General features: G+C 35.5%; 2 protein-coding genes and 1 long non-coding RNA gene across 3 annotated transcripts; all 3 read right to left on the bottom strand.

The window, feature by feature from the left end:
* Window positions 1-7,752: 7,752 nt before the first annotated feature.
* Window positions 7,753-33,569, bottom strand: LOC121417073 (dnaJ homolog subfamily C member 5-like). The gene is made up of 6 exons (XM_041610640.1): window positions 33,431-33,569; window positions 16,639-16,720; window positions 15,729-15,785; window positions 11,116-11,268; window positions 9,907-10,041; window positions 7,753-8,724 (listed from the first exon to the last, which is right to left on the bottom strand). Exons 1-6 carry the CDS (start codon window positions 33,466-33,468, stop codon window positions 8,530-8,532), a joined length of 660 nt encoding a protein of 219 aa, XP_041466574.1. The 5' UTR covers window positions 33,469-33,569; the 3' UTR covers window positions 7,753-8,529.
* A 6,123-nt stretch (window positions 33,570-39,692) lies between these two features.
* Window positions 39,693-42,028, bottom strand: LOC121416527. The gene is made up of 3 exons (XR_005970191.1): window positions 41,751-42,028; window positions 40,267-40,391; window positions 39,693-39,778 (listed from the first exon to the last, which is right to left on the bottom strand). It is a non-coding gene; the product is annotated as an uncharacterized LOC121416527 (long non-coding RNA).
* A 6,773-nt stretch (window positions 42,029-48,801) lies between these two features.
* On the bottom strand, window positions 48,802-61,842 carry LOC121417074 (protein limb expression 1 homolog). The gene is made up of 4 exons (XM_041610641.1): window positions 61,273-61,842; window positions 51,524-51,687; window positions 50,086-50,226; window positions 48,802-49,244 (listed from the first exon to the last, which is right to left on the bottom strand). The coding sequence occupies exons 1-4, from the start codon at window positions 61,484-61,486 to the stop codon at window positions 48,843-48,845; spliced, it is 921 nt and encodes a 306-aa protein (XP_041466575.1). The 5' UTR covers window positions 61,487-61,842; the 3' UTR covers window positions 48,802-48,842.
* Between the last annotated feature and the right edge of the window lie 10,247 nt (window positions 61,843-72,089).

Genomic DNA, 72,089 nt, shown 5'->3' on the forward strand with positions numbered 1-72,089 from the left:
AAACAGAGGGTCGTGGGTTCGAATCCCAGCCATGGCGTAATTTCCTTCAGCAAAAAACTGATCCACAATGTGCTTCACTCAACCCAGGTGAGGTAAATGGGTACCGGTAGCAAGCAATTCCTTAAGTATAGCTTTGGTAAAGGGTCAATAATGTGATTGATAATCGAATATCATCTAATATGACAGTTTTACTGAAGCGTAGAGACCGTTAGATATTTTCCCACTGCACTTCTCTGAGAAAATTTCAAATATTCAAATCTTGGATATATAGCGCCCTCTCTCGGCGATGCCTGTTTTAAATTTAAAAAATGGGCATTCAAGCACTTATCTTATAAATTTAGTGATTAGATATCCAAAAGTTACAGACAAAGAACATATCTTGAAAGTTTCAGCCCATTCCATGATTTGGAATAGGATTTAATTGAAAGACAAAAACACACAGATATTTTAATTTGATCGGATGACCCGATCAAGTTAAATTTCCATGTAAAATCGCAAAATTTATCCTGTAAAACACATTTTCATTTCATATCCTCCACATCATAACTGTTATAGGGCATATCCATTCATATTAGCTAGCAATGAATTGGAATAGTGATAGGTGCATTTTGGTGGATTTACCAAAACTATACACAAGCTTTAAGAAGCTGTGTGCGCTATGAACGCCTAGCTTAGCCGGGTAATATAGGAGCGCCTTGAGCACCTAACAAGGTGGAAATGTGCGCAATATAAATACCCTATATTATTATCAATATTAATTTTGTAAATGTTTCTCTCTCATTAGAGCTCTCTGTATACCCTATAAAAACAAAATGGTAAAATAGTGTTTTGGCAAATGATTATGTGTCAGACAAAAAGTATTGATATAGATTAACCAATTAGAAGTTTGTACATTATTTAAATAATGTTTTTTTTTCTTAACTGATTTTTCACAAACAAATCATTATTTTAACCATAAAAAAATATACGAAGATACTGCAAACAATGAGAGGAATTATGTATGCAGAAGCCATATGCATCGCTCATCATATACAAATATATCATTATCCCATGTCATTTGTATGTCTTATATTTTCAGTATATGACTTTAAATAATCATCAATATTAAAACAATGCATCAGCCTTGTACATCACCAACCCCAAGTCCTGCAACTACTCAAATATGGCCATGCTCCTAACCCATAATGCAACAGTGTAGTCTTGTAATGTAGACCCTGTTGAAATACATCACACTAATTCACTAATCAATACATTCATACACAATAACAGAGCTAACAAGTAAATGGCAAAACAAATACTTTTCCTCTCCAAATATTTGTTTCTCTAAATAAATAAGGCAATAAGCAAACTTATTCTCTGTAGTTATCCCAAAAGGTATATTCCTAGACTACCAAATTCATTACACTCAGTGAATTATAGACCAGACACAGCATTGGTCAGCTCATTACTGGGACCCCCTCCCCCCCACACACACTTTTTAATGATATACTCTTTCACCAATTTTACAATATATAACAACCACACTATAAATAAAATACAACAGACTTGGGGTCAAACACTTTTCATCGAATATATAATATACTCACAATTTATTGCATAATAATTGTAATAATAACACTTATGACATTGGTTGCTTTGTGCTATCACGCTCATTCCATTTCACAAAATGACCAATTGATACCTCATGAATATTCATGATTTTGATATAAATGAGTCTAGTCTATAAATGAATAAACATGAATATACATGAATACATAATAATAGTACACTCAACGATTGAGTTAACAGAAGATAGTCAAAACTAAATACTTAAGGCAGCTAACTGTCTATATTTTGTCTACTTACGCTACAGACACACTCTGCAAAAACTCTGGTGTTGATTCAACACCAGCCTGGAATCTATATATGTCCACACCAGAGAAGTGTTAAACAACACCAGTTTCATTTTGGTCTAACACCAGATAGGTGTTTATACAACACCAATTAGTATGAAAACAGCATCGGTTTGATTCCAAACTAGTGTTGTTTCAATACTTCTCTGGTGTGGACATTTATAGATTCCCCGCTGGTGTTAAAACAACACCAGAGTTTTTGCAGTGCACCGATGAACCCGACTCCGGACTGATCAAATCTATTACGTAATATCAAATGACTTATTATTGGTCGGTTTGGAGTCGGCTTCGTGGGTGTGACTGCATTTTAAATTGATGTTTCATTGACAGATTGCTAAAGGACATGAACAGCTAGAAAGCAGTGTAAAATGAAAACTGTCTTTGAAAGGGATAAAACAATCAATAAACATGATAAAACACCTACATACTTCAGGAACATAACCCAGTTATGAAACGTTATGATTTTCATTAACATAAATGCTATAGAATAAAGCAATACTTCTGACATAGTAAGCAACTCATCAGAATGACAGTGGTATAATCCTTGTGCTTTCATTGGAAAGGTCGTGGGTTCATATCCCAGTATGGCTGTAAACTTTGTCACGCATAATTTATTTTGTTGGGATAAAATTGAGGTGTCGAAAGACTCTTACTCTGATTGAAGCTATTCAACAGGGCGCTCATCGCTTGTTGCATTATGAAAGAAAAAAGTTGACTCATATTTCTTATTTTAAGACATATCAATACAAATGACCACATTCCAAATGATTCCATTTATAGTACGACGCAACAAATTGAACATACACTGAACTGCAGTTGAACAGTAAATGTTAATCCATGCCTGGGTCAACAGCAGTCCCTTAACAGTCATGTTATAGTCAAGTGACTGCAGTTTTAAGCTAAACTATTTGGATTCCGACACTTCAATCGATCAATCAATTGATAAAGCAATGAACTAAAAAGTACTATATTAACAGAATGTTGATAAAAAATGTACTTAAGTGGTAAGGAAATAGATATGAATTGGGTATGGAAACATTTCATTTCTGAGAATATTTCTACACTACAGATGAATACAATCGAACTATTCTATTAAGGTCACCAAGGGAAACAGAAAGGACATAGCCACTGTAGATAGGTGCCCTTTATAGTCGGGTTTTCTAAAGGCCATCGCACACCTTACGACTGTTTGCGATCCGATTTAGGAACAAATCGCATTTTGCCGATTTCCTGAAAATGTGAATGGAACATACCATTTTATTTGAGGTTAAAATTAATTAAGAATACTAATATAACCATTATGAAAGATTGCAAGCCTTTATTTTCGAGTAAAGGCCAAATTAGTTTCGAATTGTAGCCAATCTTACGACTGCTATGACGTCATTACGACTAGATATTAAATTTTATTCTAGGGATATCACAGTCACAGATTTGAACATAGGTATTTGTACGATGATTTCGAACACTACACAGTAAGATATTCCAAGTCTCAATATTAGCATCAAATTCTACTGCATTTTATTCCAGAATTGAGTTGCAGACCAATCGTAAGGTGTGCGGTCACCTTAACACATATTCCTTTCAAATGGGAGACAATTTTGATGGCCACTAAAAACATGGTTTCCAGTACAGACAGGCAGCTACTAAGACAGGCTTGACTACAATTATATCAAATCAAATCAATTTTCATGAAAGTATCAATTTGCCACGATGAAAGACAGAACGAGAGTGGCCACACAAAACCAAATAGTACTTAGATAGGATTTAGATCGTAAGTATATCCACATAGATACATACTTAAGGCTATCAAAGAAGTAGTGTGTGAAGCAAGGATTGAACTTAATGCTGTTCAAATACTGAAGTTACCAGACTCTTGCACAAATTGCAGCCACAGATATACCTAATTTGCAAATTGGTTTTGTGCCATTTGTTGTTTGAGTGGGTAACCTATGCAATACAACCACGAGTACGAGTGCTAATGATTGCAATTGCAAGATTTGAAAATCTCAGCAACATAAAGTTTGCCTTTTATTCATGTGGGGCGTTGCAAAAAACTTGCGATCAATTGCAAGTCTATTTTTGGTCCCTAAATCAATCACATGTCTTGCAGATAATTGCAAATCATATGTCTTGCAGATAATTGCAAATTAGTGATTGATTGCTAATCTGCTCCTTGAAACAAGAAGTTTAATCTGATTTGCTACAGCTATCGTTGATCTATCAGTTGTAAAATTGCAACAGAATATTTGTAATTGATCACAAATATTTTCTTGCAACACCCCTATGGACTATGCTGCTCATCTTTGCCTTGCTGGCATGCAGTGGTGGACCTGGTCAAATTACACACACAATACTTAGGACAGACTCTCCACCGTGCAAAAACTTTAAGGCCAATGAAATGGCTCATATAAAACTGGGCCCCGTCTTACAAAGAGTTACCATTGATCTGATCAACCACAACTATGGAAAGCCAGCAACGTCAACATCTAAAATGCATGTTTGTCAAAATATTTTCTAGATATGATGTTAAGTCATACACTCATTGTTTTCTTGAAAATTCACAGTGCTTTTCTTTGCTTAACAAAGGACATTAGGCACATATCCAGGAGACAAAAAAATTATGACATTGTTGGATTTCCATATATAATTACGGTTGACCAGATCAATTGTAACTTTTTGTAAGACGGGCCCCTGGTCCATATCTTGAATGGTCATAGGCTGTATATATATTAAAAATCAATTCAATTTCAATTATTCGCAGCACAATACTTCTTCACATACTACCTCATAAAACGCCTGTTCACACATGAACACATTAAACCTCTGCAAACCTCAAACACCAAAAAGCATTTATGAAGCAATGAATTGAATTTCAAGTTCGAAGCTCAGAGGGAAGTTCAAAACAATTTCTTCGAGCCACAGAACAGAGAGGATTTTGCTGCCGTACTTTGACGAAAGGAAGCAAGTTACAAAAGTATCATCTGTCATAAACAAGCAATGTGTGTTCGTCATTTACATAGGAGTCAATGCAATTTAACAGCATATTTTTATCAATATCTTTCCATAGAACGACAATTTCTTTGCCATATTTTGCCTGAGCGTGCAACATAGAAAGGGTGTTTCAGAAACAACAATAACTCAAATTTGACTGATGTGTCACTTGCTTCCTTTTGCCAAAGTTGGACAGTGTGGCCAGGCTAGTTTCAAATCATCTTCTTCCCAATGTAAATGATGATGATGATTGTAAAATCTTAAACTGGAAAGGCATAAATAAAATGCATTTTATGAAACATGGCCCGATATCAAAGCTTCCACCTCGGTTTCAACTCAAAATTTCAATACATCTGCTTCCGATTGTAAATGCTCATAAAAGTGCTGATATCCATATCTTATACTGGAAAGTAATTAATGAAACTTTTTAGAACCACATATCGCACTTTTAGCATCAGTCACATAGCAGTTTCCATGTTATTTTGTGGTCCATTATTCATGTTTTAAAAACGAAGGTTTAATATGATACGTGTGAACGTGACAGAGGAACTAAGATAAATTCAAAGACATAGAATACAAAAGAGATAAATGAGAGCACAAATACAATTTGAGTAAAAACAAAATATACACAGAACATCTAATATCATAATGAAAACCATAGTGTCCACAATAATCTATTCATACAATTAAAATAGTACAAATAACCTATGCTGTACCAAGAATGTCTACCTCAATTTATGCATGTACGAAGATCTAAAATAACTATCAACAATATGCAGTGGACATGTACACAAAGGTTTTTAGAGGCAGTTAAAATCTTGATCATGAAGTACATAAGATATATCCTTATCATAATTCTTGAAGAAACAGCATTTGAAAAACGAATGCTGGGTATCTTCCTAGTAATATTAATTAATAAACTGTCCCACATGTGCTTTTCTGTGTGAGTAATCATCAGAGTCATTGGTTTCCAGCTAATATGATTTCCCAAAGTTAAGTTGATGTTAATACACCCAACCGAGATCTATGATAATACGGTGACAATTAACCTTGATTTTAAAGACTTTCTCAGTCCTGACATAATTATTTACTGCAATGCAACTGAATTCTTTTACCTAGAACTCCAACAAATATATCAAGCCACATATGATCGCTGGCCTGGGTTTATGTGTGAATATATACTGAGCTTGGTAACCTGTACGCAAAAATATAACAAGTCTGAAGGGGGCCTGTGGGAACACGTGAAGTGCTAAATGATATTTACAACTAGCTAACTCTCTCGAAAAATGCTGGACAAAAGATACAGTAAAAAAACAAACAACTTTTTAGTACACATGGACAACGTCATGAATATTGATTTGGAGAGGGAGGGGGGTCAGCATTATAAAAGGAATTTTTAAATAAAAGATGGACAACATGACTAGCATTCTAATCCAATAGAAATTAACATCTTATCTACAAGCTTTGCAGCCTAAAACCACAGGGGAAAAATTGCATGGGGCTGATGGAAATTTCACCTTGAAAATACTTGTAACAAAAGCATGAGCCCCTGGAAAATCCCCATTCATAATGCTACAGATCTAGGCAGATGACTGTTTAAAGAAGCCGGCCCCCCTCCCCCTAAATTCTCCTAATTTTTTTTTCACTTGCTAAATCACATGTAATAATATTGAAAGAATCGATACATTGATTCTATCAACCTCAACATTTTATAGCTGAGGTTGAATGGATCTAGAGCCACTCCTTGTAAAGCTCGGGAGGGTTACACCAACATCGAATTCTTCCAAATAAATGTGGACCGATTCTGCCCAAATACAGCCTCAGCCCGAATCACTCCCGAATTTTCTCGCATTTGCAGAGGGAGAACAGAATAAACTCCTGAAACTGCCAGAATACGTGTATTCATATGAATTTGCAGGTGATTCGGTTCAGGTATAACCCTAGCTTTAGGCAGGGGCTAATGACTCTATGATTTAAATGATATCTAAAGCAGAGGAAGGAGTGACATGGCTAGGGAATAACTGTAAATATTTGATATCTGTCACATACAGTGATCATTTCAAAGTAACAGCCCTATAATGAAATTCAGCAGGCTTCCATAGAAAAATTGCATTGTCTGGTGTGTAAAAAAAGACATGTATTTTTTACATAAGGAATGTATATTAATTGAAATGAAAGGTGCGCCATGACTCATGAAGCTAATATAGTCCAGGGTCCCGTCTTACAAAGAGTTACGATTGATCCAATCAATCGCAACTCTATGAAATATATCCATACCTTAACTTTTTCTACAGGAAATTTGCACAATCTCCTCAGGAGGCAAAGAGAATCACGCTAAATCTTCAAGACAGTGATGAATGTATGAATATACATCATATTTAGAAAATATTTCAAACAAATTTGCATTCAAGATGTTGATGTTGCTGGCCGTCCACAGTTGTGATTGATCAGATCAATCGTAACTCTTTGTAAGACGGGCCCCAGGATTTTCTGACAACTCTCAACAATCCTTGCACGTGACTGGATAAGAGCAGCATTGGCACTGAAAATCACTGATACGACAGTTCATGAAACACGCCCTAGAATTCACAAAAGACACGTCAAGACATATTTGCATCTACTGTCTTTTTTCTTCCAAACTATAAATTCTACGCCAGTAGACATAAGTGGCTTTGTGAATAGATCGAAATGATAAAAAATACAACTGTTTTTTTTTCTAATTCTAATGTAAAACAGACTGCTTCATCAAATGTCCAGTTGAAGTCCAATAAATTTTTAAAATTAAGAAACATCAATTCCTGTGAATAGTTTTCACCATTTCGCAAACATCTTGTTAAAACAAGAACATGGGTCAAATCACACTACTTAAAAAATCTCAACCTATTACATGCACATGATCAAAACATTAAGGGGCAGCTTTCCCTTACGAATGAACATGCTCATATGTGGGGAAGGGGGGTGGGGTATACAAAAGATTTGTTTCAAAGGGGCATAAAAAGATGCATGTTAATGAACTCATCATAAATAACTGCAACACAAGGTTGACAAGAGGAGATTAGGGGCCTGTTTCATAAAATTGTTTACAATAACACATTTTCAATAACAGTTAAAAGCTACCAAAATCTTTCAATCTGATTGGCTGATAGTAAACTTGTTAAAAAAATTGTGGATTTGATTTTGTAACAAATATCTATGAAACGCGGCCCAGAAAAAAGGATACACTATCAGCTTCTAATACAATTCTATAATACCAAACAAATAATCATGATCACCTGTCATCTATACTTATATTATAAATTAAATAAAACTGGTGACAATGGTGAATAAAGATTAGAAAGATACCAAATAGACATAATACCTAGTACAGTTTAATATGCCGAGACAGGTGAAGGGAAAACCAATACCTGATATCGAGTAGCGTCGTAAGTTAAAGCTGAAATGCAGCATAGTGGTTTCAAAACTCCTATTTGAGTCATATCTGGATATTGTTAGTATTTCTCTTAATTCCCTAAACCACTCACAAAGCTCTTTCTCTATAAAATCTGCCACTTTATTCTCACCAACTCTTACAGGATTGACCTTCCCCTTTGAATCACTGAATCGATTAAATACAAAAAAGGAAAATATGTTATAGCGCCCTCGGGTGTTATCCTTCCGTATACTTGGTTTTGTCGCCCGCATTTAGGACCGTCGTTTCGGTGGGCTCTTTCTCGGGAGACTTCTCAGGTGCTGGCATGGGTATGGCGACGTTCTGGTTTGAAGCGCCCTCGTCTGGCGATGCTTTTGGCTGACTGGTGATGGGCGTGTTGCCGTCTGCGTCTCTTTCTTCCTCGTCCTCATCCTGCAGAAGATAACAGAGACATGAAAACGTAACTTCCAAGTTGGAGTAATAGAAATATCACTGAAGCTGCTTATAATAATACACTGTCCTTTCTGCAACCTCACGTGATGATCATAAATTTTTCCGATACCGTTAACAATGACTGAGTTGTGCATATTGCTGTTTCTGAACAAATAAGCGAAACTTTAAGATGTCATAACTTTCTTATTTTAAATTTGATTTTGATGAAATTTTCAGCATTGTGCCAGTTTGATTTTTCTCTATTTATTCAAATCAACATTTTTCGGGGTTGGACTTGACCTGTAAGGATTGGGGTTTAGTTTTGGAGGTTAGCTTTTATGTTTGGCTTAATATGCAGATTTTCCATCGGAGCAATAGTTGCCGGAACAAATGTCATGGAATAATGCTTAAATTATACAGCTTATTACTCGAATTGGCTGCAAACTTGAGCATGGCAATATACAGCCAAATGGCAGTAGCAAACCCTGCAGACCTACATTACATAAAACCATACGGTAACAGACAGGAGCCATATGATACGATTAGCAGTACTTAATCTATTTGGCCGAACTTTGTGTGCACCATCTCTTCTTCATTTTATCCCTCCCCTCATTTTAATGGCTTTAGTTCTTGTTTTCCTCTTTTCTACAGTAGCTGTTCATTACAATTTTATGCTCGTTTGGATATTTTCAATTCCTGGTAATTATACCAAAATAGTTCCAAACTGTATCCCATTTTGGTATTATGCCCTGCTTGTTCTGTTTACTCATATATCCTGGGCATTTTTTCATTTTTTTAACGATTTGAAAGTCAAATGACTACCAATGACCAATGACAAGCGATCTCACGAGTGAAGTATGAGATGTATATGGATTATCAAATAACGAAGATCCAAATAATTATGTCATAAAATATACGCAATACACATTTAATTTTTCTCAGGAATTAGAATAATTCTCCACAGTTGTTACCTTTGAAATGACCAAAATAGTTCCATACCAGGGGCCATGAAACAGTTTCTAATTGGGGGTCTGACCATGCAAAATATCATAATCAGATCGTCATTTTTACGTTTTTACACACGGATTTGGAAAAAGGCAGCCCCCCCCCTGGCCCCTGCATATGTATCTCGTGATATTTCTTACTAACGCCCTCGATGCTGTGAATTATTGCTAAACTAACCTCTGGTATGACGATCTCAAAGTCTTCATCTTCATCTTCCCCTCGTTTACATCGTCCACAGCATCCAAAGCAGCACAGACAGCAACAGAAGCAGAAACAATAACACGTACAGAAGAAACAGATCACACTCGTTATCTGAGGAGAGAGAAGAAAAGAATCGTTATAAGCTACTGAATTCCCGGCATATGATTGGCTGATTCTGACAAGCTGAAAAAGTAATGGAAACAAGCAGCAGAATCATACAAAACAAACAGATCACACTCGTTACCTCAGGAGAAAAAAGAAATTGACTGTTATAAGTACTGAATTCCTGAAAAGTATTAAAATCCCCATTTATGTCATAGTTTTCCTGAGATCTAATTTTATAGTTCCATTAATTAACCCCTATTCTTCCCTGCCTTTTAGAATTCATATTTCAGTAGATTATTTCTTTACTTTTTCAATACTTACTCATGGCCCATAGTGTCTTGTACATGTATGTCTCAGCAAAAAATGCTTGACAGGCAACCCTCTCATAATAATGAAAGTGGACCATGCATTTATTTTGAAACACATAAATTCATAGTTAGTTTCCGCAGATAACTGCTTCAACCAAATGATTTCCTTTCACAAGGGTATATATTCATTATTGTACAACGCCTACTTAGCTTGTTGTACGCGATCAAATGGGAGGCTGAATGTCACACATTCGTACCGTTGCACACAAGACGTACCATCCAATATGTAACATTGCACGGCTTTAGGAGGTGACGTCACAATGCAATTTCATTGAATAAGATGACAATGCGCGTACAACCCGCTGGCTAAATGCGCAATGCTGTCCAAGATTATGTGCGCTTGTGGGCCCGACTTGTGGGATTTTGCTTTTCGCTTTCAATATTTTTGCTCCTTTTTCATAGATTACTGGAGGGAAAAACTCTTCTCTTTTCATATTTTCGCTAGATTCCGAGGCGTTGTACAACACAAATAGCGAATATTCTTATTCGTGCAATGGTGCGAGATTTCGCATTCGGTGAAAGAAACGCTCTATTCAACTCAGCTAACGCCTCGTTGAATAGAGCATCTTTCTTTCACCTCATGCGAAATCTCGCACCATCGCACTCATGCCTATTCGCTATTTGTATACCAATGCATGATATGAATATACAGTGTACATTGAACAGAAATTCAGAATCTACAATGTTGCAGAGGTTTTCAAATCATACTTACCCTAAAGCATTTAGAATTGACTAGGAAGTACAGATCAACGTTGTCCTCGCCGATTTGTTCTGCGATGTAGATTCCAAACGAGCCGTACTCGTCGTAAATCTGTCTTTTCTTCTCGTCGTTTAGTACTTTGTGTGCGCGATTGATCTCTTTAAACTATTACAAATGATAAAAAAGATATTGTTTAATGTTAAAGGGATTGTCTGGGCTGAAAATATTTAAATCTAAATAAATACAAAAGAACAAGTTGGGATATAGGGCATCATCAGTCCACCTAATGAATATTCATAAAAAACATGCATAGTACTGTTTCACCAAAATAATGCAAATCTTTAAAATTCAATAACTTTATTTTTTATCCAATTTTGATCAAATATTTCAGCACATGTCTTGCTCTGTGAATTTTACTCTATTCATTGAGATATAATTATCTCCAGCCGGGACCAACCCTTTAAGTAGTGGGAAGGAAGCACTTGAACAAGATAGAAAACAAAAACATTTATGGCGGTTTGGATATACTATGCCAGTTTCATTGAATATTAATAGATACAATGGCAAATCATTTATAATTGGAATCACAAGTTACATTCATTTCATAAATCAATATAATCAACAGCGTGGGCATCAGTGCAGAGGATTTTTTCTTTGTCAATGGGGGGGATCTATTGCCACATCCCCCCAAAAAAAAGATAATCGTCTGCGCTGACGCCCATGATCCACATCATCATTTGTTTTTAAGAATGTACACTTCTTTGACATTTGTAGTATTCTCAATACTGTTTACAAAACAGAATATAATGTTTGCCTATAAACTGAAAATCGGTAACATGTATTTTTCCTCTGAAAATGGTACTACACTGTACATATAAATCCTATAATTCTATTATTTCAGAAATATGTTAGAGAAAAAAATCTTTTAGGTTTTTATTTCAAAGAAGACATGTATACGTATCAAATTAAAAACTAGAAAAAAAGAGTATCGGGTATCTATGCCATGCATTATTTTCCCCCACATGTATAATGTGCTTTTTTTCAAAACTATATGTAAATTCATCTCTGTACAGGTTCATCATTATACAGGTATTAAAGGGGAAGTTCACCCTGAAGAAAACTTTGTTGTAAAAAGAGCAGAAAAATTAGTAAAAATATTGGTGAAGGTTTGAGGAAAATCTGTTAAAAAGTAAGAAAGTTATTAGAGTTCAAAATTTGGGATTTGTGACGTCATAAACTAGCAGCTGCCCCATGTGTAATGTAATATAAAATGTATGAATTTCAAATTTTGTATGGTTCCTGATGACAATAATTTTGTTTTCTTTTCATGATCTGGTGTGAAATGATTTGTCTATTGATAAACAAAAGTTACAGTGAAAACCATTTTCAATTTTCTGAGAAAATGACATTTCATTGATTTTTTCACCATTTGCTATGTAGGAATGCTGCTCGCATATGACGTCAAAAATCAAATAATTGAAATTCTAATAACTTCAATTTTTTGATGAATTTTTCCCAAACCTTCGGCAATATTTTTTATTATTTTTTCTGCTTTTTTTACAATAAACTTTTTGTCAGGGTGAACTTCCCCTTTAATGCATTTCCTCATGTCGTGCAGTGTGTAGCATACATGTACATACTCACAAACACACACACACAAGTACTGGATAACATCATGATTTACTGCAAATGGGGAATTCTACTTCATGATTTTCAACAAAGAAATTGACATTCAATTCACCCTCAGGCAAAAATGCATTTTCAAACGGGCACTCACTGATCAGATCTTCATGATCATGACTGTGCAGTATTTTCACATTTTCTTTAATATTTGTGTCTTCTTTTCACCCCCCCCCCCCCTTATCTCCTTTTACATCAGGGGAGAGTTTCATCAATATTTTCATCCGACAAGTTGTCAGATCTGACATCTTTCCTTGATACTGATTGGCTGAGAGGCACTGTTCCTGTGGTAACTGTTGGATAAACTGGTACATGTACTTGTCGGATAAAATGTCCCCCCCCCCCCACTTATCGCCCATTCATATCTTTTTTTTCACATTCTTCCAAGTCTCTCCATTCACATCTTAATTGTGTTTTATCTGTGTCCTTTTCTATTTCTAATTCTATGCATGGCTTTGTGTCTTACTCATTTCTTATTTGATCAATTTTCATTTAATACTACAATGTCTGTATTTACATACTATACACAATGAATCAGGGTTTTTATTCATTTAGCATACATGTATTCAGCATCCCGAGCCTAACATGAGACCAGCTTTTAAGTATTCAAATTGGCAACCCTAGAAATTTCAATGATTTCCTTTACATAATTTATCTGTACATGTAGTACAATATAAGAAGCAATTGATATATACCAGCAATTGTCTTCATAAATAAAATGAATGAAATTTTAATGGAAATGCATGTAAATAATTTTGGTATTCCCTTCACTTTGTCAATCTACAGTGTACATGTAATCTCTACCTGTAATTTTCCTGTATAAATTTGAAGATTACTAAAATAACAAGGAGAATATTTAATAAGACAAAGAGTCAGTGATTTTCACTGAGATTGGTTATAAGCTACTGAAGACTTGCATCTGATCGGCTCTGAGTAAATTAGTCACCAATAAGATGCTTTATGAAACAATCCCTTTTGAATAGGAGAGTATTTCACAATCAGTGATTTTAAGTGACAATTGTTGTAAGCTACTGAAATCCTTGTATCTGATTAGCTCAGAACAAAGTAGTCAGTGAAAACAAATGAGAAGATGCTTCATGAAATGTCCATGACATTTGCTCTGGCGACTATTGCTCCAATGGAAAAAATCTGCATGTTAAGCCAAACATAAACCCTTATCTCCATAACTAATAAACCCTTATCATTACATGTACTTCAACATTATTCTGTACCAAACACTCAATTACAATCCTAACTCTCAACACTATGCCCACTGAGATATACAGACCAGAGCAATGTCGTGTCGCCCATGAAAAATTAAACTCCCCTCAAATCGGACAACTTTTTTTTCATGTCATGTGAGAGGGCCCAAAGGTTTCATTGAAGCACAGTTTAGCAATTTCAGAGAAGTTCATATTGAATAGGTAAACAAATTAATAGGCCTCCAGAGCCAGATTAAACACATGTAGATAAATAATGTGGATTATATCACTGATCATGGCTATGAAAAACATATACACTTTTAAAGAAAACCTCACTGATAACAACATGCAAACAAAATAATCAAATCTCAATTTTTCAATGAGTCCAAGTTGAATGGTCAATTTGTAGTCATTATGAGAAGGTCCAAAGATTACTGATACTCCGTTACTTTTTAAGACAAATTTATCACTTTCCCGGTAATTGATAATTGAACTTGCACATGAGTTATAATATCTGGGTCATGTATGTAAATGGTGCGGACTTTCAACTTGCCACCGCAAATACTTCTGCAATGTACATGTAGAACTAACACTTAATCGCAAACTGTATGATTTCAATCTGTATGGTCATGAAAGGTCACAAGATTTTTTCTTTCTTTTTTTACTGAGTTTGAAGAAATGAAGCCCGAAACTGGGCCAAGTATTTTTTTTTCAGTAATGTAAAAGTACATGGTATGGGTTCTTCATCAATGTTTTATTTCAGATTTTCTTGCTTTACATAGAGCTATAACAGCCATCAAACTTTGAAGTTTGAACTGATCCAATTAGCTAACAGTGATTGCATATTGTGTATGTAATGTAACCCAAACATGTATTTCTGAACCAACAGTTTTTAGAGATTTCTGGCCTGAATAATGTGTGATCAAAACAGCGTACATGTATAAATGACTTCATGTTTGTGTCAACACAATGCACATCACGTTATAATATATTCTTAAGAGATGTTGACAAAAATAGGTGAGAGTCCAATGTATAAAACTATGTTTATACTAATTGCTGTCTGCTTTAGAATTGAAATGATGTATTCTAACTTATTGGCTCTTTACAAAAATTTGGTGGGAGAAAATGTCTTCTTTAATACTTTTAAGCTAGAAATTGCTCCCTAAAACAAGCATTTTGAGCTGCAAAGACAGATAAAGATTTCCAATAAATTAAAAAGAGCTTCACCACTATGGATGTTGTTTAATTTGTAGGTCATGTGTAAAGACACATCACTGAAATTGTGCATCATTATATGTCACCTCCCCCCCCCCCCCCCCCCCCGCCCTCTCCCCCAATATTAGAAAAGAAAGTTCTGCTAAGATTAAAAATAACCCTCTCCCCTCCCAAACCCAAAAACGTATCACAAAGGAATACATTACAAAACATTGGTCACACATACAGACAGGGGCGGAAATCTCTCCCAAAAGGTGGGGGGACAAGGGGCTCGAAAAATTTGACAAGCAAAAATAAGTGACCATCCAAAAAGTAAGGTAATCTCGTCCCAAAATACATGTTTTATTTCGAATTTGAATGATGTATTTCTTACCATAAAAAAGCACCAAAATAGTAGGGGGGGGCATTTGATATTGTGTCCCCTCTACTGCTTTGAGTAGGGGGGACACGTCCCCCTGGGATCTCCACCCATGCATACAGACACAATGACACAGATTTTTACATATAAAAACATGCAGATAATCCTACCCTTTCTCCTGCAAGTGGGTCATCTCTGTTCTTATCAGGATGGTACTTCAATGCCATCTAAATAAAAAAAAATGTATGAATGAAATAGAAACAAACGGTATTATGATCTAACAAAACAACCGAAAAATAGCTTGTTGACATTTTGTGCATTATTTGTGCAAAACTGCAAATCTGTCTGTATAGGATTGTAATACATATCATTTGTATCCCCTTCATCTTGTACTATAAAAAACAAGAAAAGGAAATTCAACCTTATAGAGAAATATTAGTAATTACTGAACATGTACCAGGTGGGTGTTTCATAAAGCTGTTCATTAGTTAAAAGCGACTTTAAGAACGACTGGTGATCCATTCTTGTGGAAAATGATGTATATTCATTGGCGATGGTTAAGCGCGTAAGAAAGCTTCACCAGTCGTTCTTAAAGTCGCTCTTAACTTTTATTAAACAGCTTTATGAAACGGCCCCCAGTTAGCAAGATGGATAAAGACTTACATGTGGAGAATGATTATCGTCATCATTTCTAGGAAATGAAATATTCATAACATAACAATTTTGTGCAATTCAAACTGATTTGTAGAGTACTTTTTATTCAGCCTAAAAACTGAAAAACAAATCCTGGGGGGTGTTTCACAAAGATTTATTAAAGTATGACTCAAGTCACACTTAAATGCTAATACGTACATGATATGCAACGCGCGATCTTATTGATAGATACGCAGTAGTGCGCATCCTCGTGGCACGATCAGACCAATGTGGTCAAGCCTTTCATACCGTACGCAACTCAGTATTTAAGTGCGACTGAAATCACACTTAAATCTTTGTGAAACGCCCCCAGGACATACTTTCACTGTTCTTGTTCAATTCATGCCTGAATACAAAAATAACATGCATTTATTCAGTAGAACATACCTTCCTATAGGCCTTCTTGATGTCATCTTCCTTTGCGTCTTTGGGTATATTTAATAACTGGTATAATGACTCTCCAGCCGTACTGAACATGGATTAGAAAATAAAAACATAGAGAGATATTAAAAAGAGATAGTGGTGCTCAAAAAGTTAGTGAAACCAATAAAAAAATCAACATAAAGTACAGGGCCCTGGGGACGATTTTGGGGGTAAGGTGCTGGAGTAGATTTGAAAAGAAAAAAAAAGGTTTTTCACTCCAAATTGTAGGTCGTTTTGGTCTCAAGAGATTTGACAAGCGCCTCCCCCCCCAAACAAAAAGGAGGTTTCAAAAAAAAATGTTGGTCTTTAGATACATACATTTCGCAAATTTATTATTATTATTATTTGTTTGGCGTCACCTGTGCCTGGGAGGCGAAAAAGCGAACTGAATCACTATGACCCGCAGGTCTCTCCTCCCGATATAACTGATTGGGGGGAATGCAGGTGGACCATTACACCGGGGTTTCCCCCTACACTTATACGAACAGCGCAGTGGGTTCTTAACGTGCAAAGGTGGTGACTCTCCTCTACACGGGGCCTCCATTTAACGTCCTATCCGAGGGACGGAGTGTTTTCCATTGTAACATAGCCTGCATCTATGAAACATGGGAGAGACGTTTACACACAACGCACTGGCTTCAGTCATCCGCCCAGGGTGGACTCGAACCCACGATCTTTGGTTCGACGGGCAGATGCGTTACCGACTGAGCCAACACCGCTCTCTCCAATTTTACACACCTACAAGAATTCCAGGGGGTGTATTTTGGAGAGGAATACCGGTAATGGGTAGAGATCAAAGATGAGACAGACAGGTGGGCCTGTGGGTTTACTTCCAATTCGTCTATAATGCCATTTCATCCAATTACCACTTCGGCAACTATTGATTGATTGATTGATTGATTTTTATTCTTCTTCATTTCACACAAATTTACAAAGTAAGTAGGAACAAATCAGAATATGAATAAATGAAATGAAAAAAAGGGAGCTCACTGGAAAGCATCGCTTGTTTATGTGAGTCCCTTGAAATAAATACCTGATTAAAATTCATCAAAAACAACTAGAAATTAATAATGTTCAATAGAAAAATACTAACGGGGTCAAGCTTCGTAAGTTTTATGCAATATATTACACTTAATACAATCCTTACTACATGATCATACCCATGGCATACAAGAAAATATACAAAACAACGATTCTAATAGTGTTTATAAAATAAATTAGACAAGACAAGACGAAATAATAACAAGAAAGAAAAAACAGTGTACACAGAGGACAAGACTAGACAAAACAGTACAGAAAGAAATCACACACACACACACACAAAACAATCCAAACGACAAAAACGGACCGTGTTACTATTATTTGGTCTACCATCAGTTTGTCCACTCAAAACATGGTCTGCTATCACAGTCTAATGCAATTTCGTCTAATCACCAATTGATCCAATAGCCATTTAATCCATATAATATTTGGTCTAATTGGACTGAGTGTTAAATTGTGCAAAATGAATAAAAATTAAATGTATATTAGACCAACTACTAGTAGTTATGAGACAAAATGATAATAGACGAAATGGTTAACAGACGAAGTGACGATTGGACCAAATGGTTAATGGACCAAATGATTGTTAGACGAAATGGTGATGGACATGGATGGTATGGCATTAGACTATTAGAATGAAAGTAGACCATGTGGTGAGTGGACGAGTTGGCAATAAACGGATTGGCAATTTACCGGCCTGTGGACAGAGAAATCAGAGACCTAAAACCGTTTTTATTGAGTGGCACTGGTAGACAAAATTAAATGCATTTCTTGTTCTTTGTCACTTTACACAAATTTTACACCTCGCATACCAGCAAATGTTCAAATTCTATTTTAGCGAATTTGCTGAGTATCAAAACCTCTGAACACTTTATAATCAACACAAATTTATCACTGGTAACGATATTATGACACACATTGTATCAAGCCTTACCATATTTTGACATTTTGCATTGAATATCTGTCAAAGGGCCTCTTTATGAAATTATATCATCACTTCAAAAAATGACCCATAGTTTGGTATTGACATACATGTACCCTTTTTTAAAGGAAATATTTCCCTTGGCAAGCTAGATATTAAACTCATAATACATGACAGGACAGTCAGACAAAAAAAAATTCCGGGAACTTTTTTCACAAATCTACTGCATAAAATCTGCAATATTGAATAATCCTAAAAAACAATGGATTCTGGGCTCTTGTGAATGTTTCAGAGCTTGCCCCAAGTCTTTTCAGGTGTATTCTGTGGAAGGTATGTCTTTATTAATAATGAGTACATTAAAGAAAGTAGTTGCAGCAAAAAATTATTTAATGAGAAAGTCTTTATAAAGTCAAGGTTAAAATCAAGGTTAATTGTCACCATATTATCTAGATTTGGTACATTAATGTAATTAAACTTATCTTTGTGATAAAATCAAGATCTCTTTAAAATACATGTAGCTCAAAACCAATCATTCGGATGATACATGTAACTAACACAGAAAAGTATATGTGGGACAGTGTATTAATATTGCTTGGAAAAATACCCAACATTTGATGGAATTCCATACTTACAATGTATAGTACATTACTCATTTTTCATCAATTACAAATTTTCTTCCAAAGCCATTTGGCACATTTTTATTCAAATGCATACTTGACACTTGGGTGGTAATTTTATTGCATTCTGTTTGAATTCATTTTGAGCTCGTTACCACAACTGTAAATATCTTTATTATGATCCAACATGACATATTCTACATAAAACTCCACATCAATTAAAGCATTAGTGGGAATTTGTAAGCCCGTGCAATGCGGACACATACATTGTACAGTAAATACAGGCTGGATGGGGGATATTTACATTTAATCAATAATTCATCATCGTACTCGTCAAGATTCTAGTACATGTATAATGACAGTTCCATTATCAGGTCTGTACATTGTGCATATTTGTAAAAAGCCCTCGTATGGCAGTACAGAGGTAGTCTGCATGCGCAGACCCTGACTGGAACTTTGATCAACAAGTGTGCCTCCATGCAAAGACTAGCACATGTATACAAAACTTGCTCTTCCAGGGCCTTAAAGTGATCGGTTAACATTGGTTTGACTTTTAAAAAATCTGAGCTTGAAGGTCACACTTGTCACCTGTGTCTGTGATATCTTACAAAATTGAAGCCCAGAAAAAATTGCGTTCGAAAATCATTATTTAGTGCTTCAAAAATTGAAATATAAAGTGACCGGAAACACCATCTGAATTTCATCCCATACGCTTATGTGTACTATTTAGGCGTCTATAAGACGCCTATTTAGATAATCGGGGTTTGCATTGTAGTTTTAGCTTTTCATTCTCAATAACGGTTGTTTTCAGGGTTTATTAGTTCTAATTCATGCTCCTGTACACATGTTTCATCTTGGTTTGAGAATTTTTTAAATCGGCTACTCACAAAGTTAAACAATACCTTTAAGTACACAAGGCATGAGTAGGCTGCACATTCAGACCCTTAACTCGAGTGAAGGGTTTGCCCCGCAGACTAGTGCAGAGGGGTCTCCATTTCCATCCATTCCATTCCTTGCTTTTATTCGGCAATAAGTCATAATTGACTATTTTTGCCACTCACTGTATAAAGAGTTGGGTAACAATTTTATTGACTAATATTATTTTCAATTTTTATTTTTATTTTTTACCTTTTTTTTCAATCATTTCTTGTATGTTCGTTTCTTTTTTTCTATGAAAAAACGAACAAAACGATAAAAGGTCGTTGATCGATGATCTATGTGATATTATGAAAGAAAATCATTCTAACAGGGGGGGGGGGGGGCTAACATTTTAACAAGTTTTCTGTACTCTGAATTCTCAGTGTACCAAGCATCATTTGTGATATATATATATTTTTTTTTTTACAATTCAAATAATCTCAGTGTGAAGTTTGACATTACTAGTCTAGTGTTTCAGACTCTTCTTAGATTTTCAAGAATATCTCTTTTTAAACTTTGAGCTTTGGTCTCCTTAACAGTACACAGGGGTATACCACATAATCCTGTACAGTAGGCTAACATTTCAGAGAGAAAATGATAGGACTTGGGACATTTTTTGCCCCTGAATTATAGCTTCGAACATCCTGAAAAACTATTTAGAAAAAAAAGACTCCCTGAAATTCTCAACGAGTCCAGGGGGAGCATTTCATCAACATTTTCGTCCAACAAGTTCTGATAACTTTCCTGGATTTTGACTGGCTTAGAAGCATTGTTACTGTAACTGTCGGATAAAACAGGACTTGTCCGATTAATTCCTTTCAGGACCATATTTTGTCTGAAATAAAATCTTACTACATGGTATGGAAAAGTATAAAACAAATTTGAAAGAGAAGAAATTCATAAAAAGGTGGTCATCTTTTACTTTATTACATTCATTAAGTCTCTCAGATATCATTAAAAAAATATATCTTGTATGGATTTTTTCTCTCCTTTGCACTTTGATTTTTCGTTTAATACATGTACTTAAATGTTACAATTTCAGGTAATATTGTATTGTACATATTTAAATTTTGTGCCATATACATATACTGTCTTATTAAATCATTCAATTATGTATTGTCATAAAAATATGTATTATAGTGATTTCAATAAAGGAACCCTGTGGGAGGGTTAAAAAGAAAAGAAAAGTCCTTTCAGGAAACGCTCCCCAGGTTCTGCAGGCCTGTCTACAGATCACCACAAGGCCTACCTGTATCAATTATGTGTACATGTCGGCTAATTAGTCATCAACGTATATACATTGATGACTATATAAATGACCTTGATCAAATGACCAGAGGTTACCTTAATAGGATGAATCACAGTAATACTGGGAGTACACTGTGGATGTACAGGGCACATCAGAGTGATTCAACCGTGCGCAAAGCATGCCGGACAGGCGTAAGTAAAGATCACATGACTTTATTGATTAAAATAATTCATTAAAAATAGATCAAATGTTTGTATATCAAAAGAAAACGATAGACATAATGCTATGTTCATACTCTTTCATAATCAAGGCGTTTGGGGAGGCTAGACTGCATTTTTGTATAATTTCATTTTAATTATTATTACCCACAATGCAGTTCTGGTTTTTCTGGCAATGAACTGGCCGAAATTATGGTTAGTCTCATTTCAGGCCATTAAACTTTTGAGCTGGGCAAGTACCTGATTAACATATCAAGTCTTAATGTACTGTTAATTGTGACTAATGTCAGTGAATTAAAGCAAAATCTGTCGAGGGATTGATTTTTAATGATTTTTTGATGAGCTATGATATAACACGTGAGTGAATGGGGGTCTGTAATACTCATGTGTGCCCTATACATGTACAATGTAGATATAGATTAAAACATGCCCCTACACAATTGCACAGTTTAAAAGTAGCATTCAAGTAGTCTGAAGGCACAGACCCTGATCAATATAAACTTCAACAACTTGGTCTTTCAGTATTCTTCTGGCACAGGCCCTGATTAAAAGGGATGGTCCAGGCTGGAAATATTTATAAATTGAATAAGATTCACAGAGCAAAATGCTAAAAACTTCATCAAAATGGGATAACAAATAACAAAGTTATTGAATTTTAACCCTAACCCTTTATGCCTTTTTTTTCCATTTCATCAAACTTTATTTTCAGACTACAAGGACAGTGCTGAACTTAGATGCAAAATTTTGAACAGATGAACTCAAGTCTAGTATTGGGCAAGTCCAAGAATTCACGCGTGTTACGTATGGGACATCTCAGAGGATTCAATGACCTGAAAAATAGTGTTAATTGACTTTGATTAGATTGAATACCCTCATGATGGTATACATCTAGAAGAATAATCATGGACAAAATGGTGACATATGACCTTGACCTCTTAGAGAGAAAAGATGGGCCGTTACGTATGGGACGCAGAAAAAAGACAATTTTAAAAACATTTTTTTCAAGTTGAGAATTCTCTGAAAGTATTTCATTTAACAACTTGTAACTTAGTGTGATAGAAGTCACAATACTCTAGTATCTAAGGCAAGTTTCATAAAGTCAATCCCTCTAATTAGACTCTAATTAAACAAATTAATGACATGTTAGTTGTTACATTGTACGTATGGGACAGTTACATGTACATATACATGTATGGGACATTTTGTCCCCATAGAGAACGTACACAATTTTCCCCATAATTAAAAAATTTGAAATAATTTAAAATATGGAAATAACAGAAAAGTTTCTGTCTTTTAAAATATTCTATTGAGACATATTTGATATGGCTGAAAAGGAAATAAGCCATTTCAACATATTTTTGCTTCTTTTTCATGGTTTCATGATTTCTTATGTGTTTCTATTGTTTATTTTTTTCCATTTTCACAATTTTTTCACTTCAATTGTTTTCATTAATCAGTATTCATAACAAATCAGTCTTTAAAAACTAAAGAAAAGGTAAATAATCACTTTTTAGAGCACTCTTGAAATTTGTTTTTCTCCATTTACTTTGTACACAAATCTCCCCATTGACATTGTGTGTAAATGTCCCATACGTAACATTTTTTAAATTAACAATTTTTTAATTAAAAAGTAAACTCTATTTTTGAAACTTTTTGTGGTATAACATTTTCATACTTTATAAATTAGAACTTCCCAGAGATGCAACAATACAAGTATTGTATTATGAGAAATAACTTAAAAAAACATCCTCAAAATGTTACGTATGAGACATTCCATCCTTGGACAAGACCTAATTTGCATAATTAGATGACACTTAGATGACACCACTTTTTTTCCCTCAAAAGTAATATGTTAGGGGGTCCATGTCCCACCTATGACTAAATCTCACAAGTTTTGTTTTTATTTCCTATGAGTTTTTATAATTGTCCCATACGTAACGCCCATTTTACCAATTATGCGAATTAGGTGCCCCAAATTAGCATAAATATGCATATTATCGCATTTTTCTTAATGAAATTTTAAAATTCAACATTTGGGCTTTCTTACCCCACCAAAGATAACTTCTTAAATTAAAGATGAAATTTTGCCTTCTAGGGTGACCTTTCTTGGACTTGCCCTATTAACATTCAACTTAAGTTAGACGGAACAGAAATGTAATGTAAACAGCTGAACTTCTTCTTGAGGAAACACAAGTTAAAGGAAATAAACAAAAAAATGACAAAATAACCATCTTACTAGGCCTACATCCTGGACTCGTGTGGTATTATCGTGGTTTAAGTCACCAGTCCATTCACACTGCCATTTATTTTGTCAGCACTGGTGATTTCTTTCCACTCCCATCCACATTTTTTATGGCAGTAGGTGGTTTCCACTCATTCTGTGAGTACATGTACAAACAAGGTTATGAGATAACCTTGTTCTGTGTTACTCCTCCCTACATGTACATTTATGTGGTGAAATAAGGTTGGCAATGTTTGGCTTATTTTCTCTTTTTCTTTGGGACAAATGCTTGATTTTTTTTACACTGTCAGGTTCCATTATCATATAACTTGGCTCCTTTAGATCAATTTTTCTTAATTAAAAATTGAGATTGAAAAACTACAATTTTCTTGCCAAATTACTTTCCACTAATAGAAAACGTTCACAAAAATATGCCCAAAATTCAAGTTTTCGACCGCTCTGGTGAACACAAAAATTACCCCCAAGTTACTAATGAAAAATAAATTGCAACTGCAGGGAATTACGGAATTAGTATTTTTGGTCACAAAAGTGATATTTTAATGATTTTTTAAATTGTGTGAGTGTACAGCATTGTACAACCGTCAACGCCTACTTAGCTTGTTGTATGCGAGCAAATGGGAGGCTGAATGTCACACATTCGTACCGTTGCACACAAGACGTACTGTCCAAAATGTACCATTGCACGGCTTTAGGACATTTCTACGCTATCGATTTTATTTTTAAACAAGAATTCATCCAAATAATGAGAAAATATCATGACAAGATGGAAGAGACTTGCCCGATCTTTACATGTACGCTGCCATCTTGTTTCCTATTGTTCTTCGCCAACTTTACACGACGCACGCGTCTGTAACGTTGTAACTCATTTTTTTGATGAATTCTTGTTTAAAAATAAAATCGATGGCGCAGAAATGTCGGAAATGAAGTTGCATCCCATGTACATGATTTAGGGCTAGATCTTTTAAGTAGAAATCTCGGGGGCGAAAGTTTCAGCCTTCAGGTTTTGCCGGCCTACAATACATGCACATGAATGGATAGGAATACCTGGCTTCATTGAGACTGAGAGTAAGCATAGCCTGGAGGCGTCTGGGGAGTAAAAGTCATCTACTCTACGTATGGTTACTCCCCACTGACGCCTGGGATCCCAAGCTATATTCACCCACGTACGGGTACAAAACCTGAAACTTTCGCCCCCGAGAATTCTACTTTCCCTCTAAAAGATCTAGCCCTAAAACATGTACATGGGGTCCAACTTCATTTCCAACATTTCTGCGATATTGATTTTATTTTTAAAGAAGAATTCATTAAAAAAACGAGAAATTTGTTATGAAAAGATGGGAAGAGCTTCCGCCGTGTTTACGTTGCCATCTTGATTTTTTGTCTTCCGTCTTGTCATGATATCTTTCTCATTTTTTTGATGGATTCTTCTTTAAAAATAAAATCGATGGCGCAGAAATGTCGGAAATGAAGTTGCATCCCATGTACATGATTTAGGGCTAGAATCTTTTAGAAGGAAAGTAGAAATTTCCGGGGCGAAAGTTTCAGGTTTTGGCTGCCTACACGCATGTGAATGGATAAGGATTCCTGGCTTCGTTGAGAGTAACCTTACATAGTTAGTAAATGATTTTTACTCTCTAGAAGCCTCCTGGCTACTCCAGGCTAAGTAAGCATACATCAGTTAGGTATGTGACTATCGCGCGATGTGATCTCAATACCATGGCCCCGGCAGCGGTTTCAGAACGAGTTTGGGTTGCTCTGTATGGGGTGGCTTTAAATGGGTGTAGATTTGGCGGTTTCTCGCCAATTTGGCTTATTTTCGCTGATGACGTAGCTGAGAAAATTCCCCTTCACCCCGATGTCAAATTTTGAAGATCGGAGGCATGGAAGTTGGATTTGGATCATGTGAAAGTCTGTTGTCTTTACCATCGTGGCCGGCCCTGAAGGTAAGTTTTGACAGTTTTTAAACCTATTTTAACAGCTTGTTCATATATTTTTCTAGGTGTGTTGTGAATATAAATCGAATCTAAACATCCGATCATTTATTTTTTACTTCCTCAAAATTGATTGTCAGAAATAGCAAACTGCCGCAAGAGTTGCGTGCTACGCGACCATCATGATGAGTGCAGTGTCACCTGGAGCCCTGGCATGGGCGCACCGGCTCAGAGGGGTTATGCAACTTATGCTAGCAGATGTGCATCGCATTGATCATTTGCTTTTGAGATCTAGAGTCTTCTTGTTTATATTTATATATTTGGAAACTTTTCAATCATGTTTCATTATTTTGAGACTGGATTTGCTTTTAAAGCTGAATATCATAAATGTTCACTTTTTAATTAAAATGCAAAAATTATGTTTATTTTTTATATTTCTTTTTATTGTTTTTTTTTCATGTTTCATTATTTAGAGACTAGATTTGCTTTTGAAAGGGGAATATCTTAAATGTTCACTTTTTTATTAAAATGCAAAAATTATGTTGTTTATTTATTTTTTCAATATTTCTTTTTATTGTTCCTTTTTTAGATTTTTGTATTTATTTTTTCAATTGTTTTTTTGTTTTGGTCATGTTTCATTATTTGGAGACTGGATTTGCTTTTGAAAGGGGAATATCTTAAATGTTGATTTTTTTTTTATTAAAATTCACGAACTATGTTGTTTATTTTTTTATATATATTTTTTTCACTCATGTAAGAAAATACATGAAAACTCAGAGGAAAGAATATTTCATTTCCAGATGGGTCTAACTCCTGGATTTTTTCTATTTTATAAATTTTATTATTTTTTAAAATATCCTTTTCTTTTTTTCATTAGGGGTGCAGGTGGGGTTGTGTTTTAAACTGGAAAATAGGATGGGATTGGTACAAGTTTTTGTGTCACTTTTGTTTCTCTTATTTTTAGTGTTTTGTTGTTTGGAGCTTTGATATCTGTTTTTCCTGGTTGTTTTTTGTTTTGTTTTGAAAGAAATAGACCACACTTTTCCTTTTCTTTTGGCTTCAAGGGTCATTCCATGCCAATTCACCCAATGAATGTGCAATTTTGCACCCGACCGTCTCAGAATTCGTTGTAATTTGGTATACATAAAATTCACCATGGCCCAAGCACAAAACAAAAAAAATTAGTCCAATCGGTCCGTCGGTTCTCGCGCTACGGCCCGTCCTTTTCTCCTTGTTTTGACAAAAATGGGCGTGACCTTCAACTTTCAATGGCCACTGCGTTGTTACGTGTTGACCAATTTTCATGAAACTGGTACCATTTGATAGGAAATTCAGAGAGGAATCCAAAACATGCATCGAATAATGTATTGGAGCAATTTATAAGGTCATGACCTTTGACCTTAACTTTGACCTTGAGTTTGACCCCCGGACAAATAATTTTTTAACTTGATTTTCGTGTATGTTCATTATTGGTATGATATTGACAAAATATGTTAAAATCAATGATGATATTTTATTTCTTCACCTTTAAAAACTCTTCCAAAGATACCATGAAATTTCACTCTAGTCCCACACACTGATATTCATGTTAGTAAAGTGTTCACCAGTTACATGATTTCTTCCAATCTTAAGTTACAGCATGCAAACACATGAAAAGAAATTAAGCTTAATCAGTTTACAAATAAAAGATTAAACCTTTATGCTCATGAATAGGTATCTGTTTAGGCCTTTTATGATTCAGCAATATATATATCATATACATATATATACATGTATATATTTTGATGATAAAAGTGAAGACTTTACTACCATGAATATATATGATATATATTGCCGAACATCAAAATGAATATATATTGATGAACATCAAAATGCCTAAACAGATACCTATTCATGAGCATAAAGGTTTAATCTTTTATTTGTAAACTGATTAAGCTTAATTTCTTTTCATGTGCTTGCATACTGTAACTTAAGATTGGAAGAAATCATGTAACTGGTAAACACTTTACTAACATGAATATCAGTGTGTGGGACTAGAGTGAAATTTCATGGTATCTTTGGAAGAGTTTTTAAAGGTGAAGAAATAAAATATCATCATTGATTTTAACATATTTTGTCAATATCATACCAATAATGAACATACACGAAAATCAAGTTAAAAAATTATTTGTCCAGGGGTCAAACTCAAGGTCAAAGTTAAGGTCAAAGGTCATGACCTTATAAATTGCTCCAATACATTATTCGATGCATGTTTTGGATTCCTCTCTGAATTTCCTATCAAATGGTACCAGTTTCATGAAAATTGGTCAACACGTAACGACGCAGTGGCCATTGAAAGTTGAAGGTCACGCCCATTTTTGTCAAAACAAGGAGAAAAGGGCGGGCCGTAGCGCGAGAACCGACAGACCGATTGGACTATTTTTTTTTGTTTTGTGCTTGGGCCATGGTGAATTTTATGTATACCAAATTACAATGAATTCTGAGACGGTCGGGTGCAACCACTGGGTGAATCCAGATGGAATGACCCTCAACTAATAATTTGAATTTATTTATTTTTCTTTAAAAACAGAGAGCTCAAACAGGGCCTTTGTAATGCAATGTAAGAAATGCATTGAAAACTGATAGAATATATTAAAGCTTAATTAATTATCCCTTTTGATACTTGGAATAAATTGCATACAATGCTACATACATATTTTACACTCAGCTTGTCATCCCTCCTAAAAGAAATGTAATCAAATGTCAATTGTCTCTAAAATCAAAAGCTACATGTATAACAAATTGTTGAAACAATAGAATACATAAGGAATTCGTGAAACAATCAAATACATCAGAAAATAGCACACTTGTACTTTTATTTGGTCATACAAAGTACAAAAGGAATAATTTTCATACGTAAAAAAGAAACCCCCGTACATATGTATACAGTACTGAATGTGAAAAAGAGTTTGTAAATGTAATTTATATCAGAAAAACAAAGAAATACATTAGAAATTACAAAAACAATACTTTAAACATATTCATTTAGGAAATTATCTACATGATGCCATTTTGATGCCAACTGAATTATATGAATTATCCATCATGATCACCTTCATTTGGCAAAAAAAGAGGCAAGTAATTGTGATTTTGCATAAATGCATAATTAGAATCAATTAGAAGAAATTATTTTACACATAAGAAGAAAAATTACAAGATGAAATAATTACACATCAATTGAGCCTTCTTTCACCTTTCCATTGATACCTAAATTACTTCATAAGGCTAAAAGACAAAGAAGTTAGAGCCTGTTGAACTGGGTTCAGAATGGTCACAAAATTTGTTCTGTACTCCATTGACTTTACATAATGACAATGACCACAATATGCGCAGAGATGCCAAGTTCAAAGACCAGCTATGCGTGAGATTTTCTGTGAATCTGAGTGAGATCACGTCACAGACATTGTGTACAATGTATATGGGGAAAGGCTGTGATAATTGCGTGAGACAGAGATTTGAGGGGATGAACAAGAGCCCAAAATGCTTGAGTCTCGCGCATAATGCGTGAGACTTGGTAGCTCTGTATGCGCGACTTAAACTGGAATAACTTTACAATTTCTTTATGAAAATTAGAGTTCTTGCCTTGGTATCATTTGAAAGGTCTTTTTAGAGCTTTCAAATGATACCAAATCAAATTCATTCATTATTTTCATAATTTCATATTTGATGATTTTCATTTTTTTTGTCACATACCTAGCTACATCAGTAAATAATTTTTACTCTCTAGAAGCCGCCTGGTTAGTCTGGACTTTGGACACCCCATCATCATTATCACCATCATTATCAATTCATACACACAGACACTCATTCAATGAACAAGGTTATAATATTATAACCTTGTTCTCAGTTATATCTCCATGTGTGGCAAAATAAGGGTGGCAATGTTTGGCTTATTTTCTCTTTTTCTTTGGGGCAAATGCTTAATTTTTTTACACTGACAGTTTTCATTACACCTATTATTCATACAACTTGGCTCTTATTTAAATTTGATTCTTGAAATCATTTTTTTCTTAATGAAAAATAGAGATCAAAAAATGAAAATTTTCTTGCCATATTACTTTCCACCAATAGAGGGCGTACACAAAAATATGCCCCAAATTCAAGTTTTTGAGCGCTCTGGTGTATACAAAAATTATTCCCAAGTTACTAATGAAAAATAAATTGCAACTGTATGGAAATTAGTAATTTTGGTCACAAAAGTGATATTTTAATGATTTTTTAAAGTGTGTCCTCTGTACAACATTGGCATACCATAGTCTAGACCAAAAGATTCGGTCTCTGTTATGTTGGTTGTTCAGCTGAACTCCGGCGTTGGCTTCACTTACCAAATACAGAGACCGAAGTTCTAGCGCGATCTGTACAGGGGACTCAATGGCCATATGTTTATGTACTTAAGATCGGATAAAACGGGGAAGTGAATTTGCGCGACAGCCGAGGTAAGTCACTGTTTTTGTTCCTTTTAACTTGATTTTTCTCAGTTTTTTGGCAATTAATGCCAAGAGGGAATATTAATTTGCATTTTGGTTGTGTTAACTTGCAAAATTTTTATTCATTAAAGACAAAAATTGAAGAGCCCCGACGGGGGATTTTGCATTGCAAGTCCCCTAATCATTAGGTATGTGACAAAAAAAATGAAAATCCTCAAATCTCAATGAATTTGGTATCATTTGAAAGCCCTTAAAAAGACCTTTCAAATGATACCAAGAACTCAAATTTTCATCAAGAAATTATAAAGTTATTCCAGTTTAAGTCGCGCATATTTATCCAAATTTGTGGTCATTGTCTTAATGTAAAGTCAATGGAGTGCATAACCGATTTTTGTGACCATTTTGTGACCATTTTGAACCCAAGTCTTCAACGGGCTCTAACTTCTTTGTTTTTGAGCCCTTTGAAGTAATTTAGGTATCAATGGAAAGGTGAAAGAAAACTCAATTGATGTGTAATCATTTCACTTGGTATTTTTTCTTCTTATTATGTGTAAAATAATTTCTTTTAATTAATTCTAATTAATTATGCAAATTACAATTACTCGCCTCTTTTTTTTGCCAAATGAAGGTGATAATGAGAGATAATTTGTATATAATTTAGTTGGCATCAAAACAGCATCATGTAGATAATTTCCTAAATGAATTTGTTTAAAGTATTGTTTTTGTAATTTCTAATGTATTTCTTTGTTTTTCTGATATAAATTACAATTAGCTCTTTTTCAACTTTAGTATTGTGTACATGTATGTATGGGGTCTTTTTTTTACAAATGAAAAATATCATTCCTTTTGTACATGTACTTTGTATGCTATAAAAATACAAGTGTGCTTTTCTGATGTATTTGATTGTTTCACCAATTCTTTATGTATTTTATTGTTTCAACAATTTGTTTATAGATGGATAATGTAGCTTTCATTTTGGAGACCGTGGGCATTCGATTACAATTTTTTTTTAGGAAGGATGAGCAGCAGAGTCTGAGGGTGTAAAGATGTAGCATTGCATGTAATTCAAGTATCAAGAAGGAAACATAAAAATTAAGCTTTAATATATGCATTTCTTGGATATGTATGATTACAACAAAGGCCATGTTCGAGCACTCCTTTTTTAATGAAAAATAAGTTCATATTCTAGCGTGAAATCACTGCACATAAATAAAGCTCTGAACAGCAACAAAAACAGGCATCAAAGCTCCAACACTCAAAACAAGAGAACAAAAGTGACACAAAAACTTATACAAATCCCATCCCCATTTCAACTTATGAACACAACCCTCCCCCCTGCACCCTTCTTGAAAAAAAAATAATAATTATAATAAAATAGAAAAAAAATGAATAACATAGAAAAAAAAATAGACAATAGAGCCATGTGGAAGTGAAATATTTCCTCTGAGAGTGAAAAATTAAACAACAAATTTTTTGCATTTTAATCATGGGCAGAAATTGGCCCTAAAGGTAGGGGGACGCTGGCATCGGCGGCGAAAGCCAACAGTTTTAGGGGGGACCACCAAATTATTTTGATAATCAAAAAAATACACCAAAGGTTATCAACCAAAAATGATAGGGGGACGCAGAAAACTAAATTTGACAAGCAAAAAAAAAAGAAAAGAAAAAAAAAGGTTATCAAAAAAAAATTGAGGTGGGGGGATCGTCCCCCACCTCAAATTAAGGGCGGGGGGTACACCTCCCCCAGCTTTCGCCGCCTATGGATGCTGGCAACTCTGACAAGTTAAAAAAAAAAGTTTATCCCCAAACTGTTGTAAGGTCATTTTCACCCCAAAAAGTTTGACCAAAAAAGAAAAAAAGAAAGAAAAAAAAATGTATTATTGTTACATGTCCCCCTATTATTTTGGGTAGGGGGACGTGTCCCCCTGGGATTTCCACCCATGAATTTAATTTTAGAAAAGTCAACATTGATATTCCACTGTCAAAAGCAAATCCAGTTTCCAAATGAAACGATAATCAACCACCTAGACTCTTGAGTCACATAACCTTGGGATGATAAAATCTTTCTGTGACAAATGTATGTATTAAAATCAATATCAGAATAATTATCTACGGTATAATGAGAGATTTCCCAAAAAAGGCACAACATAATCATCAAGTAAGCAATTTACGATCTAGTTCAATCCAGCATGAACGACTCACTATCGACCGCTCCCATCACCCTGCAAACCGCAGGCACATCGGGCAGCTCGACTGCCGAGAGACCGGCTGTGACAAGGGTAGCATCGCCCTGCCAACCGCAGGCGCATCGGGCAGCTCGACTGCCGAGAGACCGGCTGTGACAAGGGTAGCTGGCATCTCTTATATCTGGACTGCGCAACGTCAGAATCGCGTAAGTTTGGATTTTTTGATAATTCAAATATATTTCCAGTCAAATTGTATACCTAATCGGATTCTTGTTTTACTTACCATAAAAAAATTTCGAACATTTACGCGTCCAAAAATTTGATGAACTTTCAAGCTCCGATATTCACACTTTACAGGCGAGTATCCACATTGAAACTTATATGTACAGAAAGAGCACATCTTCAGCTGTCTGTTAAAAGGCACGAGATTGCACCTACTACTATGTGCGCATGCGCATTAAACCCCATTTTCAATGAGCCGCCCAGACAGAGGCGATGCCACTCGTAGCAAAACCCGCGCGAAAACCGTGCCACCAAAACCAGCGCTCGCGATGCGCCGTATTCGCACATAGCTATAATCATGCTAAATAATGGTGGCTGCACGATAGCGAGCCGTCTGTGTACGAGGAGAATAAAAAAATAAAATGTTAAAAAAACTCCTCGAAACAGACGGCTGCCAGCTGTCTAACCATAGTCCTACCTGTAGATTCCCCACAGGCAGGGTGGTAGCAGTGAACGTGAACAAGTGCACACAGACGGCGACAGTGACACCATGGACCATGGTGACACAGTGCCAGATCCAGCGCGAGGGATAGGGAGGGCCGAGGCAGCAGTGACGGCCTTGCTTGAATTTTGGGCTGGACACTCGACTCGAGTTGGGTGTGCGACTGCGCGACTGTTTTTTTTTAATCGAAGAAGAATTCTACTTTCTAGACCAACAAGCCAACATATATTGGATCCACTCACCTCATAGATCTTGACTCTTTCGACATAGGTGTCGCCATCGTGGTTATTCAATTAAAATAAACAGAGAAGGAATATATTTTGCTTCGGGAGTTGCAGTTTTCACACCATGACAGATGGTTAATTCACGCTGAAGAAATCGATCGATCAATTGTACTCGATTTATTTTGAAGCTTATGGTATCTCTCAGTATGAATAAAAAAAAGCTGCATTGGCAAGCTACTTAAAGTTCAAAGTTTCAAGTTCAACTATATTCAAAGCAATAGACATATTAGGCCTACACAGTTTTACAACAATAAAAAAGACATAATAGGTTTAGAACCCCATAGAAGCAGAGCTTGTGAAAGGGAACCCCTATATAGAACAAAACAAGAATATTGATGAAAAATATTTTCAATGAAAGAGTTGAGGGGACAGTTATTGTAGGCAAGAATAAAATTAATTAAAAGGAGAAAAAGAATAAAAAAGAAGCAGTAAAAGAATTACAAATGAATTAATGAATGAATAATTAAATAACTAAATAGATAAATAAATGGATGAATGAATAAATATAAATAAGCAAATTAATAAATAAATGAATATGAATAAATAATTAAACAAATAGCTCATCAATAAATAGATGTATACATAAATAAACAATAGGTAAAAACAAATGAATAAAAATATAAGTAAATAAATAAATAAATAAATTAATTAATTAATTGATTAATTAATTAAAATATAGATATATAGATAGATAGATAGGCCCTATAAATAAATATAAACAAATAAATAGATGGATAAAAAAGTAAATAAAATGGGGACCCGGGGGAAAAGATCATGAAAATTTTTGTACATGTTGTAGGTGGGGTAGTTTTTTGTATTTCTAAATTGAAAGCAGTGGATCGGTCAGATGGAGGCCGCTTTCCCACCGCCCTCCGACCCCATCCCATCCCCGTTTGAGAGTCTTTAATGTACAATATTTTTGTTACATAGCTCATAAATAATGATAATAACAGCCAATTTTTATAAAGCGCTTTTCTCAGAATGGCCCAAAGTGTGTTACCCGGTCATTGGATTCATTTCAATCAAGCACGAAAAGTGCACAATTTCCACTCCCTGGGGAGCATTCCTTGCATTCGTCGCAGCCATATTATGGCGCTGCCAAAATCAAACATACAATATCTTTCGCATCCTACCGGGGTACTCATTTAGCACCTGGGTCGAGAGTGGCAAAGTGTGGATTAACGCCTTGCCAAAGGACGCTATAGACCGCGGTGGGATTCGAACACAGGACCCTCTGTTTTTTTTTTTAAATCGGAATATCAAATAATTTAAGCTCGCGCTTCGGGCTCGCTTTGATTATCAGGATAAAAGCTGGATTTAGAATGCCTATATTCTAGGTTTGAATATGAGATGTTCGTGCATGTTTACTCAAATACTCAGCTTGTTCTCTTAATTTATATCATTATCCTTTTTCAGATATATCACAAATTTTCTGCTCGCGCTTTGTGCTCGCATTATTTGATTAAAATGTAATATGTAACGTCTTCATGGCTAACTGCTTGCAGTCTTTAAGAGATACCCTTTTCAATCAGTTAATTTCTACTCGCGCTTCGCGTTTATTTAGTTGCATACACATCTTTTTCTGGATGACGAATATCATTGCCCAAAATGTTCAAATTTTAGGAAAAAATACATAATCTTTCCTTCCAAACAAATAGCTCGCCCTTCGCGCGGCGGTCGCCTTATAAAAATAGCGATTGTGATATTGTTTATTTATGGTGATTTACAAGAATAATGCTATAAGAAGTGAATATTAGGACTACCCCTTCAAAGAAACCAAAAATCATCTTCGAGCGGCCGATCGGGGAAAAAAATTCCGCCCCCCCCCCCCCCCCCCCCCCCCATTGGCGAAGGCTGGATCCGCCCCTGTAGACCCCCCCCCCCCTTCCTAGAAACTTCTGGTTCCGCCCCTGAAAGTGCTCGAAATCCTAAATATTTGCGATAGGAGGTGTAAAAAGGTTCATATTGTCTAAAGAGGAAGGGGGCTCGGGAACCCAGCTAGGGATGCCTCCGCAATTTGGCTATCCTTTTATCGCGCACTTTGCGTACGGGGTAGTTAGTCTGTAAATACAGTCAAATCGAATCCTGTGAAAGAAAGGAATACACTTTTGGTTTTAATAGTGAAAATCTAGCCAAAATTTGGATACAAACCAACAAATATGCTTAATGAATAAAATATGCCCAAGTTTTAATCCCTGTTTTAATCGTTAAAAAATATAAAAGATAATGTAATACGAGTTACTAGTATACTGACGTCAAGGTGACCGAAATAAAAAACTAAATATTTTGGAAACTGAATAATCAGACGAAATGTATGGCACGATTGTCGATGTGATTTTAATGGTATCGTCAATTCACAAAATAAAGAGAAATACATTGGCCCGTGAAAGTTGCTATATAGGCCTGTATTGGTAATTAAAACTTACCCCTCCTCCACACACAATATAGATAAATGATTATTCAAGAATTTAATAAAATAAAGATTTTCACATATAAGGGTTTGGTTTGTATCTTGTAAAAAAAAATGGGATAATGCAACAAATAGGGTGATTGGGGCGAAATTTTGCACTCATTGGTGATAAAGAAATCTAAGGCTAAACCATTTAATTAGATCCCCATCGTCATAGCTTCTTTTCTCTTTCAGTCTATAATTATATTTTCTCTCACACACACACACAAATGTGCACTCCCACCCTACCCCCTCCTATAGCCCTTATCCTACAATATCACTTGATTTATTTGTCCGCCGGCCCTCGACTTGTTATTCCTGTCAGAGGAGCATTCTCAGTGGCGGATCCAGGGGGGGGGGACATCCAGCCTGTGCCTCCTCCCCCTTTGCGAGGCACCAAAAATTTTTTTTTTTTATTGAAATATGTAACGCCCATAAGCAATAGTGAGGACCTTTCTTTTTTTTCTTTCTTTCTGTGGAGCGTTGTGGCCCAGTGGATTAGTCTTTGGACTTTGAAACAGAGGGTCATGAGTTCGAATCCCAGCCATGGCGTAATTTCCTTCAGCAAGAAACTGATCCACAATGTGCTGCACTCAACCCAGGTGAGGTAAATGGGTACCGGTAGGAAGTAATTCCTTAAAAAGCTGTGTGCGCTCTGAACGCCCATAGCTTAGCCAACTAATATAAGAGCGCCTTGAGCACCTAACATGGTGGATGTGTGCGCAATATAAATACCCTATATTATTATTATTGTTTTTTCTTTCTTTCTTTCTTTCTTCCTTCCTTCCTTCCTTTCTTTCTTTCTTTCTTTCTTTCTTTCTTTCTTTCTTTCTTTCTTTCTTTCTCTCTCTCTCTCCCTCTCTCTCTTTCTTTCTTTCTTTTCTTTTCTTATTTTCTTTTCTTTCTTTTTTTTGCTTGTCAGATATTTCCTGGAACACTTTTGTTCCGATTTGGTAGTGACCTTTTTTTAGGGGGGTATCAAAATTTCCTGTACAAAATGCCCCCCTTTGAAAAAAAATCGTTGATCCGCCCCTGCTTAGTTTGACTGCTTTCTGGTAGATCCCATTTTCTAATTTTGCGAGATAATTATATCACAAATAAGCGCCCCTTGTCCGTGTTTTGAGAGACATTTGGGGATTTTAGGTACATTTGAATTCCTCTCCAAAGTTATATTTTTTACTCGGGAGAATATTTTGGTAACCGAATATTTCCCTCAGCGCTAGCTGCCCGCTTCGGGAAAAACCGACGGGGAAATGAACTGTTCTTGTATGTCCTTGGTCTCAGAGCAGTTTCCTATTCTGACGGCTCAGGGGTTGGAAACTCCGCTTCTGCATCCGGTCAGACATGGGGAAATTTTGGAAGGTCAAAAGTGCACACTGCTCCCATTTTTCGCGTACAAGGCTATGGACACCGCAACTTCATGGCACACCAGCGAAACAGAGGCGTGGTCATAAATTGGCCTGCGCGCACAGCGTAAAAATATGCAAATAAGCAAATTGTCACAAATTAGCATAATACGCGACGTGATTGAATATGAAATGTATTCATAGAGCTGCGTCTTTGGTAAATTCATGTCATTGATTATTCCCCCGTTCACCCCCCCTCAAGGTATTCAGTTGTTTATTCATCTTTTCTTGTTTACATTTTTAATTCTTTCGCGATTATTACTACATCAATTAATTCACTTATTTACTTGCTAGATATTTCCCTGGAAGACATTTTGGAAGCTTACAAGAGATCCATTAGTAGGATTGAACTTAGGGATCTGCTTGCTCTATCATCAGGTGTTCATCACTGCCCATTATTTTCATTACACATCATGAATAGCCACAAATATTTGTTTATTTTTTTTGGGGGGGGGGGGTAAATACTTAAAATGATCTGAGCAAGAGAGCAATCAGGTCATTTTGTCTTTATTTTGAAATTGAAATGAACAATCTGGTGCATTCAAATCTTATGAAGATTTTTTTTTTTAGTCTGAGTTTGGGATGGGAGCAAAAGAGAGCCCAGTACCCCCCCCCCATGTATTTGCTCTCATCAAGGCTATCTTAAAGGTCACTTCCAAATAAAATACATTTTTTGTACCTGCCCACCCCTATATTTCTCTATCGATTCCACCCCCCCCCCCCCCTCTCTTTCCCACACACACACATTCCACATAATCATGCGAGCAAACAATTATTCTCATTTCATTTTTATTTCTATCCCACTTTTAAATCAAACTCATTCATGTCTTTAATTCGGCTGCACCTGAATGTCACAGTATGCCATGTTGCAATGGCTTTTATGGGCTATCTTGCCACGCATGTTATTTTGATACTAAATACCTGTTGTACTAGTATTATACCCATGGATACCCGACATACAGAATCAATCAATCAGTAGCACCATCATATAGAAGTGATCTTCAGTGCCATTTCATCACAACACAGTTTGGTAGCAATAACATCATCATCACATATCTTTCACGCAATATAAATTGGTGGATTAAGTAAATCACGAATATCAAGATTAGAAAGTAATATTTCAAATTAAAATGTTTATTAGTTGATAAATTTTTGAATAGATGATAAAAATATTTTTTCTCACCAAAGCATCAAATTACATCAGCAAAATGCCTATAGTGAGTGCAACAGAAATTGCAAGGATATTACAAGAGAGGGGATGTATTTTTTGGTAAAATCTAGAGAAAAAAATATGAAAAAAATAAGTATGTATATTCACTTACATAGTTATTGATAAGCCTTACATAGTCAATATAAGGGGGGCATCAAGGATGCCATTAATAAAAAGATTATCAATATACCTCTCTCTCAAAGTCAGTTACTAAAATATCAAATTATTTTTTCAGCATTTGCTGACAAGAAATAGCATGCTAATCTAATCGGTGACACTTCATAAAAAAAGGGGAGCACATTTCTCTAAAGAGTGCCTTCCCAAATCTGCACATTGGTAAATCAGTAACAAAGTTGCTTATTGTCTATTGTTGTGAAGTGCTGCTAGAGCTGTGTTCTATTTCCAACAAATTCTTTTATTTGCAGAGCTAATCTAGTTCATTATACGGGACATCGACAATACAGTGTTACAAAAACAAAGAGATTTAAAAAAAATAGTGCAACTTTTCACTTCCCCCAGAAAATGAATTCAACAGCTTAATGTCCAGCAATACATACAGGTTCTTGTTTCATAAGGACTTCAATTATGGTAAATTGGCCCCAAATGTAACTAGCAACTAGCATGGGAACCCCAATGTTGATCTGTTGCTTTAATGTTTCCATGGTAATTACCAGAATGGCAAAGCTAGAATAATGGTTGGTCTTAATGAATTGGGGTCCAGGACTGAGAGTGATTTCTTCGCCCTCTGTTCTGTCACCTTGTTTTTATTATGCACATTTTTTCAATGAAAATCCATTATTTCTTATCACCTTTTATATGTCTGTAGGCATGTATGTTACATAGCCCAGACCTCAGTAAAGGCCCATTCTGCATTGTTTAGATTACCAGAATACAACCTATCCCTTTCAAACTACTAATATTATTCAAAGTGCTTTCACTACTATAAGTACTACATGTAGATGATTAGAACATTAATAAAGGGGGGGGGGGGATAAGTGTGCCCTTTCGAAAAATATTTTAATCTTGTGTGAAACCTATGGACCTAAATATCTATACTCCAAATAATCTTTTTTTGTTCAACAGATGTGTAGTTTAAGCAACATTCAATATGTATCGACACATTTATTTAAATTCATTAAATTTTTAAATTTTTAATTGCAATGAAGCAACTGCTTGTTATGAACCTGGCCTTCATATTTCTTCTTGATCTGCCCTGGTGATACTCAAACAGCCTGTGAAACCTGCATATTAAACAAAAAGAAAAGGGAACAAAATGAGCTGCTGATATGAATTATTCTTACTCATCTAGTCAAGTTTATTTAGAAGTTTTAAACTTTTTATGAGCCCTTTCTCTTCCATGCAATATTATTTTAAAAATGCACATGTAGTAACCTATGTTGCCAGATAAAAATCATAGATCACTATTATAGATCATTATTCATATAACTTTTTTTATTAAGTGTGAAAACCCATTCAAATATATATCGAAAGATTAATCTCAATATTTTGTCCTTTTTAATTTCTGTCTTCAGAGTAACTGAGTTTTAAAGTGATTTTATGTATGATTAATATAGCTAAGATACATGGACAATAAGTATGCATTGATGATAATGGAAATACTGGTGAATCTGAATCCAAAGAATATTGTCTCATCATGGAGCTTTACTTTATGGGATATAACATGATTCAGAAAAATAGTTTTTTTATATTTTTATGAAAACAAGCATACCTGGCAAGCTTTTAGATCAGATATCCTGTTATTCATCAGATTGTACCTCTTGGTGATGTGCAAATGGTATTTGACTTTGTACTTCTGAATAGGCTGGGACTGCTAAGAACTGGATCCCATTGGATCTGCAATTCAATATACATACAATACTTTACAGTTAAAAATTTCAAAAGTGATAAACAAAATTCCTCTCTAAAAACAATTTTTCAGAGTTTCCAGCTTTCACAATTCCCAACTAGAAAAAAGCAGGTCTTGACCAAAAACTAAATGGTTCAAGCATACGTGGCCTACTCTAGTGAGGTCTTTTGTCAATCTTCAATATATATACACACCAAGCCAGCTTTGACAGATGTAAGATAATTATCATTTGTGTGATAATATGGCTCTCGCTCATTCATCAGTGCGAGTCAATCATTAAATTTTTTGCACTCGTCAATAAACATGTCTGATTTGAATCTCTACGTTAAGTGAGTTCCTCTTTAAGTTTAAGTTTGATTTTTATTTTAAAAAAGGGTTAGCTCACTTGCTGGCAGGTTTAAATGACCCTTTGCCTTTCACCACAAATAACATCAAGTGAGGACAATAAAGATAAATCAATCGGATCAGCCGCTCTCTCTGCTTAGCCTTATACTTAAACAATTCAAAATAGGGCACTATAAATTTTCTCAACCCTTCAAAAAAAACAATTGAGCAGTTTGAACCCTGACATAGAAATGTTGCCCCCCCCCCCCGAAAAAAAATAATCATTTAACTCCTTTGCTAGGCTAAACATATTTTAGTCCAACGGTCCAGCCAGGACCTATCCTAGGGGCCGGGCTTACTTTTATTTAAAAAAAAGAAAAACGTTAACATCTGTCTCAAATCATTCCACGAGTGACCATGGGCATGGCAAAATCTACCAATATCATTCCAAACAGATTCATCATTCAGTTCATTTAGATTTAATTTCATTTCATTTTAAATGCAGATAATTATATTGAAATAGCGGTGTCGAAAAATCAGTACTCGGCCCATGGCCTATAACTTCAAATTTCAACTCGAGCTTGTTTGACACTTAATTTCCAAAACCTAATGACCTAGCCTACATCGGCAATTTCGCAGCCGGCTGGCACCGGCGATATCAAAGTCCGCATCCCGCTCTGGCTATATTATTTGGCTTAATTTTGATGCAGCTTTGCCGTTAAACAAGTCCACATCTAACCCTGATATTTGACAATAAGAACTGAAATACAGATTTAATAAGGGCGGACATGAAGCATCCCAATTAACCAACTTAGTTCTACGAAAAACTATATTATTTTCTGACAAAATATGTCAGTCAGATTTCAGACTTATTTGGGATCAGGACAGGAAAAAGAAATGGAAATATGGAAATTGTGGTTCGCGTTGTACACTGCACATAAAGCCATGCATGCGACGCCGAACCCCAGCAAACACATTACAATTTCAACTAAGATCAAAGTAAGGAATTGAACTTAACTTACTTTTATTCCTATGGAATGTCATTAGATTGATATTAATGTTTCCTCCAAGGTTTTCTGCTCCATTGAAGTTCACTCAGAAATCATGATTTCGAACACCAATTCTAAAAACGGATAATTAGACTTGCTATTGTATTTCAAAAAGTGGAATTTCGCAGAATCAAAAAGAACGACACTTCGCACAGATATCGTAGGGAATTGTGGGACGGAAAAAAATGTTTAATGCATGACGACATGAATAAAACATTAGCGTTTTATCCAATCATACAAGTGCATTATGCGTATTTTGACGTCATTACTCATGAATTAAACATTGACCTTCCAAAATCAACCTTCAAATTGGACAAATGGCAGCCATGTTTGTTATGTACAAAACCTATGGAAAATCAAAAACGCACGAAAAGAGTTGCCTCTCTAGCTCCCTTCGGGAGCTTACGTATACGTAAGATCGTATCTCTGTGTGACGGCTACGGTATACTGCCCTCTCGCGTCGGGTACACGGTACTGACGGGAAAGAAAATCATTGTTCCATCTCTCTCGTCTAATACCTTTTAACCTTCTCTCTTTCTATATATAGTCCTTTGGCTTCTTCTTTTATTAGTAGTGCATAATGAGCTATAAAAAGTTGAGGAGGCAAGGATTGGTGTTCGGTGCAAAATTTCTAAAAAACCTGAGAGTGTGAATGAAGATAGAGAATGAGCCCCAACAAGCAAAAAAATCTACATTTTTTAATACCAAATCTTATCTTGTGATAGATTTTTACATAAAAATTTCTTTAAAATCAGATATGTTTTTACTCTTTTCCTTTCATTTTCTTTTTTATTCTTGGTTATGAACATTTTTGGGGTCCATTTTGCTCCCTATCTGTACGCCAAGGCAATTCCTGAGATTTCTCGAATAATTTCTTAATAGTCCATCTTTCAGTATTACATTTTCTATTTTCACAGTTTCGCTCAAAGTTCACTCCATTCTCTTCTCATTATTTCATCCAGTGTTTCCACTAATCATTATCGGAAGTCTAAACAAGTCCAGTAATTGAAAAAATTAAGATTTTTAACTGAGGAATTCTATTGAGATAGTCAAACTTGCAAAATATAAACAAATTGGTAATTCTTTCTACATGTTCTAAGGGAAGATCATTCAGCCCGTAATTTTGTGCTCTCTTGCTCTGCTCGCTCGCAATATTACATATAGGAATTCAACATAAAAATTGTGAGCTTACAATGAGCACTCATAACAGTAACATTTCCATCATGCATTTTCTGAAACAAAGGTACAAGCCTAGCATTGAACTCTTGTTGATAGTTTTTGGTGTGAAATTGACGAGAGTTACAACTTAACAAAACTAAAACCGATATATAAAAATAAATCCTAACCACTTGTACATAATCTGAGGAAATTCGAGGAGTATTTTTTTGACTAGAATTAATTTCTAAATATGAAAAACAGGGGCCCATCTTACAAAGAGTTACGACTGATCCAAACAATCATAACCCTATGGAAATCTATCAGTGTCATAATTTTTTCTAAGGGAAATTTGCAAATTGTCCTATTTAAACAGAGGCAAGCACAGCAAATTGTCAAGAAAACAATGAATTGATGAATATACTTCATACTCTAGAAAAACATTTTAAACAAACAATATCGATACTGATGGATCAATCTTAACTCTTTGTAAGACGGGTCCCAGGTTTCCAATCAGCTCTCTCTCCCTCCCACACCCTCTCATACTTCTCCTATATAGGCCTATTAAAGACCTACAACCCCTGATATTTCATACCATTTTATAGTTAAATCATCCAATTTACATGCACGACTGATGGCTGAAACCTCCATAAAAAACACCAACACAATACAGGGGCCCGTTGCAGAAAGAGTTGCAATCAATCGCAACTCTAAACATCATGAGCAACTTGATTTTCAACCAATCAACAGCACGCATTTGGAACTTGCGACTGATTTTTTGGCTTGCGTTTAAACCCAACTCTTTCTGCAACGGGCCCCAGAGGCCCCGACCTTATTAAATGAAACTGAAGATTGTTGAATAACCAGTTGTAGCTTCTTCAAATTAGTTTTAATTCTCTCTGTACAATAACCATACTTTCACCAAAACCACTCCAATGCTAAATAATAAAATCCAATGAAAATTGAGAACATATGATGTGCACACACAATGGCCCGGTAACACAGATATTTGTGATGGATTGCTAATATGAAAGAAACATTCTGATTGGTCCTTGGTTAACCTTTTGAACAAAGTGTTCATGCAACAATGACCCCGATTGGTCATTGCAGTAAATCAAGCAATCAATAGCAAATATTTGTGTAACCGGGTCCACTAAATTAAGCAAAGTGAAAGAATACATTAAGCTCAAGCTCAAAATACAAATATCATACAGCAGAAAATAGTACATATAGATTTCTTAGAATATAATAACTTAAGAGAAAAAATATTGATTTGAAACAATACCAATGAACCTTAATTTTGTACACATTATATAGCAAAGGCAAGCAGGATATGTACAGGCATTGTTTCTTCACACGCACCATACAAGAAAAGATATAAATTCACACAATTTGGCAATCATACAGAAGAAAAATTCTTGATAAATATTGACAAAATGTAAGCGTAGAAATGCGGTATAACAATGAATTTACAATACTGTATATGACTTTATGTCAACTTATCAATGACAAAGAGTGCAGAACATTATATTAATCTAATTTGAAAAAATAGAATTATACAGTCCACCGAGTGTATTTCAATCTTCCTCAATGCTACACAATGTAAGAATGCATTATAAAATGTTCCTATCTCATACTACTAACTTACAGCACTAAAGCAAGGTAAGTACTGTTATGCCATTTATTGAATGCACATGAATTGGGAACAGAAGTGATTTGCTACCTTCCATCAAATTAAATGAAAACATTAAACAAGTCTAACCACAGTGACATACTTATTATTGGAGATGGAATGACAGTTGTAACCCATTTATCATCTATTTGCATCTTGCTTTTATAAATAATTATTGTCCAAAATATATTGAATACAAGCATCAATTTTAATGTCAATAATAGGAGCGAAATTAGTCAAAATAACTTAAAATATGTATTAAAACCCCACACATCCGCAGGAATATACTCCGCTACTTTGGCACCTTTAAAAATACAGCAGTTTTGTGAATACTGATGAGTGAGGTGCAAAGAATAGAGAGAAGTAATTAAAAACCTATTCTTAAAATTTCAAAAATCCCCTAGAGCTACAAATATAAATAATGCATTAATCCTGCAACCATTAACTGTGGATCAGGGCCCTGTCTTACAAAGAGTTGCGATTGATCTGATCAATTGCAACTATGGAAAGCTAGCAACGTCAACATGTAAAATGCACGTTTGTTCATAATATTTTTTTGATGTGATGTATACTCATGCATTCCCTGTTTTTTTTTTTTTTTTTGACAATTCGGAAGGCTTCTCTTTATATTCAAAGGACATTTTGCAGATATCCTGTACAAAAAATGATTACACTGATGGATTTCCATAGTTATGATAATTCTGTGTAAGACCTTGTCAAATGAATCTGAATGGAAATATTGCAATTATCACTGGATTTGCAGCTATTATCAGTGATGCTATTTTCAGAATCCAAGGCCCATCTTACAAAAAAGTTACGACTGATCCAATCAATCGCAACTATGGTAGGCCAGCAAAGTCAACATGAAAAAGCATGTTTGTTCAAAAAAGTTTCTAGATATGAATGCATATCCATAAATTCATTGATTCCTTGACAAATTGGTGTGCTCACCTTTGTTTACAAAGGACATTTTACAAATTTCCTGTAGAAAACATTATGACATTGATGGATTTCCATAGAGTTACGATTGATTGGATCAAACGTAACTATTTGTAAGACAGGGCCCTGGTCAAATTGCTACATGTCAAACTGCATAATGTAAAAATGTGGTACTACATAATATTCAAAAACCTTTGGGGCATGGAATGCTAAATGTGCTCAACTGCCTCAACATAATACAATCTACAATCATGAAATTTATGCATTTTCATGAAAATAAACAAAAACTTATGTTAAATAAAAACAATACAAATGAAAACAACAGCATAATGCTTAAACTTAATTACAAACTAAGCAAATTATTAAATCATCATAACATACAATGAACTTTAATTGTAAGAGTTGTTTACAATTTTATGAAGAAACACACAATATCAAACAAATAAATAAAACAGTTCAAGAAAAACACTTTAAATTGTAAAGCACTTGTGGTAAAAAAAATTATCCTACATGTAATAAATATTTGAAGGGGAAGAGATGGAACTGGGTGGAATACAGGTTTGTGGAAAATGGAAGGTGATAATGTAGTACACATCTTAGTAATATCCTACAGTATCAATATGCTACAATGTATATAAAAGAAGACCTGGGGCTTGTCTTACAGAGTTACGATTAATCCGATCAACTGCAACTATGGAAAGCCAGCAACATCAACATCTAAAATGCATGTCTGTTCAAAATATTTTCTTGATGTGATGTATAATCATACATTCATTGTTTCCTTTTAATAAAATTCAATATGCTTCTTTGTTTACAAAGGACATCATGCAAATTTTCTGGAGAAAAATATGACATTGTTGGATTTCCATATAGTGTATTAAAGATGATCGAATCAATCGTATCTCTTTATGACATGAGGCCCATGTATTAACATTAAAGCTCCACAACCTTCAATTCAATATACTAGTAAATGTGTTGCATTCACATACAGAGCAACATGACAATTCATATGCACCTAACAAAGCAAACCATAATAAGAAATGATGAAGTGGTCCAGTGTTAAGAGCCCCAGGGGCCCGTTGCAGAAAGAGTTGCGTTTAAACGCAAGCCCAAAAATCAATCGCAAGTCCCAAATGCGCGTCGTTGATTGGTTGGAAATCAAGTTGCGCATGATTTTTTAGAGTTACAATTGATTGCACCTCTTTCTGCAACGGGCCCCAGGACTCCTAATCGCAAGGTTGTGAGTTCAAATCCCCACTCTGCCATTGTCTCTACTTTGATAAAAAGACCCGAGAGTAATACCTGTCATTTATAACTTCAGCCACCATAACTGATTAACCTAGACGTAAAATGTTTCCTAGGTAGTTGGTTGTATACCAGCTTGGCATTTATCAGCAAAAAGCTGTCTTGCCAAGTTCCTACCGAAGTTACCATTATTACAGAAACAGAATTTCAATGAGTATTAAGCATGCATTTTTTTTTATCGAATAGTTTGCAGACATAATCAAAGCTTGCTCCTTGAATACATATTTTGAAAATGATAATAATTCCACTAATGATGCAGTAACTTAGACTAACTCCCGCAACTATCTTCTTTCCTAACATTTCCTTCAATGTCACTGGCCAAATCTGATTATAATGTCCATGTTCTCTTGTGCAATCCCAAATAATATATGCATGAATAATAGCTTTTATAGCGCAGTCAGATACTATTCACCTAAGGCTATAACCCATATAGTACATGAACTTTGATGGAAGTAGAAAAAAAATGCCATTCCTTAACTTAGAGAAAGTCTCAGGAAACAATAAAAATTTGATAATTAGCTTCATGAATTTCGCCTCATAACATGGAATATGACAGTGAAATATAATTTAGTCACATCATCCATTAAGTGACTTTTGTTTAAATCTAAAGTACATGCAAATGTTCAGCATAGTTCATTGTACAAAACAGATGTGTATCATTCTCCTTATCCGTGTATCCAAAATAAGAGATGTGTTTTCAAAATAGTCAACATATATTCAAAACATAATGGGGTGATAACACTGTTCAAAAGACAAGTAATCCAAGCTTTATGTTTACGGTAATTGTCCAAATCCACCCCAAATACCACACAGACACAGTGCAGGTCAAATTGCTTAAAAGGAGAAAACTCATTCCAAAAGATTTCCATTTGTGTAGAGATAAAGTAAAAACATTTTTGTTTTAATAATATCTTGAGTCAAAATCCTGAAAAGTGCAGTGAACAAAATCCGTATGAACAATTACATGTTTCATACAAAGGCAAGTTCATTTTATTCATTGAATGTATGTTTAGCTGGAGAAAGTTTGTGTATGTACATTGTTCTTGTACTGTCTTGAAAGTACTTGTACATATAAATGTTAATTAGTACTGTCATAAAAATACTTACAGTACTAAAAATATCAAGGCTTTCTTTTTAGGAGGTGGGGGGATGTGGGGCTGGCAGGCAAAAGGGCAATGAGCCTTTAAAAAAGTGCACTCAGTCTTTCAACCTCTGTTTTAACTTCGGTTCACCAACTTTTGAAGGTAAAATTCATACCAGCAACAAATTGGTAAAATGACAAAATTCAACAAATACTGAAATTGCTGATGTGGTTTACGGTACACCATGTGGAGTGTTATAGAAACAGTGGATAGAAGAGAAGAAGTGGATAGGCGAGAAAGTGGAGATTTGAGAGTAGAGTATTCTTTCTTGAAAATAGTCCTGAAAAAGACTGTAAACCAGAAGGAATATTGAGTGAGAACAGCTTGGGTAGTAGAGCTGATGAGGAGATGCTGGCTTGAGTCGGCGAGTAGAGATGATTAGTAGTAGAGAGACTCGATGTTTCGGACAGGTTGACTGTCCGTCTTCAGGAAAATACTGAAATGTAAATTCTATCCAAATCGGAAGATAACAGAAATTGGTGACTTTTATTTTTAGTGCTTAATTTTCTTTTTATTCATGAAAACTAATACCTCGGTCACATTTGTTCTACGGCGGCCGTACGGTGAGTCAAAAACAGCCATTTTTGTTCATTTTTATTCTAATCACCTATACATAGCTGATACAAAAAACGTTAGAACGGCTGTTTTATACTTGCCGTAGGGCCACCGTAGAGCATATATGGGACCAAGGTATGTAAGTACCTACATGTATATGTATAACTTTATCAATGTGTTTGATGTCAGTCAGTAAATAGAAGTCATTAAATAATTAATTAAATCAAGAATCCATAGCAGTATTCATTGGAAGGCAGGCAATACAATCACTCATTAGAGCTATCATGAACAGGAATATTACAGCGGTCCAATTTGGCTACAGGCCAGCATCAGAATGTCTTTTTTCTCTTTCGGGAACCTCAGCTCTCTCCCGGCATGCCTTGCCCGCTCGATCTCCTCGTCCGCGACCGCCAGCTCCCGGGCGATGATGTTCGCCATCTCCTGCTCCCGCGAGATCCAGTCCAGCGCCATCTGCGACCGCATATCGTCGTCCAGCGCCCGGTGGGAGTAGTGGGCGAGGACCTCCTGTCGGGAGCAGTCGCGCTCCCGCATCGCTTTCAGGCTTCCGTTCCAGTGGAGAAGTTGGAACACGGTCATCAGTTCTTGGAACTCCAGCATGGACTTCCCGCGGTTGGCTTCCAGCATGAAGCGGAAGGCACCGAGACTGGTACTGGGATCTTGCTCATCCTCAATAGGCCCCTGCAATTTGGTAATATTGATAGAGAAAGAAAGTAATGGTCAGACTTGTGTCTTCCTCCTCCTGTGTTGACATCAACATTTTTATGCACACTTACAAATTTTGGCTCGGAATAGAAGTTGCACTGAATCGAAATAGATACATACCTGTACACAATCGTAAAATGCATTCATACTAAAAAGTGGTTTTATTACATACATGTATAATCCACAAAATAAAAGTTGCATGGAATGTATTTGTTGGTGGAACAGTTTTCACATCGTGGCTACCCTTGGTAAAATATGACATTATTATTATTTTTCATGCAGAAATTGTAACTGTGACAGCCAGTCAAAAAAGGCTTTCAAGGGGGAGCAAATTGACCAACACTGTGTTATTCAAATGGGCCTATATCACAAGACTACACTGCACAGACTGTTGCATTATGGGTAATAAACCTGGCCATATGTAGTTGAGGACTTAGGGTGGAGCTATTATCAAATGCTGCAAGTTCGTCTGCTCTTATAGGGGTATTTCGGATTATTCAATTGAAATTTGAATTTGATTTTCATCTACTCCAACTGTATTCACACAGGTCCCTGATTTCTTCTCAGCTTTAATACCAATCGCCAAAACTGCTACATGTATGAGCTTTTAATTTACATGTACCTCAAACAGGGAAAAAAATACACGGGGGCTCGGGGCGATTTTGCCCTCGAAATGCCCTAAAGAGCCCTGGAAAACTAAAATGGAGCCCCTGAAATTCATATAGGGTCCAATGTAAACTTTAACACAAATTAGGATATTTGGGCTAGTGAGCTCAAAAATAGCCCCGGAAAATAAATTGTTAATTTTTTTCCTGACCTCAAATGATTTCTTAGCATCAGTCACCGCCTGCTGTATGAACTTGTCTGTGATCTTCCTGGTTGGGTGTTCATTGAAGACAGAATTCATCAGGGCGATCTTAGCGGCACTTCGTCTAGCCTCAGCCTTGGTGGGACAGTCCTGTATAGAGGGACAGTGAGAAAGATATCATACAGTGAGGCACTAGGTTTCTTCCATGATCCTTGTTAAAGCCAGTCTAAAGCTTTGCTTTAATAAGGGACGCACCATTAGATATCCAGGAGGGGGGGCTGAAAGTTTTTCCCCAAAATACTTTACTCACCATCAGAGTAAAAAAAAAAAAAAACTTGGTCCACTGACAGATCATCTGAAAGGGGGGAAAATTGTCTCAATGGACTACGGAAAAAAATTACTCAAAGAAGAAAGGAAAAAAATTGCATCAACCCAAACTTTCAGCCTCCCCCCCCCCCCCCCCCCGGGTATCTAATGTTGTGTCCCTAAAGGTCAAGTTCACTCCAGAATAATGTTGATTTGAATAAATAGAGAAAAATTAAACTAGCATAATGCTGGAAATTTCATCAAAATCGGATGAATATAAGAGTTTTTTTTATGATATTTTAAAATTCACTTTTTTTTATTAATATTCTTCACAAACAGTGATATGCAAATTATGCGACAGACGATGATGTCCCACACTCACTATTTCTTTTGTTTTTTATTGTATGAATTAAACAATATTTCAGATTTTCCAGATTCAACAATTTAGGACCAACTTGACAGAACCATATAGTACTTAATAACAATGCTAATTGCACAGGTGCAGGGAGGAATCAATCATTGTTTCACTTGACAATGAGGAGAAAATTAGAATATTTCATATTTCATGCAATAAAATACAAAAGAAATAGGGAGTGGATGACATCATCAGTCTCTTCATTTTAGTTCTAACCAGGATATGCATATATCTGTTTTGTGGAATTAAGCAAAACTTTGTCATGACCTTCTTCTTTTATGTCCAATTTTGATGAAATATACAGTGTTAGGCTTGTTGGATTTTTTCTTTTTTTTATTAAAATAAACTTTTTGTTGGGGTTGACTTGACCTATAATAAGGGCAGTCAGTAATGTGAATCACATTCTAATAGTACAAAAGTGAAGTGGTCATTCAATGTTATTACATGTAGGCCTACAGCTGCTAAAATTCAAATTTGGTATCTAGCATTTCTCTGCTATGCATTTATATTTATTAAGATCAATCTTTGAGCACTTTACAAATTACAGTGTAGAATTTATTTTTGATAAGGTGTCTGTTCAAAATAAAATATCTGCATTTTTTGTTGTTGAAATCCCCCTTCTAAAGCATTGCATTGGTTAAAACTAACCTTTTTCTTCTAAATGAAATATAAAAATTTCACTTTCAATACAAAAAAGGGATTGAATAAAAAAAAGTCAAATCTCACCTGAAAACTAGCAAAACAGCTCCCACCTGGGAGGGTCACAAAACAGACGTATGGTGCACTGGACGAGGGGACGGACTCATATACAACGATCGGGCCGTTCTTTAGCTCGGTTCCTCTGGTGGCCTTCATCTGCCAGAATTCTTGCAAGGCTTCGACTACATTTACTGGAGAGACTAAAAAAAAAGAAACATGATGACATAAATTTTGAATGGGAAAATTATTATTGTGGCAGCAACAAGCCTCCATGTTACACGTACATGTACCTAGGATACATGTACATTTATATTACATGTAAAAGATGTTTAAAAAAAAGAAACAATCTGAATCTTAAAAAGGTCATAGATGTATCACACTAATTTCTCATTTGGCACATGTACATGCAGAGGGGGGGGGGGGGGTACATCATGTACATGTACATGTATGGCAGTAATGACTTAGACTTAGAACAGATACACATGTACATGTAGCATCACTTATAACTGATTTCTCATTTGGCACATGTACATGCAGAGGGGGGGGGGGGGGGGGGTACATCATGTACATGTACATGTATGGCAGTAATGACTTAGACTTAGAACAGATACACATGTACATGTAGCATCACTTATAACTGACTTGAACCCATGGTTTATCATTTTATGCAGATTTCTTGTATAAATTATGCTTATTTACCGCGTATATTAAGAAATGTCCAATGCTGATCAATGCACACTTTTCATAAAATGTCAGGTATTTTCCCAAGCAATATCAATACACTATCCCACATCATGCCTTTTTGTGAATAGCGACCATCAGAATTATCGGTTTCCAGCTAAGATTTCATGATTTCACAAAAATAAGTTTATTTCAAAGTTCAAGCATCTAATTCTACAGACTTTCTCAATAATAGTGGCAACTACATGTACTTTCTTTTACCTTTAAAGCTGTGTGAAGAATTGCAAATAATTTTGATTTATTTGGACTACATATAACTCAGGTCAAAGTAAACTTGTGTTTTGAACCAGGTGCATATTGGTCTTTGGCATTAGCAACTGACTGCAAAGTGCAAACCTACATAGTATGTTACAAAATACAGTGACCAGGCAATAATTTCAGGAATTCACACCAACTGAGAGTTCTGATTACCTGAAATAAGTTCAACAGGAAAATTATAATCATTTCAGTACCGGTAGCAGTATTCAATATTTCAATGTACACATCTGTATGTGACATAGGCCTACACCATGTAGGTTTCATAGATATCTGTCCCCCCCCTCCAAACATAACTGGGGATTTTTAATGTAGGACGTACATGTACGTCTTTATGAAAACACAAATCTAACAATATCCGCAAAATTATATATACATGGACAGTATTTTTCTCTTCTTTTGGTAACGATATCAAAATGAGTTCGTGCAGAATCCAATGAAATGACCACAAAGTGTCTGTTTGTATAAATAAAACGCATGTGCCAAAGAATTCTGGAAGAAATTGTGTAATTGCTGAGAAATCAGCAAATAAGCACAGGATTCGGGTAGAGCGTCGGGTCCGACGCTCTAAGCAATAATTATACGTTGTCCCACGTGCGCTTATCTCTGTTGGGGATCTTCGGTGTAAGCATTTTTCAGCGTAGATTTCAAGATTTCACAAAGTTCAGTTAATGTCAACTGTACCAGATCTAGATCCTCGATGATATACTGACAATTATTAAAGCCTTGTTTTACAGACTTTCTCATGAAATCAGTGTTTACTGCAACTTCTGGCATTTCTCTTTAAAGAGTGCTCATCAACATGATTAAACTGAGCATGTATTTCTTCCAAACTTCAAATTCCAGTTGCTAAGAAATCATGTGGGGGAACAGGCCCGGGGGGGGGGGGCACTTCCATTCACAAGTGGATACCATACGCGACCATGGGGTCTCAAAAAGCACCCTAAACACGTAATTTCCATTTTCTGAAAATGCACCCCTTAACAAGTATTGGCGTGTGAAACCCTACCCTTAACAAGTATTGGAAAAAAAAACGATACTCTTGGCAAATATTCCCTGAAATGAAACCCTTAACAAGTACAGGAATGTTTTATTGGCAGGGTTGGCGATTTTTTTGATTTTTTTAAAAAAATAAAAAAATTGGATTTATTTGATTTAAATCAGATTTTTTTTATTTAAATCAGATTTTTTTAATTTTTTTTATTTTTTTAAAGTTCCTTCGAAAAAAGGGTAATTATCCCCCCCCCCTTACTCTTACAATGACATCAATATTGATGTTATACATTTCACTCCTAATATTGTTCTTAACCACATATTTTGTAATTAAAATCCAGTAAAAATGGACAATTAAAATAAATTTGAGGAATCATGTATCTGAACTTAATTCTATCATACATAGGCCTATGAAGGAATATTCCATTGGGAATTCCCAGTGAGTAGAGAAAACTCCCCTCTGGGATTTTTCATTCAAATATTTAAAAAATCCAAGAGAAAAAATCCCTTATCAAAAAAAAACCAACAAACCCTTTGCCAATTACTAGTATTCATGTATATTGTAAGAGAAATAATTCAAATCAATGATTTTTTCAATTAGTTACAGCTTTACAATAGGGGCAAGTCCAAGAAAAGGTCACCCTGGAAGGCAAAATTTAATCTTTAATTTAAGAAGTTATCTTTGGTGGGGTAAGAAAGCCCAAATGTGGAATTTTAAAATTTCATAAAGAAAAATTTGATAATATGCATATTTATGCTAATTTGGGGCACCTAATTTGCATAATCAGTAAAATGGGCGTTACGTATGGGACAATTATAAAAATTCATAGAAAATGAAAACAAAACTTCTGAGATTCAGTCATAGGTGGGACATGGACCCCCTTACATCTTATTACTTTTGGCAGAAAAAAGTGGTGTCATCTAATTAATTATGCAAATTAGGTCTTGTCCAAGGATGGAATGTCCCATACGTAACATTTTGAGGATGTTTTTTTAAGTTATTTCTCATAATACAATACTTGTATTGTTGCATCTCTGGGAAGTTCTAATTTATTAAGTATGAAAATGTTATACCACAAAAAGTTTCAAAAATGGAGTTTACTTTTTAATTAAAAGTTGATTAAAAAATTGTTACGTATGGGACAACATGTTACGTATGGGACATTTACACACAATGTCAATGGGGAGATTTGTGTACAAAGTGAATGGAGAAAAACAAATTTGAAGAGTGCTCTAAAAACTGATTATTTACCTTTTCTTTAGTTTTTAAACACTGATTTGTTATGAATACTGATTAATGAATACAAATGAAGCCCCCAAAAATGTGAAAATGGAAAAATATGAAAAAATAAAAACAATAGAAATACATAAGAAATTCATAAAACCATGAAAAACAAGGAATAAAAAGGTTAAAATGGCTAATTTCCCCTTCAGTGATATCAAATATGTCTCAGTAGAACATTTAAAAAGAAAGAAACTCTTTTGTTATTTCCATATTTAAAATTATTTCAATTTTTTGAATTATGGGGAAAATTGTGTACATTCTCTATGGGGACAAAATGTCCCATACGTAACTGTCCCATACGTAACATGTCATTAATTTGTTTAATTAGAGTCTGTAATTAGAGGGATTTGGCTTATGACATGAAACTTGCCATAAATATACTATAGTATTGAGACTTCTATCACACTAAGTTTCAAGTTGTCAAGTGAAATACTTTCAGAGAATTCTCAACTTGAAACTAATGTTTTAAAAATTGTCTTTTCTCTGCATCCCATACGTAACGGCGCATCTTTTCGCTCTAAAAGGTCAAGATCAAGGTCATATGTCACAATTTTTTGCATGATTATTCTTCTCCTAGATGTCTACCATCATGAGGGTATTCAATCTAATCAAAGTCATTTAACACTATTTTTCAGGTCATTAAAGCCTCTGAAATGTCCCATACGTAACGCGCGCGAATTCTTGGACTTGCCCATAGTCAAAGAGAGACTACAACTGTATATGTTTAGGATCTTTTTGATAAAAAGCTCTTCTCTTGCTACAGATATAGATGCAAAACTCTCAGTTTTGGAGAACAATATAGGAGATAGCTTAGTCAAAGGGTGACTATACTACATTCTGTTACTGTGATTTTTTTTACATTAATCTACAATTTTTATTCCCATATTCTCTACAAAAAAAATCTGTTTGATCCATGAAGTATGAAAAAAAAATCTACTTACTTTTAACTTAAAGGATAAAAACTGCAAAACTGCTTAAATTACAACATATGTATTACAAAAAGAAGTATTTTATTTTAAATGAGACACAGCTTACAACTGCCAATGATTGTAACTGAAGTACCTGCATCTTAACATTAAAATGCAGTGTTAAATGTTTATTCTGAGTTTTGCAAATTGTTGTTATAGAGCTCTTTCCATTATTACATGCAGATACAAAACTTCCATTATTTGTAGCACTGAACATAAAATGGGCTGCAGTGACTTAAAAGGTTTATAAGAGAAAGCTTTTCTCAACAGTCAAATTATGACTGTACTACATTATGTTAATGTGATTTTTATAATTATGTTATTTAAAACATCAAATGTATGATAAATGTAACAATACGAAATAAGAGGCATGTTAAATATGTTGATTACATGCAGGTATCATTTTTTTATTTTACATGACAGAAGTAGTTATGTGTAGGCAAAGGATCAAAACTGGAAAACTGCCAACAAACCTTTTCTCATTGACTTTTATATATTATATATTTTTTTTTACAAACTGCTCTCTGAAAAGTCTTTGGATTATGTGAAAACTTTACGTTAAGAAAGAAATTGACTAATAATAACTGACAAAGAATGTAAAATTTCAGAAGAAAAACTCGACATAATTTACAAAAAATGAGTACCTATTGACAACATTCATCTGTAGTTTTTAATTACCTGATTTTATTAATTTGATTTTAATTTGTTTTAAGTAGATATGAAGACTTTGTTGATCTTTTATTGATATAAAGTTAATTCAAAGTTTTTCAGTTGACTTGAAGAATTAAAACTGCATTGAACAAATACTTTGTCCATGATTTGTACATTTTTCAATGGAAGTGATTTAAATCAATGATTTTTTTTAAAAAATCATGGTGATTTAAATCGCGATTTAAATCACGATTTAAATCAACGTGATTTAAATCCGCCAACCCTGTTTATTGGTACGGGTCCTTCGGTCTCGTCGCGGCTTATTTGGTTTAGTACGACCCCACTACACCTCGCGCAAATCGGACTCTAAACACGAAGTTTTGGGGCAAAAAGGACATCCTTTATAAAACATTTTAATTTTGTTTTATCATCCCCACATATTCGACCCTAAACACGTAATTTTCCTAGCGAAATAGATACCCTTTTTTCACTATTTTTGTGTTTTTGACACCCTTATCACGTTACGTACATAACGTGCCCTATCGTGAAAAAGACATCCTTTTTACGTGTTTTTTTGGTCGCGCATGGTATCCACTCGTCAATGTAAGTGGCCCCCCCGGGGGAACAGGCCTTTGCTCATGCAGGGCCTAACCTGTGAAATTCTCTTCCAGAGTTTGAAAACCCAGACTTCAGTGACCAACTTCAAGGGCAACCTGAAAATTTGACTTTTCGTTCAGACATGTATCAGGGCCTATGTGTAAATAGTTTTTGCTGTCTTGCTCTGAAGCGCCTTGAGCATCTAATCAAGATGGAAAGTGCACAATACAAATCTCATGTATTACATGTACAGTATACATGTAAAACCCCCCACATCCCCACAAAAATTATGTTATTAGCACAGAAGCTTCTCTTGACAGTAATTGCATGGTACTAGTGTATGGTACTGTATTGAAGGCAAGACATTGCAGCAGTGGAGCTATTGTTATTCAAATCTGCGGTAGCCCAGTCTATTCATGGAGTTCACAATAGACTGCTCTTCAGATGATCTTGTTTTTGTGTTGCACCAACACAGGATTATTTAAGTTCTTCAAGGATAAGTCTTTCCCCAGGGGAGTTCGGATTGAAGTTTACTGAGAATAGCACTACATGTACATGTAGCCATGGACATACCAGACTTATCAAAAGACCTGTGCTGAGGCCACCTGTCTAAAAAAAAACCTTTCATGTCAAGCAAGGGCTGTTGACTACATGTATCTATTCCTTTTTAAACGGTTGATTCTTTGAGAAATTCTGAACATTTTTATTCAAAAGCTGAATGAATTTTTTATTTCTTTTAAAAAGGCCCTTCTAGCATTTATACCATGGATATAAAAATGCAGTACGTATGGAGTGATTGAAATATGTGTATTCAATACTGTTTTTTAGCCCCTCCCCTCCCCCCCCAAAAAAAAAACAAAGGAGGGAAAATGCCAGTCTACATCTCTGTACACAATGTAGGTCTACACCACTCCCACAGTACAAGTACATCTAGCTTCTTTCATCAATTCAATCCAATATACTTTCCATAGGCCTAAAAACATTTGACAGCCACAAGGATAATGATACAAGACAGGTCCTTGGTTTTCTTGGTTTCACTTTCAGTATTATACAGGTCTGTCTTCACTAAGGGTGTGTTTATGCTTCCATTGCGAGGACAGAATCAGCGATTTCAAACGTCGATTAAAAACGCCGATCGTAAACGTGGTTCTGGGAGTGCTGTTTATGCTTAACTTTTCAGAGCAAATCATGATCTCCAGCTGGCTTCGCATCGTAAAGCGAGGTCAAATTGGGCGTGCCTTTTTTCAAAAGATTGTTTACATGGAGATAACATGGAGCAATACGACTGTATTTGGCCACGGATTTCATTCTCACCGGAAGCATACATGTACCAAATGACGTCATTTAAACACGTTTACAATCGTGGTTCTGTTTATACTTCCCCAGAAAGCCTGATTCTGGTCAAATGCACCTTTTTGTGAGTTTACGATCGGCGTTTTGAAACAGCGTTTAAATGAAAGTAAGCATGGACGCAACCGTGTTTTGGACTAACCACGTTTGGAAACGCTGATTCTGGCCTGAAAAGTGGAAGCATAAACACGGCCTAAGAAACATGGATCACCAGTATACAGACTCAATAGAAGATGGTGTCATCATAAACATAGGGTTCAAATCATGTTTTTTTTTTAAATATACCAAGTTATACCTCGGTCACATTTACATGTAGTCTATGGCGGCCATACGGCGAGTCGAAACAGCCATTTTATTTATTTTATTTCAAACTACCCATACATGTATGTAGCTGGTACAAAAAATGTTTAAAATGGCTGTTTTCGACTCGCTGTACGGCCGCCGTAGAGCAAATGTGACTGAGGTATAAAACAAAACAAGAATTAAAAAAAAAAACCCACAAATAATCTCTTGAAAGAAGCCAAACCAAACTGGACTCATTATAAATAAAACAAAACACTAATACAAGAAATGTAACCCAGAAACAAAATGAGACTACATGTTACATGTACAGTATGTACTTGCAATACATGTAGGTCTACACTGTTGGATGTCCCTAAAATACATGTATGAAATCTGTCATATACATGCCTACATATTACATTATTATTCATACAGACAATTTTAGAGCCCAAATACAAGTGTTATTTTGTTGGTGCACTCGACCCACTTAAAAAGTTTGTTGAACTCGCCTAATATTTTTTCCGAGGTGACACAATATTGAAAATATTGGACGACTAGAAGGGGAATTCCCGAAGTGTACGCACCACTCATCGCGCGCGCATGCAGTTTTCAATGGCAAATGCGCACTGTGTGTGGAACTGTGACTGCAGAGTGATGAACAATTCCTATTAATTTTTTTCTACAGAGGCTGCAGTAAATCTCTAAATGCAGAGAAAACCAACAACTGTTAGGAAGTTTGGAGTTATATTCGCTTTAATTTCATTTTATCCTATAATAATTTGAATATATTTTAGAAATTGAGGCACAGGAAATACTATTTTTTGCATGATAAATCGAGTGCGTAGCTTTAGGACCCCTTCTACATCGGGCGGCGAAATTAAGAGGTTTTCGAAAAACACGACGGGATTTTCGTATTAGTGAGTTTTGTGATATTTTCTACTTGGTTAATGATCTTTAGAATGTTTGCCACAAATTAGTGAAATATAATTTGTTGAAATATTAAAATTGGGACAGTTTTTATTGTTTGAAAACAAAGTGCGTAGCTTTAGGTCCCCCATCATACAGCAAAGTCAGAGTCTCAGGGCGGGAGGGTAAGTTAAAAATTATTTGCTAAAATTCTCTGTATGAATAATAATCATAATACTGGATGTCCCATTTTTCGGTCAATACAAGGAAATATAGGACTCGCTTTGCAAAATATTGGACTCGTCTTCGACTCGTCCAATATTTATGCAAAGCTCGTCCAATATTTCCTTGTATTAACCTCAAGGCCATCCAATATTATATAAATATCACATCTGTAGATAATATTCCTGCAACTCTGCACGTTTACAAATGTCCTGATGCCATTGTATCCCCAAGCCTGTATTTATTTACTCAGACAGTGCGTGACCTTGTCACCCGCAACACATCACTCCTGAGCCTCATCAAAAATATGCAGTGCATTGTCTTCTTTGTATCTATCAGCATTTTTCCCTTTGGCCTCTATTAATACAGTACTGATATGCTACATCCTGGAGCATGCAGTTTGAACATAGGCAGAATAGCACTTTTCTGCCTCATCACAAAATATTCAGGGATTGTCTTCATTTGCAATCTATCATTTTTTTCCTTCTTCTGACTTCTTTTCATAAAGTACTTATTTGAACTTGTGCAGATAGCTGAATGGAGCATTTTTTAATGTAGGCAGAATAGTACTTTCCTGCCTCATTACAAAATATTCAGGGATTGTATTCATTGCGATCTATCAGTTTTTTTTTTTCTTCTGGCTTCTTTTCATAAAGTACATATTTGAACTTGTGCAGATAGCTGAATGGAGCATTCTTTTAAAATGTAGGCAGAATACCACTTTTCTGCCTCATCACAAATATGCACAAATATGATCTACATTACACGTACATGCACATTCATTGTCATTTATGCCATGGTCACATGTATGTCCCACCTACCTCTAACAAGTTTTGTTTTGATTTTCTATGAGTTTTTATAGTTGGCTGATTCATAATGCCGTTGTGAAGAGAATTGGGACAAATCTAAAAACTCACAGAAATCCACAAATAATAGCTTCTACTGTATTTGAAATTGTTTGAATTATTAAAATCATCAGGAAAATTGTGTACATTCTACAAGGCGACAAAATGTCCTATTTTGAGGGTACAAGGGTTTTGCCTTACGACATGAAACTTGCCTTTGATTTACGTGTACATAGTATACCTGAGTGTTGCACATGACTTTGATCACACTGAACAAGTTGTCAACTGAAATACTTTCAAAATTCTCAACTTGAAAAATGTTCTTTTTTATGCGTCCCATACTTTTAGGTAATGCCAGTCACGTTTTCTCTCTACATTAAAAGGTGAAGGTCAGGGTCATGTGTCACAAATTCTTTGATTATCCTTCTCCTAGATACATGTAGATGTCAACCATCATGAAGTCCTTAAATACATTTTTTCAGGTCACTGGAGCCTCTGAAATGTCCAATGTACATACAGTGTACATGTATCAAGTGCAAGTTCTTAGACTTGCCCCTACACATATCTACACGTATCCGTCATTCAATGAGATATCCGTCGTTCACTGTATGACACTGCCATAACAGCCAAATTACCCACAAAACTAGCTTAAAAATCTTTCTAAAATTGAAGACAACTTACCTCGTCCATATCCTTGGGTGTGTTTTGCGAAACTGTTGACGACGGCATCCACTGCTTCTTTCAACACTGCTTTGGCCCTCTGATCGGTCATGTGACCACCTTCCCTGGGGGACACGCCATGGGGCGGGAGACGCCCCTTCACGGTGGCGGCCATGCTCATCGCAGCCTGTATCTGCTCGTCATGGAGCGGCGGTGGGGGTTGTCTGTATGCCATGGTGGACGGCCTGAATGCTTCACAATAAATGTTTTAGTGCTTTATCTTGTTTAATACTCCAAACCTGGCTACACTGTTTCTATGAGTGCAGAACCAGGATCACATTGTCAGCAAATTTTCTGACAATGTTCAAAACAGAACAGGTACGGTACTGTTAAAGTTTCAATGGTTTTAAGTTGCAACCCCAAACGCTCACAGGTCTGTGAAGATGTAGTCTGGCTTTACATTGTCATACAACTTGGTTGATAAAAGTATGGTAACCTGGTCAAGGTGTATGCAGAGCTGTACAGAGGATAATCCAAGGATTCCTGTGATCGTGTAGATCTACCGTACTCAAGACCTGTAAAGGAAATTATACAAAAGAAGAATCCATGGGTATTTCATTTCAGTCTGTCAAGCTCTACAGCCAACAATAGTTATCAAAGTTGGATTTAAAAAAAATCATATCATAAAATATACCTTTTAAATTTTACCTTTTGTTAAATGGTAATACATAATCTGGTTTATATAATCATGTTTTGAGCTTGGCTTTTACATGGCTAAGCCTTTCTGCCACCCAAATACTTTCATTTGGGTCTTGTTTTGTCATGTATTGTAAATATTGTAACTTGTTTCATTTATTATTTCAATTGCTATTTCCTATGTATTTTATTCCTACTATAATTTATTTGCTGTTTTTGTATCACTGTAATCTACATGTATTTGTCATGGATCCCCCTGCTTTTCAAGCCTCTGGCTTTTCTAGGGTGTTTGATCCTCACATTTTACAATGTACATATCTTCATGTACTCATGTGATTTTTTACCTAATAAATTAATTGAATTTAATTTCTATATATCTGAGTGAAGTAATTTTTCACTCGTTTTGTTGTTTATATTGTTTTGCTTACTATTAATGTCATAATTAATAAAATATATTGTCTATGTTGTTATGTCTTTGTTTTGAAAGTATTAAATAATTGAATTGAATTGAACTGAATAACACATCAACCATCAAACAAAAATTTTGAGGAACAATACCAGCAAAATAGTGCAACGAAGGTCATACTACAAACATGATGAAATCAATTTACACTCCTAAAATATTCATTAAAGGTCAAGTCCACCTTAGAAAAATGTTGATTTGAATCAATAGAGAAAAATCAGACAAGCACAATGCTGAAGATTTCATCAAAATCGGATGTAAAATAAGAAAGTTATGACATTTCAAAGTTTCGCTTATTTTTAACAAAATAGTTATATGAACTAGCCAGTTACATCCAAATGAGAGAGTTGATGATGTCACTCACTATTTCTTTTGTTTTTTATTGTTTGAAACTTTGAATTATACAATATTTCAATTTTTACGATTTTGACGATTAGGACCTCCTTGCCTGAAGCACAAAATGTTAAAATAATGGAATTCCACGTGTTCAGGGAGGAATGAAACTTCATTTCACATGACAATGACGAGAAAATCAAAATATTTCATATTTCAAACAAAAAAACAAAAGAATTAGTGAGTGAATGACATCCTCCACTCTCTTATACCCTTTTCATAAACCTATCCTCCAATTAGCCGCCTAAGAGTAATGCGGATAATTCAATAAAAATTGCGTTCATAAACTCCGAAAATAAGCCGCATTATTTTTACGAGCGCCCGTCCTGAAAAAGGGGGATAATCGCCATGACAACTGGACAAGCCCCCTCCGATGCGGTTGTGTTGGAAAAGGGTGACCTTGTGACTGCACCATGGCAATTATCCGCATAATTTGGAAATGCGTTCATAAACTCAAAATCTTGTCCCGATGCTGCTATTATGCGGATAATAGCAGCATCAGAGTAATGCGGATAACTCTTGTCCTCCTCCAATTTTACGACCAAATTATGCTGCTACATATTAGCCGCCTGATTCATTTTAATGGGTTTTATGAAAGGGGTATTATTTGGATGTAGCTGGCTCGTTCATATAACTGTTTTTGTGAAATGAAGCAAAATTTTGAATTGTCATAACTTTCCTATTTCACATCCGATTTTGATGAAATTTTCAGTGTTATGCTTCTTGAATTTTTCTCTTTTTATTCAAATCAAGTTTTTGTTGGGGTGGACTTGTCCTTTAAACATCACACACACTTACACATGTACACCAGGGGTCTGTTGCAGAAAGAGTTGCGTTAAAATGCAAGTCAAAAAATCAATCGCAAGTGAAGTCTGAATTGTGCGCTGTTGATTGGTAAAAAATGAAGTGTGATTTTTTGCAACTCTTTCTGCAACGAGCCCCAGATCTTTAAAGATGAACTGACTTAACTGTGTGCAGAGAAATTTATTTTAATGATCTACTTATTAGAATAAGACTAATTGATAACTTCTATTAATTCATAATCATTCACACATGACTGATCACAACAAACTAGGCAAACTTTATTGACTTTTCTTTTTCACTTCACTGTTCTCTTTTATACTCATACATGTAGTTCATTAGATCTATAATTTTATAAACTTAGGGCAAAGCAAAGCAAAGGTCAAAACTTGAGTCTTCTGACTCCAGTCAGAATGAAAATCAAATGTGCGCACTACAACTGGCAGATGACTGGAACCGCATGCTGAGCCTGAGCCACTGATGACACAAATTTTTCTCTTTCTCTTTTTTCCAAAGGTAACAAGAAAATAACCTGAGACTTTTGAAATTTGACTTATATGAGATCAAGAGCAGAGCTCTGATGGGTTAGACCAAAAGCTTCGGTCTCTGTTACATGTATGTTGGTCAATGTTTGTTCGGCTGAACTCCGTTGGCTTCACTCACCAAATACAGAGACCGAAGTTCTAGCGCGGTCTGTACAGGGGACTCAATGGCCATATAAATGTTTATTATGTATTACGATTGGATAAAACGGAAAAGTGAATTTGCGGGACAGCTGAGGTAAGTCACTGTTTTTGTTCCTTTTAACTTGATTTTTCCCCGTTTATTGGCAATTTTTTGCCAAGAGGTAACATTAATTTGCATTTCGGTCGCGTTAATTTCAAATTTTTTATTAAAGACAAAAATTGAAGAGCCCCGACTGGGGGATTTCGCATTGCAAGTCCCCTAATGGTGGCTGCACGATAGTGAGCCGTCTGTGTACGAGGAAAAATAATTGTTTTTTTTTTAATTCCTCGAAACAGAAGGCTGCCAGCTGTCTACTGATGGGTCACGGTTTGTAGTAAAAGAACCAATGTGATGCACACTTCATTTTGTTTCATATAATAATGAAAGAGAAAGTTTGGACTGGGGTCAAGTCTTCACAATGTTTACTGGACCTGGCTGGTGTTCACCGGTCCAATGCGCGATGAATCCAGTGCAAAATGCAAGGAGCGCAGCCGCCGCCCGGGGGGGGGGGGGGGGCGGGCACTCAGTATATATTGCATAGTGGGTATACATGTGCTGCGGAGGGGACCCCCATTATTTTTTTATTTCCGTTCCAAGGCATAGCATTTTTATCTTATTGAGAAAAAGAACACAGAAAGCCGCTCCAAGGCATAGCATTTTTCTTCTTATTGAGAAAAAAGAAGAAAGAAATACGCTCCAAAGCATTTTTTCGTTCCGGTCGTATTGATCTGCTACAATGAGCGGCCGCAGGGGGCTGTCCGACCATCGTCTCTGCGCGAGCGCACCCGGCGGAGGGCCGCGCTATAGCCACTAGCTGCATCATGCACGCATGCATGCCATTCTTTTTTTAGGGATGCATACGCACGTACTCAGACGCTGGCGATCCGTTCCAAGGACCCCCATTTTCATTAACATTTAGTTTTGAAGCCCATTCCGAGGACCCTCCTTTTTACAATAAGCCCGCTCTCTTTTTTGTCTCGCCTGCGGCATACCCCTAGGCCTATCACTTTTTCGGTAGAGTGCCCCCCCCCCCGTCGCCGCCGCGCCGCCTGGCAGGCGAGACGACAGGGCTGCAGGCAGTGCAGCTAACGTCACTCAGCTCAATCACGATTGCGTCCCAGCTAAACTCAATTGCCCAGATTACCCAGAAAAGGCCAGAATACATTACATTCAATATTGAAATGTCGCATTTCCAACAAAAATAACATTTTAATGATTGCTTAAAAATGTACAAGGTCAAGGAAACTGTAACTTACCGCAAATCCTTCCAGAAGAAGTGGAGAAATCATCGAACAAGGACCATCAGTTCTGCCAGTTTCCCGAATAAAAATGAACAATAACAATATCATTGACATTTAAGAAGTGCGCCACCTTGTGTTACAGTATAGAAAGGTCTTATGGCATTTTAAAGTTTTCTTTTTTTAAAGTACACGACTGAGTGACGTTGCAACACTGAGAGGTGTGGGGGGGGGGGGGCTATAAAATAGTTTTGGTTCGCGCTTAGCGCTCACATCGCCTGTTTAATTAGATAATATTTTGTTGACACGAGGATCAAATGGCGCTTGATGCAATTACACAAAAAATATTATAGCTATTAATATTCAGTGCGTATCCCCCCCAAAAAAAAAACGGGACAGGTTTGAAAACCCTATGAACATAATTTTTCGAATCATTATATCTATATATAGACAAAAACATTCCGCGTTCGCTCAAGCATGAACGAAACTAAACTATTTTAATGGCGTTTAAAGGATATGACTTTAGAGCACCTGTTGACACCAAAATATTGAGATCATAATTGGAAACAAAAATTTTACAGACTCTGTCCCGTTTTTTTTTATATATATATACGCACTGTGGTAGTTTCCTTTTTTTAACCATGTTAACTGAAAAGTAGTTCAATAAGAATCAATAAAAGAAAGGATGAAAAAACCCGGATGCACCCACGCTCATGTTTATTGACAGCCCCCCCCCCTGTCTTCAGTACCCAATCATGCACCCCTCCCTTGTCTGATAAAAACGTGAGGATAAGAACACTCCTTTCCTCTATTTCTCCACAGGGAGGGGGGGGGGGCGGGGGAAGGTGAAATAATCAAACCTTCCATATTTCGATGCAGGTTCTAATGAGAGCGTGTTACAATATTAATTTCCCCTCAACTTTGATTTTAAAGGTGTAGTTCATCCTGACAAAAAGTTGATACTAAAAAGGGGCAAAAAAATAATAATACAGAATAGTCGAAGTTTTGATTAAAAAATCCATGATATTATATATTTAAAAAAAGTGTTAAAACATTATGAAAGATTTCTGCCTAAATGAGACAGAAAATCGTGTACAACTCTTGAACGCACACACAGGTCACGGAGTGACCCTGAGTGCAAACAGCTGACTGTGTTACAACGTAGGGGTGATACATTTTCACAATAGGGGTGATCAAACTCACTGGAGGGACTTTAATTCACTTATAACAAAGAAATGTGTACTACAGTACTCCTGTTGAATGCTCTGATGAAAATTATATGAGTTTCACATTCATTTGAACGGGAGGACAAGATTATTGTATATATCGAGTGCATTATGCATAAATCATACTACCATTGCGACCCCTGCCCGACCGATGGTTCAGGCATGACGATCCTGAGTGACGTCACCGATAGAGACCTCAAACTAATGCCAGGAGAGCCTATTCGACAACTAACTTCATCTAAAAACACGTATTGAAGATAACATCCAATGGGGAAATGGCTTTCATTTTCATGAAATATACATTCCATTCCTCAATAAATCTTTAACCCCGTCGTTAACTGCCCATTCATTCTCGAGCAATGGGGGAATGAATACAGAGTGTCTCAAAGTTTGTGTGAAAAAAGATGCATTTTCCATAGAACTTCTGCCAAAAAGCAATGCGTAAGGGAAAGATTAGCCCCAAAACACGAATAGATGAGTTAATCAAATGGAATGAATCATGAAAATCAGTGAAATATAGTTTCTCCTGTACTCATTACTGAATACCCCGACTTGATACGATTAATTTTTCCCCCTCTCCATCAACTTTTAAGAAAAAGGGTGCATATTTTCATAAAAATATCATGTGTTATATCGACGGACGCCCGTGCGTACGAGCAGGAGGAAGCCAAATGTCTCGTATTTTTCATAATGCTTCATTATTTTGATTTGTGACGTCATATTGCGAGCAATTTTCCTCCATATGGTGGTAAAACTATCTACGAAATGTCATATTTTCAGAAAATTGAAAAGGGTTATTATTGTATCAATTAACAAATCATTGTATACCCGTCCATAAAGAAAACCCAAAAAAGTCATCACGAACCATAAACCAATTTGAAATTTAAGCATCTTATATTATTTAACATATTGGGGAGCTGCCGCGCTCGTTTATGACGTTACACATCCAAAATTTAGAATTCTAAAGGCTTTCTTAATCATTAATGGATTTCCCTGAAACCTCCAAATAAATAATTTTGATTACTTTACTGCTATTTTTACATTTTTTTCTTCAGGGCGAACTTCCCCTTATGGGATGCTCCAGGCTGAAAATATTTATATCTGAAGAAAAAGTGTAAAATTCACACAAAAAATTCCGAGCATTTCATCAAAATCGGATTTAAAAAATGTTATAAAATTTCCAAGTTAAACAATATTTTGTGACTGTTATTTGCACATCGTCATGTATATTCGTTAGTGGGCTAATGATGTCACATTCCCACTTTCCTTTTTCTTATTTTATTACATGAAATCATATTGTTTCATTATTTCATACACATGTGAATAATGTCTCCCTTTTAATAATAATAATAATGAGACTAAAAGCGCCAAATCCACTCTGTAGAGTGCTCAAGGCGCATAAAGAGCTAAGAGTTAAATAGCAAAGTTTTTAGAAGATTTTTGAAAGTTTAGACAGAGGTACATTCTTTTATGTGGCAACTACATGGCGAGCCAGCAAAGTCAACAGATAAAAAAGGCATGTTTATTTTTGAAAAATCTATATGTTCTTCCAGAAGTTCATTGATTTCTTGAAAATTTGGTGTGATCTTCTGTGTTTGTAAAGGACATTCAGCAAATTTCCTGTAGAAAAAATACGTGACACTGATACACAGCAAAAACTGTGGTGTTAAACGGTGTACCTAGAGAACCACACCTGGTGTGGTTCTCTAGGTACACCGTTTAACATGGGTGTTAAATTGGTGGTGTTATATAGTTTTCACCTATAGGTGTTATTACTACACATATGGTTGTTACATTTACACTCTTTGGTGTTATGTTTAATCTCTAGGGTGTTATTTTAACACCTCGGGGTGTGGTCCTCTATTAACACCAATTGGTGTCAGTTTAAACACCACAGTCTTTACAATGTAGAATTCCATAGAGTTACGATTGATTGGATCAATTGTAACTCTTTGTAAGAGGGGGCCCTGGATGGAAAACCTTTCAATATTTCTTTCACTCCTTCTACCTTTCGATGCCGGTGAAGTATATCACCGTTTTTCATATCTTCCATAGCGGAATGAACTGTAGCACTAAAATGATGAATGACAATACGTTTCTACTTCGTTTTGTATGAGGACGCAATGAAATCCTGATACATAATGAATAATACATTAACGTTGTTATTATCAATATATTAACATCACATCATCATGCATCATTATTATCATTGTTTTTATTATCATTATCATTATTATTATCATTATTATTGTTATTATTATCATTATTATTATCATTATCATTATCATTATTATTATTATCATCATCATCATCATTACCCCCACCACCCACCCACCACCACCACCGTCATCATCATCATCATCATCATCATTATCATTATTATCATTATTATTATTATCAAATTAATATTATTGTTATCATTATTATTATTGTTATTAATGTCATTATTATCATTATCATTATTATTGTCATCCTCATCATCATCATCGTTATTATTATCATTTTTATTATCATCATTATTATTATCAATATTAAGAATCCCAAATATTTTTTTATTGGAATCCCATCAGCTTACAATAGCCAAATATATTTGCGAGGGGAAAAAATGATGTCTAGTATCTCTAATAGACAAATCAAATTCTTTTATCCAGCTGAATACGGTAAGGAAGAGGATTTAGTTTTAAATTTACGATAGCTCTGTATCCCCCCCCCCAAAAAAAAAAAGAGAAAAAATAACAATAATAATTAATAAATAAATAACAATAATAATTTAGATACAGGAACAGTTTTGTCAGAAACGATATGACTTTATTACTTGATTATTATTTCTTTATTTTTTCCTGTTAAATACATCTGTCTTTACTAACAAATGGACTGAATTTCCTTTCTCAGTTCCATTCTCCGAATTAGAGAGAAAGCGCCCTCACTCGCCAGTAATTAGTTCAACTTAAAATGTTAGCATTGTCACCAAGCGACCGTACTATTTGCCCAGGCAGATTATCTCTGTCTATTCGATCCCATTGAAAATGTGCAAGCAGGCGTTAATTGCAGGGTCCCATTCAATATAAACGATATTCTACTTTCAGACTTTTAATTTGACAATTTTGTAGTTAAATTCCACTTTTTCTTGATGTTTTCACACCAGATAGCAATATTCAAATAGGCAAAATGAATATTAATTTGGTAGATATATATAGGTACATAGGCCTATTAGTTAATTTCATTCTATTAGATATTGAATTATCCGCTTAAGGTAAAAGTATACAGGTAAAGTGTGAATGGAGACTATATGAATCTGTCCAGAGTCCCACCGGTCTGTATATAATATAGCGTAATATACACACAGTGAATTATTTCAGTGCTGCAAATGCCTCTCTATACTGATGTTGTAATCAGTAAAAAAAATCTGAAAATATTATTGATTTACTCGTGTCTTCAGTTATGATCAACGACTTGGTAGCTAACTGCCCCCGGAGGGTGCCGGCGTCAACATCAACAATCAACAATGAGAGGAAGACGGGAATAGTACATCGTACATTATTTGGTGAGATATATTTATAACTATATTCATGTGTGAGATATAATGCGTAGTAGGCCTATAACAATCTTAACCATTATTTGAGCATAATTATGCTGATGACATATGTATTATTCAAGCATGATTATTTGTCGAAAGAAACCATGATCACCATAAGGCTCTGGACAAATTTATATTGTTCTGTTACGAGCATTATGTTTGATGTTGCCCGCAAGGCCAGTAAAAATGTTATCTAACTGAATGTATTATACGGGATGTTTAGATCAAATATCACATTCTAGAATGTCATACTGTACAAACATAGTTTTATTTTTGTAAAGGAATTCGTTTTTACAATGTCCCCTGCAATTTGGTTTAAATGAATCTCAGATGAATAGAACATGAAATATTTAAAGACGGTTTATACAAACACCTAATTCCATAAAGATAAATATTCATAAAATTGTTTTACCCATGCATGCATTGATTCACGGTATAGGGGACTTTATACTAATCGTGAGATCTGAGATAAGATATGCCTGTATAGATTCAATAATCATGAATTTGATGACACGATTACGGACTCCCCCATGGGCCTATATAAATAACAGAACAATCCACACAAAGAATTTCACAGCATATCGGGGATATTACCAGGACAAATTAGGAAAACGACCTTGTTTAAACTAGGTGCATGATGATTGCGAGCAGTAGTGGCCTAATTCTAAACAAAGTTCTTAGCCAGAGAGAGCAAAGCAAACAAGCTAAAAAATGGAAGTTTAATTTGGACAATTAAATTCTATCATAAACATTGCGGGCGCGTAGTAGTTATGACTCTCGTCTTTTAATCTGAGGGATATGGGATCGATTCCCAGCCATGGTGCGTGTAAGGAATTTATCCACATTGTGTTGCGCTCAACCCAAGAGAGGTGAATCCTGGTATAGGAAGAAATTCGCCGGAGCACCGGCCTGTAGTCAGCACGACTATAACCGGGGTGATAGTCAACAGGGATGCTCATTAATACAGTTTCTTCCCTCGAACTGCCAAAGATTGAAATGAGTTAAACATGGACACAACACTGATAAACTCATTGGACTCTTTCAAATCCAAACTCACTCATTCACCTAGCAAGTGACCCCCTTACTTGGTGATCTCACACACATCAATAAAGTTGGCGGAGTACAGCAAGTCTGCATATGCAGACTTAACCCAAGACAAGACAAGACAAGATATTGCAATTATTCTCAAATCTATTTTACCCTTCCCTTTCTAGGGGGGGGGGGGGGGTGGAAGGAGTGCCCTAGCTTGTCTGCCAGTGATCATTATGGCCGCTTGTCATTCATTTCACAGGAGTTAGCTTCGAATGATAATAAACCCGGAACAATACTGTGACCACTGATTTAGCGAAATTAATCATTAACAAACCGTAAATAACGAAGGATGTCGAGTAATTACGAAGATTTGTGTCAAGTATTTGATCATGCCTCATGAATCCTTCCCATCACGATTGTGACGTAACAATGTTACGCTTGAATATGCTACGCTACCACAATTGCTTTGGTTAGTGGGCAACATACAGTCAATATTTAACTAACTTATTCTTGTATCATCATCATCATCATCTGGTATACGGGAGTGATTTAAACCTGTAGATCTCTGAGTCCCGGTCGTCAACGAAGTCATAATGGATAACAAATTGCAAAACTGATACATGATGCGTGTGTGCGTGGATGTCGTCATGGTACATAGAACTGTTTGCTTTGCCAGAGTTTATCCA

The sequence above is a fragment of the Lytechinus variegatus genome, chromosome 6 (assembly GCF_018143015.1).
Source record: "Lytechinus variegatus isolate NC3 chromosome 6, Lvar_3.0, whole genome shotgun sequence".
Taxonomy (NCBI): Eukaryota; Metazoa; Echinodermata; class Echinoidea; order Temnopleuroida; family Toxopneustidae; genus Lytechinus; species Lytechinus variegatus.

Bases quoted from the DNA above. Each gene is read 5' to 3' on its own strand.
- LOC121417073 (XM_041610640.1), bottom strand. From the start codon at position 33,468: ATGGCGACACCTATGTCGAAAGAGTCAAGATCTATGAG. The intron at 10,042-11,115 runs GTAAGTATGATT...CTCTCTCCTCAG, and splicing joins TCAATTCTAAATGCTTTAGG to ATAACGAGTGTGATCTGTTT. The intron at 8,725-9,906 runs GTTAGTTTAGCA...TATCTTCTGCAG, and splicing joins TTGAGATCGTCATACCAGAG to GATGAGGACGAGGAAGAAAG.
- LOC121417074 (XM_041610641.1), bottom strand. From the start codon at position 61,486: ATGGCATACAGACAACCCCCACCGCCGCTCCATGACGAGCAGATACAG. The intron at 50,227-51,523 runs GTGAGATTTGAC...CCCTCTATACAG, and splicing joins GCTGTTTTGCTAGTTTTCAG to GACTGTCCCACCAAGGCTGA. The intron at 49,245-50,085 runs GTCAGGAAAAAA...ACCAAATTGCAG, and splicing joins ATGCTAAGAAATCATTTGAG to GGGCCTATTGAGGATGAGCA.